At 37.9% G+C, this 72,089-nt stretch overlaps 3 protein-coding genes and 1 non-coding gene across 4 annotated transcripts in view; 1 reads left to right on the top strand and 3 right to left on the bottom strand.

Moving 5' to 3' along the window:
- Nucleotides 1-6,249: 6,249 nt before the first annotated feature.
- LOC141722638 (small nucleolar RNA R71) lies at nucleotides 6,250-6,356 on the top strand. The gene has a single exon (XR_012575648.1). It is a non-coding gene; the product is annotated as a small nucleolar RNA R71 (small nucleolar RNA).
- An 18,294-nt stretch (nucleotides 6,357-24,650) lies between these two features.
- On the bottom strand, nucleotides 24,651-25,325 carry LOC141718669 (secreted RxLR effector protein 161-like). Its single transcript, XM_074521048.1, has one exon. It carries the CDS (start codon nucleotides 25,323-25,325, stop codon nucleotides 24,651-24,653), a length of 675 nt encoding a protein of 224 aa, XP_074377149.1.
- An 8,340-nt stretch (nucleotides 25,326-33,665) lies between these two features.
- Nucleotides 33,666-35,091, bottom strand: LOC141718668 (uncharacterized). Its single transcript, XM_074521047.1, has 2 exons — nucleotides 34,537-35,091; nucleotides 33,666-34,226 (listed from the first exon to the last, which is right to left on the bottom strand). Exons 1-2 carry the CDS (start codon nucleotides 35,089-35,091, stop codon nucleotides 33,666-33,668), a joined length of 1,116 nt encoding a protein of 371 aa, XP_074377148.1.
- A 27,630-nt stretch (nucleotides 35,092-62,721) lies between these two features.
- Nucleotides 62,722-72,089, bottom strand: part of LOC141716785 (uncharacterized) — a 21,107-nt gene continuing 11,739 nt past the window's right edge. Inside the window, exon 11 of the transcript XR_012573355.1 lies at nucleotides 62,722-62,772. The gene's annotated coding sequence lies outside the window, so the exon portion shown is untranslated. The remainder of the gene's footprint in view (nucleotides 62,773-72,089) is intronic.

The raw sequence follows: 72,089 nt of genomic DNA, 5'->3' as shown, positions 1-72,089 counted from the left end.
TCTATAACCCATATATCGCATCCATCCTCCTGGAAAGCCTCCTGTACTGGACATCAGCCAATCCCGAACCATCTCCTCCCTAGCCTCTCGAAGAACCTGTCGCCCCTGAGCCTGACTGGACCTAGCCATGGTAGCACCAGCTGCTGGACATCCTCCTAGGAGGTGATATCCCAAACCATGTGACTCGGGCTCTCCACCCGCCCACTCCTGCACCGCATTCAACGTCGCTGAATCAATAGGAGCGGTCGGCATCTACAACTGCTCATAAGAAGGCCACTGGACTCCAACTGCCTTGCACGGCTTGGTGATAATAGAGGCATACGGGATAGAGTACTGCGACTTCCCCCTCAAAAACTTCAAAATCCATTGGTAGATGAACTCACCAAGGTCCACATAATACTCCTCATTCAGAATCCCCCACAACAACCTCGCCCTCTCAACTGTAACCTCATGTGCATGCGAAGAAGGAAGAATATTAGCACAAATAAATACATTCCATGCACGAGCATACCTGTTCATGGCGATAGGCGGGAAAGAACGATAATCGTTAGATCCCCTCTTAAACTTCCACACTGTACCCAGCTGACAGAGAGTAGCAATAATCAAGTCTGAGTCAAAATCCTCAGGGGCCTTTTCATTCCAATTCTCCTCCTATGGTTTTCTTTGTCGCTGTCCAATTACCCGGCGAATCGCCTTGGATTGATAATCAACAGTAAGCCCACGAACAACAGAAAACCCATTCTTGTCGGCCTTGGCGTTTACATAGAACTCGCGAACAACACTCAGCGGGACAACCTCAGGTGACTCGCAGAAGGTCATCCATCCCTTCTCAGCAATCATCGGTAACAACTCACCATCCCTCCCCGATAGAAAAAACCCCCTCTCCTTCATAATCGGCTTAGTAAGCAGCTTAGCTTACTCCTCTTCAGCAGCCCTATCCAATAATCGGGGCCTCACAGCAGTGCTCCTCGACGAATCAGTAGCAGTCGGATTGGTGATGCTGCTACCCATAGTTCTCGATCTCTTTGGTGCCATGAAAACTGAAAATAAGGGCTTGAGAGTTTGTGTTTTGTGTGTAGGAGAGAGTTTGAGAGTTGAAAGTATATGAGATGTGTAATATGAGGTTGTATGTATATATAGGGTAGGATTAGGGTTAGAAATTAATTTAGAGTGGGATTGTGGCTAATTTGTAGGAAGAAAATCGTCGGTAATGGGGATTGTGGTATGTGTTTTTTTTGTTTTTTTGTTTTTTATTTTTTTTATAGGCTGAAAATGAATTTTTCAAAAATCAGGTCCCCAGGTGGTCGCCTGGCACCAGCAGGCGGGCGCCTGCTAGCACGCGGCCGCCTGGTCTTAGCAGGCGGGCACCTACAAGGTCTCTGGAAAAAAAAATATCTACCAATATTTTTCTGATTTTTTTGGGTTTTTGGATAGAGTACTAAATTCTAAGGTATGGTCTCATATCTTGGGTAGCCTCCCAAGAAGCGCTTCTTTTACGTCATTAGCTTGACGTAGAGTATTGCGATCAAGTTGACAATAAAACAGTACTAACCACTTCACGGTTTGCCGTATCCCCATTATAGTGCTTCAATCTCTGACCATTTACTTTGAATGCTTGGCCCGGATCGTTCTCAAAAATCTCCAATGTTCCATGTGGAAACACAGTTTTGACGATAAATGGTCCAGACTACCTTGATTTCAACTTTTCAGGAAAAAGTCGGAGACGAGAGTTGAATAGAAGAACTTATTGCCCCTGCACGAATGACTTAGGCAATAGCTTCCTTTCATGCCACCTTTTTACCTTTTCCTTGTACATTTTATTGTTTTCGTACGCTTGAAGTCAAAATTCATCAAGTTCATTTAACTGAAGCATTCGCTTCTTCCCAGCTGCATCTAGATCAAGGTTTAACTTCTTTAATGCCCAATAAGCCTTATGCTCAAGCTCCGCAGGTAAATGACATCCATTACCATAGACAAGTTGAAATGGGAACATCTCAAGTGGAGTCTTGTATGCTGTTCTGTGAGCCCAAACAGCTTTATCGAGCTTCAAAGACCAATCTTTCCTTGACGGACAAACTACTTTCTCTAGAATGCGCTTGATCTCTTTATTCGATACTTCAGCTTGACCATTAGTTTGTGGATGATAGGCAGTAGCAATGCGATGATTCACATTGTAGCGTTGCATCGTAGAAGTGAATTTATGATTGCAGAAATGTGACCCTTCATCACTTATGATAACTCGTGGCGTTCCAAACCTTGTGAATATCTGCTTATGAAGAAAACTCAACACTACCTTTGCATCATTAGTTGGTAGAGCCTTGACTTCTACCCATTTCGAGACATAATCGACTGCCAGCAAGATGTACTGATTATTCCAGGATGAGATAAATGGTCCCATAAAATCGATTCCCCAAACATCGAAGACCTCAACTTCAATCAAAGACATCCCATCCTTTCTGGTAAGATTCCCAACTCTTTGGCAATGATCACACCTTAAAACAAACTGATGTGCATCCTAAATAACGTAGGCCATAAAAAACCTGCTTGAAGAATACGAGCTGTTGTCTTTTCACCACCATAATGTCCACCATAAACTATGGAATGATAGTCTCGTAATATCCCCTCCGTCTCACAGAAGGGATACATATCCTGATGATCTGGTTAGCTTCTTGTCTAAACAAATATGGTTCATCCCACATGTACCACTTCACCTCATGTAGAAACTTCTTCTTTTAAGCCGCATTCATGTTAGGAGGCATTATATTGCTAACAAGATAGTTCACAATGCCTGCGAACCATGGCTCTTCCTCTTGAGTTGCGAACAACTTCTCATCCGGAAAAGATTCGTTGATCAATGTCTTATCATGTGAAGTAGAATCAGGATTCTCCAATCTAGAGAGATGGTCAGCTAATTAATTTTTAGTACCTTTTCAATCCTTGATCTCTAACTCGAATTCATGTAGCAAGAGCACCCAACGAATAAGTCTAGGCTTCGAATCCTTCTTTGAGACCAGATAGCGGATGGCAGCGTGATCAGTGAATACTGTCATCTTTGTCCCAAGTAGATAAGATCGAAATTTTTCGAAACTAAAAACTATCGCCAAGAGCTCCTTCTCAGTAGTGGTATAGTTCAGTTGAGCTTCATTTAGCGTCTTACTAGCATAGTAGACCACATGAAAGATATTAGACTTCCGCTGCCCAAGAACTGCTCCTACTGCATAATCACTTGCATCACACATCATCTCAAAAGGTTCTCTCCAATCAGGTGCCGTAATAACTGGTACAGTGATCAAACTCTTCTTTAGAGTCTCGAATTCTACCAAGAATTCATCATCAAATTTGAACGACACATCTTTCTCGAGCAAGTTGCATAATGGCTTAGATATCTTAGAGAAGTCCTTGATGAAATGTCGATAAAAACCCGCATGACCAAGAAAACTACGGATTCCTTTCATAGAAATAGGTGGCGGAAGATTTTCAATGACTCCCACCTTGGCTTTATCCACCTCAAGACCCTTACTAGAGACCTTATGCCCAAGAATGATGCCTTGTTGCACCATGAAGTGACATTTTTCCCAATTGAGCACCAGATTGGTTTCCACACACCTTTTGAGCACCAAACGGAGATTATTCAAGCATTCATCATACGAATGTCCAAAGACGGAGAAGTCGTCCATGAACACTTCGACATTATTTCCAATCATATCAGAGAATATAGCCATCATGCATCTCTGAAAAGTGGTAGGTGCACCACATAAGCCAAAAGAAACTATGCGGAAAGTAAACGTACCGAATGGACAAGTGAAAGTAGTCTTCTCTTGATCTTCTGGTGTAATGCAAATATTATTGTAGCCTGAATAGCCATCCAGAAGACAATAATACTCATGACCAGCCTACCTATCAAGCATCTGATCAATAAATGAAAGAGGGAAGTGATTCTTCCTTGTGGCTTTTTTCAACTTTATGTAGTCCATGCATACCCTCCATCCTGTGACTGTTCGAGTGGGGATGAGCGCGTTCTTCTCATTTGCTACCACAGTAATACCTCCTTTCTTAGGTACACATTGCACGGGGCTCACCCAAGAACTGTCAGAAATAGGATATATAATTCCTGCATCTAGCCACTTAAGAATTTATTTCTTCACCACTTCTTTCATAATAGGATTAAGCCTTCGTTGTTGCTCAATAGTCGGCTTGCTACCTTCCTCTAGAAAAATTTTATGCATGCAGTACGAAGGGCTGATCCCTTTTATATCTGCTATAGTCCATCCGATGGCCGATTTGAATTCTCTTAAAATCCTCAAAAGCTTGTCCTCATTGCTACCTAAAAGGTCAGATGCAATAATAACAGGTAAAGTAGATGCATCACCTAAAAAAGCATACCTCAAGTGTTCAGGCAATGGTTTAAGCTCCAAAGTAGGTGCTTCCTCAATAAATGGTTTGAGCTTTCTCTCAGCATTCTTGAGATCAGTATTACCAAGAGATTCAAATGGCATGTCTAGCTTTCGTTTCCAAGGAGAAGCATTTAGATATTGTAACTGCTTATTGCCTTCCTCATCATCACTGTCAAATTCCCCCAATAAGGCTTTTTCTAAGGCATCAGACCTTAGCACATGATCAAGTTCTGAAATAACTGCAGAATCGACCAAATCCATCTTGAAGTACTCCTCATCTTCCGTAGGGAATTTCATTGCATTAAACATATTGAATGTCACATCCTGATCTTACACCCTCATAGTAAGTTCACCTTTTTGCACATATATCAAGGTACGGCCTGTAGCCAAGAAAGGTCTTCCCAAGATTATGGGAATCTTCTTATCTTCCTCGAAATCCAAAATGACAAAATCTGCAGGAAAGATGAACTTGTCCACCTTTACTAGCACGTCCTCCACGATGCCTCGTGGGTATGTAATCGAACGATCATCCAATTGTAGAGACATGTAGGTGGGCTTTGGATCAGGCAAATTTAGCTTTTTGAAGATAAACAACGGCATCAGATTGATGCTTGCTCCTAAATCGCAAAGGTACTTATCGAATGATAACTTGCCAATGGTGCAAGGAATGGTGAAGCTACCTGGATCCTTAAGCTTTGGAAGTAACTTTTATTGCAGCACAACACTGCACTCTTCCGTTAGAGCAACGATATCAAGATCATCCAGTTTCACCTTCCTTGAAAGAATACCTTTCATGAATTTCGCATAACTAGGCATTTGCTCGAGAGCCTTTGCGAAAGGTATGTTAATTTGAAGTTTCTTGAACACCTCCAGAAACTTACCAAATTGCTTGTACAGCTTTTGTTTTTGCAATCTCTTAGGAAAAGGTGGTGGAGGATAGAGTTGTTTCTCCCCTGTATTACCCTCAGGCAGAGTATGTTCAACATTAGTCTTCATTGGTTCCCCCTCTTTCTCCTTTTGCTTTTCTTCTTCATCTACAACTTCAGCTTCTCCATCTTTTGCTTTTTCAGCATCAGTAACTTTTCCAGACCTTAAGGTGATAGCCTTGACTTGCTCTTTAGCTTCCTTCCTTCCTGGCACTTCAGTATCGCTGGGAAGTGTGCCAGGTTGACGATTGAGCAAGGCATTGGCTATTTGTCCAATTTGATTTTCCAAGGTCTTGATAGAAACAACCTGACTTTTGAACAACAACTTTAACTCCTCAAAATTAGCACTAGAAGGTGGAGCAGCACCTCCTTGTTGAGGATATTGTTGCCTTTGAGCATATTGCTGAGGTTACTGGAATCCAAGTGGATTAAACTATTTACTTGCAGCTTGCTGATATGGTTGCTGAACAACATTCTGATTATTGCTCCAGCTAAAATTGGGATGATTTATGTTATTAGGATGATAAGTAGCGGGCATAGGCTGCTGCGATCTCTGAAAATTGTTCACATACTGAACAGATTCATTAACAAGAGAACACTGATCCGTAGCATGAGAGTCTGCACAAAGCTCACAGACAATAGCTATTTGATTGACTTCATAGTTGGCTAAAGAATCGACCTTCATAAACAGCGCTTGGAGCTGCGCTGTAATAGTTGTAGCTGCATCAACTTCCAGAATACCTGCTACCTTCCCAGGCATCATCTTTTGATTTGGGTTTTGATACTCGTTTACAGCCATAGTTTCAATGAGATTATAAGCCTCAGTATAGCTTTTGGCCCACAAAGCGCCTCCAGAAGCTGCATCGAGCATGGGTCGAGATTGGGCCCCCAAACCATTATAGAACCCAGTGATCACCATCCAGTCAGGCATACCATGATGTGAACACTTTCTCAACATCTCCTTGTAGCGCTCCCAAGCTTCGCACATAGATTCTCTTTGTTGCTGTGCAAATTGAGTAAGAGCACTCCTCATAGCTGCAGTCTTGGCCATTGGATAGAACTTCACCAGAAACTTTTGTGCGAGATCTTCCCAAGTAGTGATGGACCCAGCTGGTAAAGAATGTAACCAGTCCTTAGCTTTATCCCTCAGAGAGAATGGGAAAATCCTCAGCTTGATAGCCTCATCAGTAACATCATTATATTTGAAAGTACTACGGATCTCGACAAAATTCCCGATATGCATGTTGGGATCTTCAGTCACAGCACCTCCGAAGAAAACAGAATTCTGCACCATCTGAATAGTGCCCGGCTTGATTTCAAAAGTATTGGCCTGAATAGCCAGATGAATGATGCTTGACTGAATGTCATCAATTTTAGGCCGAGAAAAGTCCATAAGAGCTGGATCAGCTTGAACTATACGATCACCCATTGTTACAGGTTCTTTCTTTTCACTCTCTTTATCCGAATCTTCAAAAACAATCTTCTCCGGAAAGTTAAGAGTTGTATCTATCTCCTCGGCCGTATCTAGATTTCTCTTACGGGTGCGAGAACGTGTTTGCATAAACGCTCGCTAGAGTACCTGAAACACAACCGGAAGCAGTAAGTAACAAGTCTTAATCAATGAATCCTAATGACCACTGATGGTAAGTACATGAACTAAATAAATTAACACCGAATCCCCGGCAGCGGCGCCAAAAACTTGTTAAGGAAAAAACATGCGCTAAATAAATCACGCAAGTATACGCGTTCGCAAGTATTATATAATGATTTCTAGTTCGTTCCCACAGAGACTCTAATTAATTATATTTTATTAACACTTACTCACCAATGTATGATTACTCTTCAATGTCAAGACAATAACAATTGAGGTTGATTAACTAATATTAACTACGAGAATTAAACACTTGAATTAACAATATTAAACACACATGAGACCATAACTTCATTACTACTTGATTCAATAGTTATTGTTATTACCTTAGCATGTAATGGTGATGAAATTAATCGAACAACACGAAACTGATAAACGCCAACTTTCGTTGTACGAATACCATTCTACCAAGCATCCATAATTAAGATAGAAGTTGAATAGGCATCAATTATGTTGAGACCCTATATGTCTACAGAATTTGACAACATAACGATTTAAGTGCAAGTTATTCATTATGATTACACAGGGTAAGTAAAACGGTTAGAGTTACCCACTAGTCATGCATACAATACATGAACCTATGCTAGCATGGCAAGTTCTAAATCTCAAGATTAACTGTCGCTTCACAAGAGATTAACAAACTATCTTATATGTTCGCGACGCACATAAGACGAATAAGCACAACCTATGCTAGATATCATACAATCACCACATACCAAGGTATTTAACAATTAACTAAAGAAATCCATAGTAAATCCGCTATGACCCCATGATCACGATTAGCCCATGATAGAACTCATCGTCACCATGGGTTCATATGAAAACATGATAATAACACAACGATATAAACTAATAAAAATACTTAATAAAAATAGAGTACGTCACAAGAGTATTAAGGTTCAAAGAGTAAAGAAAACTAGCATCCACTGTTACAACGAATTAAAAGAATCACAAGATAAATGTATGCTTCCTCTTCTTCGTTGTTGTGTGCTCAAACGGTCTTCTTGATCTTCTCTCCTTGTTACTTGTTGTTGGAAACGTCTCCCCAATAGGTTTATATAAGAGTCCGCAAGAAACAGCGTCAAAAGAAGCCCAATTATACTCGAATTATAAAATCCAGATTCTAATTTCCCGCACCCAGGCGGCCGCCTCCTTCTTCCAGGCGGGCGCCTGCTACCAGGCGGTCGCCTACTCCTTCCAGGCGGGCGCCTGCAAGCCTTCTGGAAAAATCAAATTTTTGCTTCTGATTTTGCTGAATTCTTCGCACAACTCCCCAAGACTAATTCCAAGCACATCCTTAGGCTTAATTTGATGAAACATCCCTATCTGAGCAAGTTATACCTTGAAATGCAATAACACTCAAAAACGCGTTAAATACACAAAATACTCGAGTTCAAGACATCAATTCAAGCTGTTATGAGATGCTTTAAGTGGTATAAAATGCCACTTATCAATGATGAATCACGAAAAGAAAAAATTGTCTGGAAAAGAGGTGAGAGCTCAAAAGGATGAAAAAGGAATATATCGCGTTGTCTCGCGTGTTTGAATCCCTAACATTGTGGAACTAAAGCACGAGATTTTGCACGAAGCGCATAACTCGAGGTTTTCGATTCTCCCTGGAAGTACGAAAATGTACAAGGATTTGAAAGAAAGTTATTGGTGGCCGAACATGAAGAAGGAAATCGCGGAATGGATAAGTAAATGTTATACGTGTCAAAGAGTGAAAGCAGAACACCACGACCGAGTGAATTGTTTCAACCACAAGACATACCCGAATGGAAATGGGAGCATATCACGATGGATTTCGTGGTAGGATTGCCAAAGACTAAGTATAATCATGATGCGATTTGGGTAATATTCGATCGACTGACAAAATCAGCACATTTTTTGCCTATCAACAAAAGATTCTCATTAAAAAAATTAGTCAAGCAGTACTTGGATGAAATCATAATGCGTCATGGAGTACCAGTGTCTATCATATATGATAGAGATCCGAGATTTAACTCAAGATTTTGGCGATAATTTCATGATCATTTGAGAACAAAGTTGAAAATAAGCATCACGTATCATCCACAGACAGACGGACAAAGCAAAAGCACTATTCAAATAATTGAGGATATGTTGAGAACTTATGCAATGGATTTCGAAGGAAATTGGGATGACCATTTATCGTTGATTGAATTTTCCTACAATAACAGTTATCACGCGAGTATCAGCATGCCGCCCTATGAAGTGTTGTATGGAAGACAATGCAGATCCCCTACCTATTGAGATGAAGTTGGTGATCGCAAGCTGTTAGGCCCAGAATTAGTGCAACAAACGAAAGAGAAAGCGGAAGTAATTCGCAAAAGGCTGATAGTTACTCAAGATCGACAAAGAAAGTATGCGGACCAGAGTCGAAAGGATGTGTTATTCGAATCCGGAGATAAAGTGTTGTTAAAGATATCTCCATGGAAAGGTCTATCCAGATTCGGGAAGAAAGGGAAGTTGAAACCTAGATATATTGGACCCTTTGAGGTGTTAAGGCAAGTCGGAAAAGTGGCATACGAGTTAGCATTACCTCCGCAGATGCAACATCTTCATAATGTATTCCACGTGTCTCTATTGAAAAAGTATAATGTTGATGCAGGTCACGTGATCGAGTTATAACTAGTGCAAGTTCAACAAGATCTTTCATATGTGAAACAACCCGTGCGAATCCTAAATCGAAAAGAGAAAGCACTTAGAAATAAAGTGGAGCCTTTAGTCAGAGTTTTATAGAGAAATCCAAAGATATAGGAATCCACTTGGGAATTAGAAAGTGAAATGCAAGAGAAGTATCCCCATCTATTTGATTAGAATAGATTCTGAGGATATAATCCTTTTGAGGGAGGTAGATTGTAGCGACTGGGAATTTCATGACGTGATTAAGTGAATAAAGTATAATTTTGTTTTGTAATTGTGAATATATGTGAATAAATAAAAGGTTAAGTGATTATGTGGTAAATGTTATCATTGTATAATAGTAACTGGGAACGTAAAGAAACTCGTTCCAGTTTGATAAGTCAGCTAAGGGATTAAGCTGTATTGTCGGGCCGTCAAGTTGAACGGGACCCGTATTAAAAGGGATTAAAGTATCTAACAGTGCGAATGTGAATTATATTTGATGATCTTGTGTGTCTTCATGATCTTTGATGTATACGTGTTCATATTTGCGCTCGATGGTATTTTAAATAATTTTTATAAGGATTTTATCAATCTTTAATCATTTTTATAAAATTATATGAATGCGATTTAGGTGCGAGATTTGCTTTATTATCTTTAAAATAGTCCAAGGGACTTTTTAAAAATAATACTTGGATTTATTTTGATGATTTGAGTTTTTAAAATGATTTTATAAAGTTTATTTCTATTATTTGAATTTTTTTTGTAAAATTTATAACAAATAATCTATTTCCTTTAAAATTTATTTTAAGATATGAGAGAAGAGCTAATTTTATGCTTTTTATTTTAAAAATGAGATTTGGTACATTTTCTAATTTTATAAAGAGGTTTTATATTTTATAAAAGAGGTATTTATTAATTTTTTGAATAAAGAGAGAAAAGAAAAGAAGTTTCTTGATTTAAATGGAAAAGACTATTTTGCCCCTGTCAATTCATTATATAAACACCCTCCCCCCCCCATTTTCCTTCCTCCTTCTTCCACCTCTCTCTCGGCTCTCTCTCTCTCTCTCTCTCTCGCTCCCTCCCTCTTGCATGCAACCTCAAAAATTAGTTTGAATTCAAAGATCTTACCATCAATCATCATCTTTTTCAATCCTCTACACTATACATCTTTGCATGTAAGTGTTTGATTGAGTTCAACAAAACCCTCTTTTAGAATTTATTCAAGAAAATATGATTTCTTGAGGTGAATTCAAAGGAGTGCATAGTTCACTAGTTTTATTATAGATTTAAGGTCTAAAATTCGAAGGGAGACCCGTGCATGGGCACCCTCGAGTTCAACCACCACCGGCCATAATCAAATGAGAGCCGGTGGGTTGTAAAATGTGATTTTCAAAATGATTTAGTATAAACATGATATGATATATAATGCATGTTGGTTGTTTGATGTTTACTTGAGTTTTTGGTTATTAATCAAGTTTTCATGCTTAGAAGTTTGGGTATAAGGATTATTGGTAGATGATTATGTGTTTAGTTGGATAAAAGTGGATGCATGTCATCAAAACCACTATGCATGTTACTAAAAATCAGTGCATGTTGATTTTCAATGTTTCATTTGATTTTCAACACATGATTAGGTTCAAAAATTGTGTGGGGAAATGATTTTTGAAGTTAGTTGATATTTTGTAGTATCAATGTTAGTTTTAAATGATTGCATGTGATTTTATTTGATTTTTTCTTGATGTTGGGGTTCGAATTTTTATTATAAAAAGGGGAGGATCGGTTGCTTGTCAAGGGTAATTGATGTTTAAGTGGTTAAATGATCTTTTGATATGATTATGTGGTTTTGAGTTCGAATTTTTACTAATAAAAAAGGGTTTTGATTTTGATTCGAGTTTTACAAAGGATTTTGGTTTAAGGATTTGATTTTGGTTCGGTTTTCTTTTAAGAAAGGTTTGGATGTAAATCTGGATTATGCATGATAACAATAAGTGGTTGCATGTTGATTTCTTGGCTTGGTTTCATTGATTTGGTTCGAATTTTTGAGTTAAAAAGAAAGGAATGAGTTGTTTGGTTGTCGAGTTATTCGGATCACGATTGTTTGTTAAAATATAGATTTTGAGTATAAAAGTATATACAGTGCTATGTGCTATGTAAGTATACGTGATTATATTCGAGTTCATAAGTTAAGTAATATCACGAATTGGGGTAATCGTTAGGCGTTTTGAGAAACGTCGAGTGTTTAGTAAGTTGCTAATTAGGGATTCTGTTTTGGATTGTAGATTCTGATAGCGGATGCATTCAGGCTAGGAAAGGGAAAGATATCTTAGGTGGCAGTAGCTCAGTACCCGTTAAGCAGGAAAGTGATTTAAGGCAAGTAACTTTGCCTTCTCTTGTGAAATTGATTATAGAGAGGAAATTATTGATGCCATGCCGAGCCACTACTCTTTCATTATGACCCTGTCCCGGCAAAACCAATAAACAAAAAATATATTCAACGAGCAAAAAGGGATCAATATTCATTTTTCAGTAGCAGGTGTCTATGGGAAAACAATTATAAAATTACCAGGGCGCCTCTATATTAATAGATGCGCTCTGATCAGAGCTGCACTGCTCTTCTTTGTTGCTTTTCTTTTCAATTTTTTTAATGTCTTATATTTGCGATAATCTCATTTCTTTCGATGGAGAAGGGGTCTTGTGAAAACTTGATATCAAGCCCTGTTCAACCCTTTATAGTAACCATGTTGATTTGCACCCTGATTACCTTATTATTTCTTTTATTATCTTATGATCTCATAAATCCTAAAAAAACCTTTATGAATTCTCTTACTTAATATCTTGATCAATCTGGATTCTTCGATAACCTGTGAACCCTGTCATGTGTTTATCTTTGAAACTATTCTAACTTGGAACTACTTGTTTATCATTTGATCCAGTTCCTTAGTATTGATCCCTGTTTACATTTGATTCGTTCGCTTTCCTTGAAATCATAAATTGAATTTAAGAATGATTTTCGGCTTGAATGAGTCCAAATGATTTCACATTCCTGGTAATGTTAAAATGAATTTAGTCAATTCTTTTCCTTCTTTCAACACAAAGGTTTTCCAAACGAATTCCTGATGGATTGGATAGAGACGAAAGAGGATAGTGGGACTAGTCCAGTCACATAAGAGGCTAGCGGGACTAGTCCAATATAAGGTTATAATGTCATAGGTACCATAACGACCAGATGGAGGTCGGTACGGGCTGATCACCCGTATTATATTTAAAAGATAGATATTCCAATCAAGAGTTCCTTTATATTTTATAAAGAAATTTTTTTTACATTCTTTGAGCATTTTACTCCTTTTTCAATGAAATAAAATGAAATGGAACAACTCGAGTCTTCATTTTGGTTGTAATAATGTGAACCCTGTCATTTTACGCTAATGATAAGTTTCAAATTTTAAATGAATGTTTCCTTCTATTGAGAAACATTTTAAAGTCCTGCTAATGATTTGTGATGTATGTCGGCTTTCACCATATCCTGAGCCTTGATTCTTCAAAGCCCAAACCTTTCTTCATAGCCTTTACATAGTCAAAGATAGAGAATTGCCACCTAGAGTTTTAAAGTAGAATGCCTCCGAGGTTGATATTGATATATTTGCTGCATTATAGAACTGTTTATATAGTTACTTGTTGAGCTTCTTTGCTCATATATTTGCTTTGATCTAACCATGGCAGTTAAGAAAGAAGATGTTCAGACTTAGGCGCACCGCTCGCAAGAGCGTTCCTGGCGGTCCCTACCGTGTCGTAGGTTTCCAGATATTAGAGCAGGTAACAGTGTGTGTGAGCAAGCGTATCAGTTGGAAGGAATGTATATGTTGGATCAGATACAATGGGTTATTTGTCGGTTCCATGTCGGAATCGAATAAATTTAAATTTAAGTATATTTAGGGTTATAATATATCTATTCTGGTTTGTAGTTATAACATTGTCTCATACTTAATCCTGTTTAGATCATGTTATTATTTAAACAGGGTTTATTATATCTGTTGTTGTAATAGTTTATTGGTGTGTGGATACTCAATTTCTAACCCCGAGATTGAGGGCGTCACACTGTCCATATGGACTCCATGGTTGTCGTGTGAACAATAATTCCGGTGATTATATATTTGACATGTTTTGAGGTTTCAACTATAGTGACTATGGCAGGACATTTGACTTCGGCCTTAAGAACATCCAAAAGTGAAATGGTTTGCCCAATCAAAATTAAGGGATTTTTGCATCGGAGGAGATGCTTGTAAAATGGACATTCCACTACGGTGGATCGACCCATTTCTTACTTTTTAATTTTCTATTATATATTTGTTAACTTAATTTCATTTATTTTGAATAAAATTGACTCAACTAGGACTTATTAGAGGTGAGAAGTGGGTTTTGTGTTGAAGAATATTGATCCCCATTTCTATAAATCCATTTTTTAATGATGGGGCATAAGTTGGGCTCTAAATACAGGGACATTATTGTGGATGCTCTGATACTCACGAAAAAATACGCGGAAAAACCGTGCAAAATATACAAACTTCACTCCTCAGCATGTATGTATAGTGAAAATCTAGTGTCTGAAGGCAGCTTCATCCTCGTCCTCCGCAGAGTCGGTGATTTCCCGCGTTAGTCGGTGTTTCTCTTCTCTACGAGATTGTGCCACTGTGCTAGTCAAGGTAGTTTCTTATATATTTCCTACTTTATCTGCTTTGTTTAAACTCTGTAATGGAAAATCAATACCCAAGTTCGTCGGAATTATATTTAATCGGAAAAGTTTGGTCTCAAAATCGTATTGTAAATAAGCAGGGAGTTATAAATATTATAAAAGCTGCCTGGAAAACAAAATCCCCTTTTGTTATAAACCCTTGGGAGCAGAATCATTTTTTGTTCTCTTTTGCAACTAAAGAGGATAGAGATAAAATATTAGAAGAAAGCCCATGGTCAGTTATGGGTAATCTTCTGGCTCTTGTGTATTGGAATCCGGATTTATCACTTGCAGAAATAGATTTTTCCTCTGTTCAGTTTTGGGTCCAAGCTCATGGTTTGCCTCTGGGAAGGATCAACAAAGTTGTTGCAGAAGAGTTAGCAGCTAAAATTGGTCGTCTGGTCGAAACAGATTGTATAGGAGATGGCATATAGTTGAATAGAAGTTTTCTTAGATTCAGAGTTGAGCTAGATATTAGAAACCCGTTGGTCTCAGGGTTTATGTTGACAAGAGAGAACATGTCTGATCTGTGGGTTGAGTTTAAGTATGAGAGGCTATCTAAATTCTGCTACGAGTGTGGTTGCATTGGACATGATGAAGATAGCTGTAAAAATCATTAAGGGCGGGTTAACACAGGAGATTATGGTCCATGGCTTCGAGCTCCGGCGCTCAAGAAAAGTCAATCTACATATAAGCATTCAGAGAGTCAGAAGAAAGATAAGACCCAGCCAGGAAGATTTACAATTGGTCTTACTGTAGTGCTTACAGAAGAAACAGAACAAGTTTTGATTAATGAAATAAATGTCAAATCTTCCAGTTCTTCACAGCTGTTTCAATAAGAAGTTGGTACAAGCATGGTGGTTCATGATAAACAACTAATCCAGAAAGAAAATGAGAGAATCTCAGCTGTGCAACCTTCTTATTATGTTACAGAACCGCCGGAATTTCATAGCCATGTCTTCTCTACCAATTTGGATACTAGTAACAGAATGAGTCACATTTCAAGAGATTTATCCTTTTCTATTAGTCAAGCAGAGTTGGACCCGGCTATTTCTAATCTCTCTATTAAACGTAAATGTCTAGAAGACAATTTGGATAAAGAGAGGGCAACTAAAAGATCAAAAGACACCAGCTCCTCAGAACCGCGTCTTCTACCTTCTCATTCTGTTACAAAAACTAAGCGCAGAAGTCCTAGAAAATTTACAAGTGTTTTTACTAGGAAAAATCGGAAGCTTAAATCAACTCCAGCAATGCAGAACTGTCAATCTGTTTCACCAAGTTCGTCCAATCTAGATCAATCTGGACTTGTTGAAGCACAAATTGTGGAGGATACTTCTGGAGTTATTTTGAACGAATTGATGGGTGTGGTGGCTGCCCAAAAACAGCCACACGAGCCATGTTGATATTATCTTGGAATTGTCAGGGAGTGGGTCGACCCCGGACAATTTCGAACTTAAGAGGGCTAATAAGAGTCCATCGTCCCACTATGGTTTTTGTTATGGAGACAAAAAATAAAAAAAGAAAGCTAGATAGGATTCGTCGGAGCATCAATATGCCTAATGCTTTCTATGTTGATCCAGTTGGACAATCAGGTAGTCTGGCTGTATGGTGGCTTGATTCCATTAATATAATGATTTCTCATGCTGATCATAATCTTATTAGAGCTATAGTTTCTTTTGCTTATTCTACTTTGCAATGGCATGCCTTTTTTGTTTATGGTTCTAACAATTGTCAAGTTAGAAGAACTTTTTGGAACAATATTATTGATGATATCAGCTATGTTTCTGCTCCAGTTTTAGTTATTGGTGATTTTAATGTGGTTGGAGAGGTTGCTGATAAAAAAGGTGGGAACTTGAATATTTCAACAAGTATAGAGGAGCTTCAAGGATTCATCAATGGAGCAAATCTTATGGAAATTCCTTTTAAAGGAATTAGTTATACATGGACGAATAACAGAGAGGAGTCTAATAATATTCGAGAAAGAATTGACCGTGTTTTGGTTAATGCATATTGGATGGAATTGTATCCTCTTTGTTTGCTTTCTCATGAGCCCCTCATTGGAAGTGATCATACACCTTTGATTCTGAATACTGAGCCTCGGAAACCCTTTCGAAAAAGATTTCGTTTTGAAACAATGTGGACTCGTTCGGATCAATGTGAACCTGTTATAAGGTCGAGCTGGAAGCAAAGTATTGGTTGTCCATCTGATGTATTACAGGAAAATCTTGAATCTTGCCGAACTTGTCTTACAAAGTGGAGTAAAGAATGTTTTGGGAATAATAAATTGCTCATCAAATCTCTGACTGATCGACTTCGAGTTGTTCAAAAGTACCCTCCCACAGAAGCTAACAGAAAGCTGCAGCATCAAATTTTAGAGCAAATTGATGAACTGGAAATTAGAGAAGAAATGTATTGGCATCAACGAGCAGGAGTGAACTGGATTAATTATGGTGATGCAAATACTCGCTTCTTCCATCTTACGGCTTCTTATCGTAAGCAGAGGAATAGAATTTTCAAGATTCGGGATGCTAATGATCAATGGTTATCAGATGTTCAGGAGATAAAAGAGGCTGTCAGGAATCATTTTCAGGATATTTTTAAGTCTGTTGGAAATAGAGACTTCTCTCGCCTAATATCTTTAATTCCAAGGATTATATCAGAAGATATGAATCATTCTCTATGCAAAGAGGTGACAGATGCAAAAATTTTGAGAGCAGTTAATCAACTTGGCCCTCTAAAAGCTCCAGGTAAAGATGGGTTTCCAGGTTTCTTTTTTTGTAAGTATTGGGATATTGTAGGCCCTCGGGTTTGTTCTACAGTTAGGGATTTCTTTACAACTGGTGTTTTATCTCCATCTCTGAATATCACTCAAGTGGTTAATTCCTAAGGTGCCAAATCCTGAAAACCTTACTCAGTTCAGACCTATCAGCCTTTGCAATTTTATTTATCGAATCATTTCAAAGATTTTAGCTAATAGATTAAAGCCATTTATGAAACTTTTGATTACTCCTCAACAATCAGCATTTATCCCTGGCAGACAAATTCAAGATAGCATTGTGGTGGCGCATGAATGTTTTCATCACATAACTCATAAAAAGAAAGGATCAGTTGCTGAGATGGCGATAAAACTTGATCTAAATAAAGCTTTTGATCGAGTTGAGTGGGATTTTCTTCTAGCTATTATGAATAAGATGGGATTTGATTCTAGGTGGCAAAACTGGATTTTTCAATGTATTTCCACTACATCGCTGGATTTCTTTATTAATGACGAAGAATTTTGTTCTTTGAAGCCACAAAAGGGTGTTAGGCAAGGAGATTCCATCTCTCCCTATCTTTTCCTCTTAATAGTGGATGTACTCTCTCGTTCACTTTTGAATGCCATTCAGGACGGTTCTCTCTCAGGTATCAAAATGGCACGTCAATGTCCAGAGGTATCTCATATTCTTTTTGCCGATGATTCTCTAATTTTTCTGCATGCAAATGAGTTGGTGGCAGGTAATTTTCTTAGTATTCTTGAAGAGTATTGTGTGGCTTCAGGCTAGCAAATTAACTTCGGCAAATTCTCAGTAATATTCAGTCCAAATACGTCAAATGATCTCAAAGGTAAAATTCTTGAAGTGCTGAAAATTCCAGAATCTTCGGAGAAAGGAAAGTATTTGGGCGTTCCTGCAGTTTTAGTTAAGAATAAATTAGAGATGTTCAATTATATTAAAGAGAGAGCTCTTAAGAAGATGCAAGGATGGAAGCAGAAGCTTATATCCCAAGCTGGCCGGGAAATCTTAATAAAACACGTTGTTCAGGCTATTCCATCATATTCTATGAGCTGTTTTCTTCTTCCTCAGAAATTGATAAATAAAATTATGATGGCGGTGCGAAATTTCTGGTGGGGAGGAGATCCAAGTAGCAGGTCTATCCATTGGAAGAAATAGGATCTTTTGTCGAAATCAAAATCAGATGGTGGAATGGGTTTTAGGGACTTCAAGGCCTTTAATCTAGCTTTGTTAGCGAAGCAATGTTGGCGTTTGGTAATAAACCCTTCTTCTTTTTGGGCAAGAGTTCTAAAAGGTCTATATTTTCCTAGAGATAATTTTATGAATGCTAAAAAAGGTTCGAGAGCTTCCTGGTTTTGGAACAGCTTATTAAAAGGTAGAGACGTTTTGCTGGCAGGTATGCGGTGGCAAGTCGGTAATGGGAAAAGTATAAATTTTTGGTCAGATAAATGGATTCCATCTTCACCTCATTTTTTGGTCCGTGATGCAAAGGGTCCATTTAATCATAATTCTTTTGTCTCTGATTTTATAACAGCCGGTCGGTGGAATATCAGTAAATTAAGGGACCATGTGTCGGATGAAGTTATCTCAGATATTAAATCTATACCTTTAAGTCTTACTAATGCTAATGATCGGATTGTATGGCATTACAATTCGAAAGGTATCTATACGGTTAAATCTGGTTACCAAATAGCTTTAAAGTTAGCGCAAGATTGTTCTTCTTACCGAGCTTCGTCATCGTCGGTGCCTGATAGAACTTTCTGGAATCTTATTTGGTCTATCTCAGCGCAACCTAAACTAAGAAATTTTATGTGGAGGGTCTGTTCTAATGCTCTAGCTACTCAGGAGAATCTTTTTAGGCATAAATGTTCTCCTTCTCCTTTATGCCCAATTTGTTCGGACAACATTGAATCCGTTGAGCATATGCTTTTTGAATGCCAATGGACTCGTCTGATCTGGTTTTCTTCTCCCTTAGCGCTTCGTCCTCCCCCTACTTCTACATATACTATTCTGCAATACTTATTATCTCTCCTATTAAAGTTAGATTCTAGAAGAGATCGTATCCATCTTCTCTCAAATTTTGCTTATGTTGCCTGGTCCATTTGGTGTGCCAGGAATAATTTTGTTTTTAACAACGATCCAATCTGCCCACATTCAGTTTTAAGGGCCAGTTCTTTTGCTCAATCAGAGTTTCTCTCTTTGTTACAATCTTCTAGCCAAGTGTCTCATAGCTCTGTTAACAATTCTTCACTGCAGTGGACTCCTCCCCCTCTAAATCTGGTGAAGTTTAATTGTGACGGTGCTTTCAAACAAGGCGCTGCGGCTATTGGTGTTATTGGCAGAAATTCTGAAGGAAAGCTTGTGGATGGCAGGGCTTCTCGCATTTCAGCCATATCTTCTTTTCAATCTGAGCTTTTCGCTATTCGTGAGGCTTGCTTAATTGCAAGGCAAAATCATCTTTTAAATGCCATTATCGAATCAGATTGTAAAGAGGCCATTAAGTTATGTTCGAGTGATCTAGCTCCGCCGTGGGATTCTGCGGTTCTTATTGAAGATATTCGATCAGTTGTGTCTGAATTCCAGCTTAAACTCTCCTTTGTGCCCCGTTCTTGCAATGGTGCCGCTCTTGCAATGGTGCCGCTCATTGGATTGCTAAGCAAGCTTTTCACAGGAGTCTACCGCTATCCTGGATGTTTGATCCCCAGATCTTTTATCCTCTCTTTTGAGGAGTGTTTCTTGTCTCTGTGTTGGTTTTCCCAATTCTGAATCGGTCAAAAAAAAAAAAAAAACATGTATGTATACATCAAATTGGCGTCAGCAACAAATACACATCCATTTCTAGTACAACAATTGACCCACCCAAACAAACAAACAAACAACGTGTGAGCTTCCAATCCAAACACCACCTCCGATCATGGACGAACAAGCCCAGGTAACATTATATATCTATGGTTATGTTTGTATGTATAGGTTGGTTTCTAGGACGGTTTGTTTATGTTTGGTGTTTGACAGTTGATTGATGAAATGCAATTTTGATTTAATTGGTGTGATAAATGTAGATAATGCCAGTAAAGAAGGCTTGTGGTGAGATAATATTCAACATAAATAAAGAGGCTGCAGCTCGTGTGATTGTGTCTGAGCAAAAAACTGTTGCATTTCAGAAAGATCTTGATTTTACTAAACAACAAACGCATCGTATGCTCCTCCGCGCTAAACAAATGTTTGATTCTGCGGTAATCTTGTTCGTTTCGTGTTTCAGATTTTTATATGTTGGGTCTCTTTTTTGTTAGTAGAATGGTCTTTTTCAATGTAGGAAATTTTCGTTAAGAACAAAGAGTAGTGTGGATTTTGAGTTTTAGGGGTATTTTCATTTGCTAAAATTTGACGATAGTGAATTTGTGAAATTTAGGGAATTAATAAATGAGTCATATCGGGCCATATACAGGTTAATTGAGGTGTGTCATTCAGGGTTTTGTCTGTGTAATGGTGTCCATATGCGTGCGTTTTTTGGGTGTGTTTCGTCTTTGTAATGGTGTCCATATGCTTGTGCATTTTGGGTTGTGCGTTTGCACCCTTTTGCCAATAAATTAGTACGCAGTTTGTTGCATTAATGTCTCATTTCGTTGCTTTCACCAAACGGAGCTTATGAATGTTTTACAATTTACAAATTACGATGCAGCTAAACCACAATGTCGGATGAGATTCTGATGACTTTATCTTGTTTATTTGTTTCTTTTCTTATTTATTTTTTGGTTATTTATGTTCTGGGAGGAGGGGGAGGTGGTTTTGCTTAAGAATTCTTGCACATTAAATCTTCTTGTACATCATCTGGTATCCTTTTATTGTTTCCATATCCTATTGAGTTTGATAGGTCAACATGTTAAGCTCATTTTCATGTGCAATTTCAAGCTTGAAACTTGAAAGGATACCATGGAATGAAATTATATATGTTCTTTTTGATCCTCAAAGTGAAATTCAATATATGCAGTAACATGTATAAATAACTACATAAGCAGACCATTCTAAGTTGGAACTTTAGCAGCTGAAAGTTTTTTTTTAATACAATTTAATTTAAAAACATGTTTGTTATACTCAACTTCTCACCTTACCCTCTTTCTTCCTAATACTATCACGAATCGTTTTTTGGATGACTTAAATCTTCTTCTCGTTTAACACCCCCCCCCCGTCATAATGTGAATTCAATTGTCTTTCTGTCTATTTTGACGTTAGCAGACCGATTCCATGCTTTTCTGGCATATAAAATATTGTTCGTGTACAAATTTTGGGATGGTATAGCTACTTTAGATTGTGATGGCCCTGATGGCACGAGTTTTCGTGTAAATCTGTTTTAATTTTGAATTTTAACTACTTAAATTGCAACTAGCTGCTAAATGTATGAAGTTCATAACTCCAAATTATAAGTTTCTCTTAATCTATTATTAATAAGACTTTTCATTATGAAAGACCTCCGAAGCTGAGATTACATCTTTAAATCAGAGTAGAAGAATTGCAGAGTTGGAAGCTCAGCATAATGAAACTGAAGAGATGATACTGGACCTCAGAGCAGAAATAAGTCAAGCTAATGATCAATTGGATACTGTGAAGAGTAGCAATGTGTATTCAAGAAGCTTGAATGAAAAGGATAATTTCGTATGCTGTGATATGGCAGTTAATGAGGATCAGCAAATTACCTCGCCTTTGACATCTACTCAGTTAAACAAGTGCCATAACATAACAAAACAAACTCCAAAAGACACTGCTCAAGTTGGGAACTTCTTTGATTATGACCCTAATTTATCATCTGTAATCTAGGAAAGCAAGGAGCCGCAGTTGTATAGAAATGGATGTACACAGAGAATAAGAGCGTTTGAGCGGAACTTGTTGGAAGAAAAATTGCTTAATGTAAATTTAGCTAATCAACTGACGCCAATAAAGAGTGACACTGACAAAGAGCATGAACATAAAGTTGAGGCGTGTGCTTTATTCTCTTCCAACAGAGACTTGGAGTTTGATGCCATAAAGAACATAGATAGATTAGTGAAATTCCCAGATCACTCTTCTACTGTCCACCATCAACCTGTGAAGAGCTGTAGTCTGCAAAGGAAAAAGTCTCGAAATGGAAAAGCCAAAGCAACCTTGAACAGCTTGAATGGCAATAAGGACCCTAAGATCCAACAGCAATCTTCACATATCTCACACCAGAAAAATAATTCAATTCTGGGTAATGAATATGATAATTCTGGTCTTAGTTTACTGCAGAACGATCCTGACAAGTTAAAATCAGTGGAAACATTTTCCATGTTGGACAAAAAGATACAGTGTGTCAATAATCAAGCTTTGTTTTAGCCGGAAGAAGCATCCGCAAAAGAAAAGCCAGATATCAGGATGACGATATTGATCCATCCTCTGTGCCACCATTTCTTTCCCGTTGCAAGATGAATTCCATCAAACATGATTCGACATCTGATGTAGATTGTTTGGGAACTGAATCAAAGGCTGAGATTAATGAGGATACAAATACTGAGCTCCAAATGGATATAGATCCCAGATCTAGGCATAATGCTGAAGGCAAGGATGACCCTTTACTTGAGGCTTTAGAGGTGGTAAAACTTAATGGCAATGCTACAAAGGTTATTGGGATTGCAAATGAATTTTCTACTGTTTCTAATTCACTAAATGCTAAGCCTAAAACAGAAGACCCTACTAATGGAACTGCTAGCCATGTTGACAGGAGCAGTGTGCTACATGAATTTAGTATGAATCACAAGAAAACAGTAGCCAATCTAGTTGAGTGTTTTTCTCCAGAAAGGCAAACGAGGGAAAAAGAGAAAGCGGATGTAAAGGAATCAGCTGGAGAAAGCAGACGATTGTCTCAAGTTGCTCGACAGGTAAGTGGTAATTTCCTTTCATAAGTTTTGTTCTGTCATAATAGTAATTACAACCGAAATTTGCTTCAGAATGTCAGTATAAACTCTTTAAGGCATCCTATAAATTTGATTGCTGAGATATGATTTATACATTTATGAACATCGGGCTTTTCCTTTATGTTTTGCGTTTTTCCTGTGGGTTTTCATTGTATATATTTCTCCGGTTTAGGGACTAAGTCTTGCCGATTCTGCATATTTGATATTCTCTCTATAACTGAAATGTTCTAATATATGTTCTTCATGGGTTAGTGAACTAAAGTAAGCAGCTAAGTTACATCTGAGTTGTGAAAATGTCATAACAAAGCACTTAAATACTTAAGCTCCCGTCTTTATTCCTAAAAGATGTGTTCAAGGTGTTTTCTCTTCTTAATCATGCATTTTTCTCATTGGTGCAGCTTATGTTGTTGTCCGGAAAAAGACTGTAACAGAGACTACTCAATTAATCCATTATCAAAGATTTAAAGACTTGAAGAACATTGAAGGAGGTTTAAAGACAGTTTATTTAGAACACATCAACAGTCGCCAGCTGTATATTTTATACATGTCAAGATCAATATTGCAGGGTTGTCAGCTATTTTATCAGCTCTGGTATCAGCTATTCATATAAACCTTGCAAGTTTGATATCTAGTATCTGTATTCGTCCTATATTTCTGAAGCGGCTGAGTACATTCCCGAAACGAATAGTATTAATTTTTTACAAACCAATTGAACCTGTTTTCTACGGAGTTAATCATTTTGCAAGAATTCAGAAAGATCAAAAAGATCAAGGAAACATCTTATCTATTGGAGGATAAAATGTTATTCCTACTGGCAACTGTAGTTGTACTCAAGTGTGAAACATGTTCTCTGATGCAAGCTCAGTCGAGAAAATTAGGAACACTCTCTTCTATATGCAGTAGACACACTTAACTGCAGCCCAAGATCAGACTTAAGAACTAGGCAGAAAATGCACAGAAAACGCACACACACTGTTGTTTAACACAGGAGAGAACGAGGGAATTATTTCTGAATATAATCTGATTTCTGAGTCCTTATGATACAAATCTGCAGAGTACAATTTATAGTAGCAGCAGAATTTTCTAGAACAGAATTTTCTAGATGATTATTAAGTGCATGAGCCTAGTAGAATATTCTAGATGGTTATTAATTTCAAGTACATATTCAAGAACCTTCTAATACATGATTTATCTTAACAATTCTAGTACTTTTATGATGCCTTCACAATCTTTCTAGAACCTTCCAGAAGTTTGCACAATATTTCAACACTCCCCCTTTGTGTGAACTTCGGGTACTAAACCAAGTTGGGCTCTAAGAAACTCAAGCTTGGCCTTAGGTAAAGCCTTCATAAATATATCAGCAAGTTGTTCATTGGTATCCACTTTGATAAGATCAATCTCATTTTTCAGCACCTTCTCTCGTATGAAATGATAGTGAACGTCGATGTGCTTAGTTCTTGCGTGAAATACTGGATTTGAAGTTAGACGAATCGAACTCATATTATCACAATATAACTTCACTTCTTCCATTTTAGAATGAGAAATGTCCTTGAGCAGTCGTTAACTATACACACTCTTGTGCGGCAAGTGTCGCAGCATTATATTCTGCCTATGTACTTGATATTGCAACAGTAGCTACACACTCTTGTGAGGCAAGTGTCGCAGCATTATATTCTGCCTCTGTACTTGATATTGCAACAGTAGCTTGCTTCTTGCTGCACCATGAGATTGCAACTGAACCTAGGTTAAAGGTATAGCCGGAAGTAGATCTTCTTGATGACGGATCACCTGCCCAATCTGCATCGGTGAATCCACTAAGTAAAATATCCGCGCCTTCTTTATACATCAGCCCATAATTAATTGTGTGCTTAAGATAGCGAAGTATCCTATTAGCTGCATCCAAATGTGGCTTCCTTGGTTTTTGCATGAATTGACTAACAACTCCAACCGAAAAAGAAATATCGGGCCTTGTAATTGTCAAATATATTAAGCTTCCAACCAAAGTGCGATATGTCCTTACATTTTTTAGCTCTTTCTCAATATTAGCTTTCAACTTCAGATTTTGCTCCATTGGAGTAGGTGCTGGTCTGCAATTAATCATCTTGAATATCTCAATGATCTTTTTAGCATATTGACCTTGAGAAACAAGGATACCTTCCTTGCACCTTGATATCTCCAATCCAAGAAAGTGCTTTAGTTCTCCCAAATTTTTCATCTCAAACCGAATAGCGAGTTCATCTTTCAATTTATTTATTTCTTGCTCATTGTTACCGGTTATTATCATGTCATCGACATATAATAACACAAGAACGTGCACCTTGGAATCTTTCTTTATGAATAAACTTGCATCGACACTTGAAGAAACATATCAACAAAATGAGAGGTATTGAGCAATTTTTCTAAACCAGGCCCGCGGTGCTTGTTTAAGCCCATAAAGAGCTTTCTTGAGTCAACAAACATAACTTGGAAAATTCTTTGATTTAAATCCCGAAGGCTGCTCCATGTAAATCTCTCTATCAATATCTCCATAAAGAATGCGTTCTTCACATCTAGTTGCCAAAGTTTTCATCCCTTTGAGGCAGCCATAGATAAAGTAGCTCGAACGGATGCCATCTTTGCTACTGGACTGAAAGTTTCCTCATAGTCCAACCCGTATTTTTGGGAGAAACCACGAGCTACAATCCTCGCTTTATATCGATCTACACTTTCATCGAATTTACGTTTGACTTTGTAAACCCATTTGCAAGAAATTGGTTTAACTCCTTCAGGTTTGGGAACTAGATCCCATATATAATTCTTATAAAGTGCTGATATTTCTTCCTCCATAGCAGCTTCCCAGTTCTGATTGCCTTTTGCATCTTCATATATTGATGGTTCAGATTCATCAAAAGGGCCAGCAAAGAAACATTCGGTTATTTTATCATAATCAGCTCCAATAGTGTAGTCGTTGTACCTTTCATTCTTTCTTCGTGTTTTTTGCGATCTTCGTGGCAGCTGATCACTTCTTTGATCTCCATTATCTTCTTTATAATGTTCCTCACTTTCACTTGCATAATCATCGTGAGGTATGGTAGGACTTGGAGCATTTGTTTTATCTTGTATATATTCATTTTCATCGTTTGGCTGATCTGCAAGTTTCGTTAATATAGGTTGTACATAGTAAGACGATGTTTCATCAAATACAACATCTCTCGATATCACAACCTTGAGTGTTTCAGGATCCATACATCACCATCCTTTTCTATTAGGATCATAGCCCACAAATACGCATTTCTTTGCCCTGGGATCCATTTTGGCACGCAGCTGATCAGAAACGTGAACATAGCATGTAGAGCCAAAGATTCTGAAATATGAAATCGAGGGCTTCTCCTTGTAGAGAAGTTTGTAAGGAGTTTTCTTGTTGATAACATCTTAGGGTAAACGATTTATCACATGACAAGCACACCTAATGGCTTCTGCCCATAATTCTTGAGGAAGACTTTTTGAATGTATCCAACTTCTACTCACCTCTTGTAAATGCCTTAATTTCCGTTTAGCAACTCCATTTTGCTGTGATGTTCGTGGACATGTAAATTGTCTTCTTATTCCATGCCTATCACAGAAATCAGCAAACTCGTTTGATGTAAATTCCTCTCCATTATCGGTCCGCAAGCACCTAATCCTTCTTCGAAGCTCCCCCTCAACCTTCCTCTTGAATTGCTTGAAGATTGAGAAAGTTTCAGACTTCTCCTTCATGAAAATTGCTGAAATAGTTTTCAGCTTTTTATAACTCACATGAGCCAACCGAGCATGCCACAAAGATGCTTTATCTTGTTGGATGGTTTTCTGCACAAAAGCTTCACTTGTCGATAAAATATAAAGAGATTTAACTCTCTTCCCTTTTAGCACCGTATCAGCATCAATAGTTTTGATATTTTCGAGAATTTTGAAATCGTTTGGACCAAATAAAACATATCGATCAAAATTTCTTAATTGGGAAACAGAAATCAGATTTTTTGTCATACCTGAAACATGGTATACACTGGTCAGATTTACTGGTCCATGCATTGCCTTAACCTTTACAATTCCTTCCCTTTCAACTGGATGAATGGAGTTGTCTGCTGTCACAATTGCTTTATTTCTGATGTATTCCTTTTGTTGTGAAAGTAAAGAATCATTACCTATTAAATGATGAGAGCAACCTGAATCAATTATCCAATCTTTTGAATAATCGATACTTGCAAAACCTTCTTCTACATTGCCTTTATCAAGAGAAGTTAAGGCTGGTTCTTGTATAAAGTTCTTCAAATTTGTCATCTCGGTTGAAAGACAAGTTCCCCAATCAACTGAATGTTCCTCGTTTTGAGAAACACTTGCGCTTTCTTCTACAAATCTTGATCTTCAGAACTTCTTTATATGTCCAGGTTTACTACACCTGTTACATATTATTTTCTTCCTGGCCTCGTATTGTGAATTGTCAGAATTCCTCTCCTTTTGATTGAAGTTCTTCCCTGGCCAGCTTCTGCGCTCATTTGAATCCTTGAGTTTTCATTGTTCCTCACTGTTGGAACTCCTTTTCCAATCAGCTGCTCCTTTCGAATTATTTTTCTTCCAACTCTTGTAATTATAAGTATGATGCCTTTGTTTTCTAGCGAACAACACTTCATCATTTTCTGAAATTGAAGATTTCGCCATCTGCATTACCAAGGCTTCTTGATTGGTTAGCAGATTCTCCAATTCGACGATGCTAGGTTGATTTGCCCATCCTTGAATCGAAGTCAAGAACGGGGTGTACTCTTTCTTTATGCTACGAATAAGATATCTAGGTTGATTTGCCCATCCTTGAATCGAAGTCAAGAACGGGGTGTACTCTTTCTTTATGCCACGAATAAGATATCTTCGCATTCGGGCTTCTTTGATAGGCTAATCTGGATCAAGTTCAGAAATTTCAGCACATAAATTCTTCACTTTTTGAAAATATTGCGCAATCGCCATGCTCCTTTGAGTTGTATTTGCCAACTCGTTCTCCAAAAATTGAAGTATGGTTGTGTTCTTCTTTGTAAAAAGCTTCTCCAATGTTTCCCAAACGTCTTTTGGAGACTCTTTATCTCGAATATAATCAATTAGATCTTTGTGAATAGAGCCTCATAATGCAAACAAGGCTTTCCCGCACTTAATCTTCCATTTCCTTCGTACTTCTGAATTTTCAGGGATAGCCTGAGGCAATTCTGTATCGCCTCCATCGACAATATCCCAAAGATCTTGTCCTTAGAGATACGCCTTCATGCACATCCTCCAGTACTGATAATTGTTGTTAGTTAGCTTCTCCATGCCAAACTGATTCAGAGCTCCACCATTCATATCCATCTCCTGGAATACAAATACCAACAACAAAACAGCAGATTTTCTGCCTAAAAACAATATTCTGCCTTCCTTTTGCGAGCAGCCTTTACAGGTACTTTTTAAACATTTTATTTAATAATATCTTAATGGGGAGCGAGGGTCGAATCGGGGCGGATTTTGGATAAACTCGGCTCTAAGTTTTTTTTTCAATTTCATATGGTGTATTTATGGGCACACAATAAAAAATTTAGGTGAGATTTTCTTATCAATACTTGCCTCATTAATAATGATGGATTTTGATAATTTCGGATCACCCCAGGGCCTCTCCTTGTCCTACCCGGACTCAACCTCCATTTGAGCAAAAATGACGGTGGCTTGTGGTGTAGCAGTAGGATGGGCTCCTGTAAAACAGAACCGGAGGGGGGTGACGTCCCCGCGGCACCTCCGGCGTGAGAATGAGAGGGGGTATCGGAGAAGAAAGGGCAAAATAGGAATTAAATAGATAGATAGCGGCGTGTGTATATGTATGTAGATTGTAAAGATTCAGTAATCCCAATACACATTTTGATTGGCCGTTTATAGGCTTCCCATTAGGGTTTAGGGGTTTGTACCTGAGATCCGGACCGTAGGTGAGCTTTGGATTGAGAGACGCGTGGACGACTGTGATGAGCCAACGTGACCCCGGATCCGGACCATTGGAAGGTTCCAGATTCAGGCCACCTGGACGGTGGCGATGTTGCCACGTGTCCCCGAGTCCTTCAATGTTATTGCTAATTTGGCCCTGGGCTCCTTTTATTGGGCCTAAACTAATACGGGCTATCATTTGCCTCACACTCCCTTATGCGGGTTTCCCGAATGGGGGAGTAGATTAGTTTTGGAAGAAAAATATTGGGGTTTTTTTTGATTTGTTGCCCCTAACCCCGGGGACTTATGACCATGAGACTCCGGGGTTGACTTGGCTAGTCTCTTTGATTTGTGTCCAAGGTGGGGTTCCTTGAACTACTTTGAAGAAAAATTTTGCGGCTTTTCTTTGATTTATTGCCCCTAACCCCGGGGACTTATGACCATAAGACTCTGGGGTTGACTTGTTTAATCTCTTTGATTTTGTATCCAAGGTGGGGATCCTTGAATTACTTAGAAGAAATTTTTTGGGGTTTTTCTTTTATTTGTTGCCCTTAACCCCGGGGACTAATGACCATGAGACTCCGGGGTTGACTTGGCTAGTCTCTTTGATTTGAAATTAAAATTCGGGATAAGGATGGATGGATAAGGACTGGTTGTCCTTGATTTGACCGGACTCTGAAAAGTAACGGCTAAAAATCTGGGTTGTCAGAAGTCTGTTGGAATTTCACCCGGTCTTACAGATGTGTATATATATATATGTATATATATATATATATATTTATATTTATATATATATATGAGTGTGAAACGTTTCCTTTCCCCCTCTTTTTCCTGAAAAGTTGCGCCACGACATGACTACCCTGCGGTAATAACTGTTGGCAGTTACATTTTTCAATGGAAATAAAAAGGTGCCACGTGTTGTTGACGTCACATGACATTTCACTCTCTTCTCTGTTCTATAAATAACCTCTCCCCTTCTTTATTTTTTCTTTTACGCGAACACATCGTTGAGAGCAAAAACCAGAGATTTTACTGAAGATTCTTGGAACTTTTTCGTTTGAAGCCTCTACATTTTTCCTGCTTCTTGTAAGTTTTTTACTCTCATTTACTTTTCTTGTATTTTTTGCTTTGAATCCGGGGTATGTTCTTGGCTTATGTTTTTGGCGATAATTGTATGTATATTGTATAAATCTTGTTCTTGATCTTTAATTTGCATAATACACGTTTCTAAACTTCTTTTGTTTGGTTTTTGTTTTTGTGTTTGGGTTCAGGTGTGGCATTGACTTCGGGGTACGTATATATATAATATATATATATAATATAATATATATATATAATAACATATATATATGTAAATAGTATATGCACGGTAGAAGATTTAAGCAAACAGCGAACTTTAAAAAGCGAAATCCGGATAGACCCGAGTTCATATGCGAAATAGAACATAGCTCCTCCTTTTTGTCTTACAGTAATGATTACGTAGAAATGCCTCCCCGTGCAGAGAGACCGGTCCAAGTATTGGTCGAGACCTTAGTTTTGGGCCCCGGGGGTACTCAGTCCAATGAGGATGGGTCCTGGGAGGATGTGGATCATTACTTTGTTCAGTGTAGGTGATACCCTAAACCCCTCGATTTTTATTATAGAGATTTTTCTGAGGTTTATAGGGGCTCGGAGGGCTTAGATGAGAGAGAGCCATATGATGAGTCAGCCATGGACATGTTGTTCTTTAATGCCCCAGGGACTAGATATGAGTGTGGCCCCGTGCACAAAGAGATCGGGGAGAAGAATACTGACACCAAGGTAGATAGTGCACTCCGGCTCGCGTTTAACCTCGGGGATGAGTATGAGTGGAGATGGTCGGAGGCCCATGAGAGGGTTTATCACAGACCGGCGGGGGGCTATGTTGGGATACCCTTATAGCACCTCTGGGTATGCGTTTAGGCCTGCACTAGTTCACTAAGTCCCTCTGCCGGGATGTGTATGGGATTCCTTTCACTCGGTTGGCCCCGATCTTGGTGAAGTGGAATAGTTGGTTCCTAGCTTGCAGTCATGCTAAAGATTACCTGCCCACCTTTAGACTCTTCCACCATCTCTTTAGGATTAAGAAATCCCCAAGTAGGCCGATATACGAGTTACTGTTCCGGATTGAGGATTATGGGTTTCCGTCCAACAAGATGGTTCTCCCAGTTAGCATGCTAACTTCCCTTAAGGGTTGACACCGGGAGTTCATATTTGTTCGGGGGGGATCTACAGTTCATGCTACTCCACAGATAAATTTCCGGTCCAACGGAAGCGGCTCGGACAAGGTGCTCTCACGATGGTGTGCCTTCTGTGGGGCACTCGGAGCGCAGTGGACCGGGACACTTTTAACAATAATGTGAATATGCATGATGCCGGATGTAAGTCTCCCTTTCTTAGCATTTTACTTGCTTTTTATTATTGTCGTATTCTTTTATCCGGGTCTAATGTTTGATTTGTTTTCACTTCAGGTATTCTGAAGTTGATACCGTATTTGAGCAACATGTTTGCACAATTGAAGGATTTGGCTGCGAGATGTAGGAGGATGGGGGGTCCGAATAGCTTGGACACCGGTAAGAAGAAGGTTGGTGAAACTGAAGATGGTGGCGCTGGTTCCGAGGCTGGACAGACCGTGGCTACTTGTCCGGGGAGAACTACCATCCAGATCAATGAGCCTCGGGTTGAGGCAGTGAAGGAAAAGGAGAAGGACAAGGACAAGGCTCCAAGGAAGAGGAAGGAAGCCCCTGTGGAGATCGGGGAGGAGAGCGTTGAGGGGTCCGGGAGCAGGGCTTCAAAGAAGGTTGCTACCAAGTTGGCTCCGGACACACCCGAGACTTTTAAGGCGTTATTGGCTAGTTTTACTCCGGAGACTCGCCAGAAGGAGTTATTTGAAAATTACGCCACCACTGCCGAAAGGAGGAAGTACCGGAGGGAGCCTCTCGAGGACTTTCTTGCTTCTATGCAGGATGATGTTACTGCTGTAAGTATTTACCTTGTTTTTCGTACTTATCTTTTTCTGCGTTTGTATATTTCTGTTTTAACGCGTAATCGTTTGCAGGCCAACTCCCGGATTGCTGGCTTGGTGGCCATTGTCCGGACTCTAAAGGCGAAGGCTGACGTTGGGGACGTCGCCAAGACTGAAGTTGAAAATCTGGCCTGGGAGGTGAAGGAGCTGAAAGAGGCCAATGCGAAGGAAGCTGAGGCTCACAAGAAGCTTTTGGATGAAATCAGGGCGAGGCAGAATCAGGCTGAGGCTTTTGTCAGGGAGATGAGGGTATAGAACCGGAAACTGAGGGAAGATTTGGCTGCGAAGACTACTCCGGATGAGGTTTTGGCCAGCTTCCGGGGAAATCCTGACTATTTTGAAGAGCTGAATGAGAAGGCGTTGGAGAACATTCAGATTTGCTGGAGGGTTGCCTCCCGGTATCATGCCGACAACCCCGGAGGCACCATCGATGTCTTCCTTGAGAAGTACATTGAGGATAAGACCATATTAGAGAATGAAGCTAATGTCATCATGGCCAAAGAGTCCGGGGTTGGACCATTAACTAACGCTCCTCCTGTGTCCGAGTCTCCCTTAGCTCAGCAGCCACCGCTTCTTCAGGATGATCCGGAGCAACCTCCTTCCCCCCCCCCCGAGCCGACAACCGAAGATTGATACGTTTGGCCTTTGTACCTTATAATTTGACTTTGATTTTTTAAGTATTTATGAACTAAGTCATTAGGCTTTTTTAACTTGTATGTACGTTGGTTTAACAGGGGTCGGTTTCCCCGGGGTAGTTTATTCTATGCTTTGTTTGTTTGTATTTTATTGTCTTTTGTTTTTGTTACCACGTTAGAACTTATGAAAATTTCAATTTTAGAAATGTTTCTAAGTACACATGGATTGTGCATTGTTCTTGACCCCGGGTTGGGGGTAAAACTTTAATTTTAGAAATGCTTCTAAGTACACATGGATTGTGACTTGTTGTTGACCCCGGGTTGAGGTAAATTTAAATTTTAGAAATGTTTCTAAGTAAATATGGGTTGTGCCTTATTTTTGACCCCAGGTTGGGGTAAAACTTCAATTTTAGAAATGCTTCCAAGTACACATGGATTGTGCCTTGTTTTGACCCCGGGTTAGGGTAAAACTTCAATTTTAAAATACTTCTAAGTACACATGGATTGTGACTTGTTGTTGACCCCGGGTTGTGGTAAATTTAAATTTTTGAAATGTTTTAAGTGCACATGGGTTGTGCCTTTTTTTGACCCCGGGTTGGGGTAAAATTTCAATTTTAGAAATGTTTCTAAATACACATGGATTGTGCCTTGTTTTGACCTCGGGTTAGGGTAAAACTTCAATTTTAAAAATGCTTCTAAGTACACATGGATTGTGACTTGTTGTTGACCCTCATTGGGGTAAATTTAAATTTTAGAAATGTTTCTAAGTTATGAATTTTTTAAGGTTATGCATTTAGGTGCGCATACAACAGCAGCAATAAAAGAAGAGAATAGAACCATTCTAAGCTATAGGGTGCTCAAAATAAGGTTTTTCATTTAAAAAAATAAAGTAGAAATTACATTCCGGGGCGTGTGGATACAGAATTTAAATCACTTGATTGGGAGATAAAGATATCATAGTTCTACCATAGAGATGATCCCAGAATGTGCACCTTTTTAATCATTGGTAGAATTTTCTTAATCGGGCCCTATGCCAGGTGTTCGGGGCCTCAGTATCATTGAGATAATATAGCTTGTATGTCCCCGGGTGCAACACCTCTTTAACTTTGTAAGGCCCTTCCCAGTTGGGTTGCGGTTTGCCTTGATTTGTTGGGTCTGAAGCTTCAGTGTCCTGGAGTACCAGATCTTCCACTTCATATTCTCTAACCTTGGCTTTCTTCGTAAAATAAAGTTTTGTCTTTTCTTTGTAGCTTTCCATCTTTTGCACGTCCCGATCTCTTACTTCATCTAAAAGTTCCAGGTTGGTTTTAAGGCCTTCAATATTTGAGACTTCATCGAAATTGAAAACTCTGTGGGAGGGTGATCCGATTTCAACTGGGAGTTGAGCCTCGGTGCCATAGGCAAGTTTGAAAGAAGTCTCTCCGGTTCCTGTCCTGGGGGTGGTCCTGTAGGACCATAAGACCTTCGGGAGTTCATCTGGCCAGGTCTTCTTGGACTCTTCCAAAATTTTCTCTAGGCCCCGGAGTATGGTCCTATTGGTTACTTTTACATGTCCATTCCCCTGGGGGTGGGCCACGGATACTCTTTAATGCTTGATGCCGAGCTCTTTCAAGTATGCTTCAAAATCTTATCCAACAAACTGTGGTCCGTTATTCGAGATTAAAACCATCGGGATTTCAAACCACATCACGATCGAATCCATGAATTTTATGCAATCATGTTGATTGATGGTTTGCATGGCTTTAGCCTCTTCCCATTAAGTCATATAGTCAATCGTCACTAGGACGTAGCGTAAATATTCTTTGGCTCGAGGAAAAGGACCCATAATGTCAATCCCCCAAACAGCTAAGGGAACTGGGGAGAGTACTGACCCCAGAAGACTTGGACTCTACTTTGGCACACTTGCTAAACTTTTGGCATTTGCTGCACTTCTTTACATATGCCACCGCATCTGCGTGGATAGTTGGCCAGTAATACCCTTGTCTGATAACTTGGTAGGCTAGGGTTTTGGCAGCTAAGTGATCCCCGCAAATTCCTTCGTGAACCTCCCGGAGACAATAATCAGCTTCCTCCGGATCAACACATTTAAGAGTGGGTGTTGAGAAGGTTTGCCTATATAGTTGATTGTCTTCAAGGAAGAAACGGGCAGCTTTATGTTTGAGGTAGCGTGGCTTGTTCTGATCTTCTGATAGGGTTCCATCTTTCAAGTAGGCTATATAGGGAGTCATCCAGTTATCCGGGCTGCTGATGCATAAGATTTTGGCTCGATCTGTGCTAGGTGCCTCGAGCTCTACAAAGGAGACCGAACTACTTAGATCCGAAGTGTTCTGAACAAGCTTGGAGAGCTCATCTGCCTTGGAGTTCTCTTCTCTGTTTATTTGTAGAATTGTGGTATCCAGGATGGTTTCCAGGATACTTCGCACCATTGCTTGATATTGTGCTAGCTTGGGGTCTTTCGCGATGTATTCTCCATTGGTTTATTTGACCACAATCTGGGAATCACTGTGGATGACCAACTTTGTTACCCAAGAGATTTTGCTAGTATGAGTCCGGAGAGTAATGCTTCATATTCAGCTTGATTGTTTGTAGCTTTGAATGCGAAAGTTATTGCTTGCTGGATTGTAAAATCGTCCGGGCTCGACAGGATGAGACATGCCCTGTATCTATCCGCTATTGCCGAACCATCGACGTATGATGTCCATGTGTTCTTGTCAGAAGTTTCTTGTTCGCTCTCGGATAGGTTTAGGTTGGTTGAGGCTGGCAGGTTTCAGGGAAGGTACACTCCATGACGAATTCAGCCAAAGCCTAGGCTTTTATTATCGTCCGGGGGATAAACTTGATGTTGAATTGGCTTAACTCTATTTTCCCAGTTGACCAGCTGTAATATATAATTGATGATGTCAAAGATTACTGGAGATAACAATGTCATTAGCATCTCTGATCATAGTATGAAGCAAGTCAAATGGACATCTGATCTGAGTAGAAGATTAATGAACAGTTATTTTCAGTAATCAGTTAAGCTTGGGGTCAACCCTGAGTAAGTTGTATTATTATCTAAATTTGTATTTTGTACTTGTAACACTTAAAGTCTGTAAAAATGCAAAGGAGCAGACTGAAGTCTTTTTCCTAAAGCAGTATCAAGCCTAAGGATTCTATCTGGAAGAAGATCAAGAAGATTATGTCTCAGAAGAATTTTGAAGAAGTTTGGAGTTGAATAAATGTGTTTGGAGAAAAATATCCTAAGTCAAGATCTCTACAAGTCACAGATTTAATGTTATAAAGAAGTCATTCGAGAACTCCAGAATGGCTTATCGAGAAGTCATTCAAGTTTCAGAGAGTACCGACGGATGAGGAACATCCATCGGAATAGTAGTTTGGCTAGTTGACGGATGACTACTGTTAGGCACATCCGTCGGGTTACAATCACTACTCGACGGATGAGCAATATCCACCGGGATAGAAGAAATAAATGAATTCAGAGTGGAGAAGTCAGGAAAGCTACTAGAGAACTCAGGAAGATATCGACAAGCGAAATTGAAGAAATAAAGATTGGAGATATTGATAAGTCATTCCTTCACTAGAAAAACTTAGAGTTATCGACAAGTCTACATTCAGTAGAGAACTCTGAGTTATCGATAAGTCAAAGTGAAGATGTGAAGACTAGAGATCTCGACAAGCTGAAGACCTCTACAAGCCAAACTCAATATGGAGTGCTAGAGATCTCGATAAGCCTATGTACTTATCGAGATGTCAAGTGTTCTATTAATTCAAACTGGAGATCTTGAGGTATAGTCTCAAAGTACAGAATTGCAGATCAGTTCAATATTCAAGATAAACAATCAACAAACAATCCAACAGCTAAATTGACAAGTCTATAAAAAGCAGTTTGAAGAGTGTGCATGATCAATGGAAAAGATTAACTAACAGAGGAAGATTAAAGTGAACACGGTATGCTAAAGATATGCTAAGCCAGAAATGGAAGATTTGCTTTTCTATAAATAGAAATGATAAGTGACAGTTTAGAAAAGCTAATAGCATGTTTATTATCCACTGTGTAAACCAGCAGTTAACTGAGTTATAAAGTTAACACTGGGCCTCTAGTTAGAAGTAACAATTTAGATCAAATCTCTTGTATCACTCTCAAGAAGAAGCTGAACTCTTTAACATCAAAGAGCTTAGAAATTTTGTAGCAAAACAGTCTTAATTTTTAATATAAAAATGAAGTGAGTTTTAAAGATCTTTGTTCTTTATTTTCTGCAAGTTTAGATTCTGCATGAACACTTTTCTATACAAGATTTAATTTACTTTGTTCAACCATTAACTTTTAAGAAAAGCCTAAAATCAGAAAAACGCATTCACCCCCCCCCCCCCGCCCTCTGTGTGTGATTCATTACCTAACAAGTGGTATCAGAGCAAAATCTGAAAATAAACAGATTCAAGATCTTGGAAGAATGAATACACAGAAAATCAGTAGCATCAAAATTCCTAACTTTGACAAAGTCAACTACACTCTTTGGAAAAAGAAAATGATGTTGTTTATCAAGATGGCCAATCCACTCTATATTCAGATCCTCAAGAATGGACCCTTCATTCCTGTGGCAAGTGTTGAGAAATCTACAGATGGAGACATGGTCATACCAGCTCATTATGCTCCTAAAGATCCAGCTGAGTATTATGACGCAAAAAAGGAGAAAGTCTCCCTGGATAGCAGCTTGTAATTGATATTGATTGAGTCACCTGATAATATGATGTACAACAATATTGTTAACTGTGACACTGCCAAGCAAATATGGGAGAAGATTGAAATACTCTGTGAAGGAACTGAGGAGGTTAGATCTAATCAAAGAAGGATACTGATTTTATAGTATGAGGGTTTCATGGCTAAGACTAAGGAAAGCATTACTGAAGTGTTTGAAAGATTCAATAAGCTGATAAATGACTTACAGCTTCATGACAAACACTATGAAGCTGAAGAGGTGAATCTAAAGTTCTTGCTTACTCTTCCTGATCATTTGGAATAGAAAATCTCAGCAATTAGGGAAGGGAGAGACTTGAGCAGAATAACTCTGGAAGTTCTATATGGAATTCTCAAAACCTATGAACTAGAGATGATTCAAAGGTAATCATTGAGATATGTCCAAGGACATGTTGTAAATGGCTCAAGTGCTTTAATAGTAAATGAATGTCAAATATCTAATGATGAACCAAGATCTCATATTCCAGTTGCCTCAACAAGTGAGCAGAGAACAATTGATTCACAGGAGCAAGTCATACTAGAGTTGGAAAAGGATGAGTTCTATACTCTTGAAGAACTGGATGAGCTAGATCAGTCAATGGCCTATTTGGCTAGAAAATTCTTTAACATTAGAGTAAGGAAGCCAAGATACTTCAAAAGTAAAGGACAGTCCTTTAACAAAGATAGCAGCTGGAAGGAAAAAGGGAAGTATAATTCTGATAGCAAGACTGGCTACAAAACTGGATATGTTGACAGATCTAATATAAGGTGATTCAGTTGTGACGAACTAGGCCACTTTGCTACAGAATGCAGGAAATCCAAGAAGGCAAAGAAAGATAAAGCTTATCTTTAACTTAAAGCAAAGTATGAAGCTCTTCTGAAGAAACAGCAAAGCAAAGCTTATATTGCAGAATGTAAAGGTTGGGATGACTCTGAAAATGATGAAGATGAAGATCTAGGAAACTATGCACTCATGGCCTTGGAGCAAGAAGAGTCATCCTCATCTAAATCATAGGTACCAACTCTTACCTCCACTAATTTAAATGTGAATCAACATAAGGAAACTGTTGAAAAGATGAGCACAGAAATGTTTCACATTCATACAAGCATGGTTGCTGCTAATGAAGAAGTTAGCAGATTAACAAAGTTAAATGAGAAGCTTGAAAGTGAAACATAAGAATTTGAATTGTTGAAAGGGGAGCTTGAAGCCTTGAAACAAGAAAATGGTTATCTGAAAAACAAGCTCAAGTGTGCAAATGAGATTGAGGCTGTGCTAAGAGAAAAACTGGAGAAAAGTGAAGTAAAATTGAAGTCCTTTAAGAATGCATCTGAATTGGTTGGTCAGTACCATGAGAAAATCAAACCATGTACAAATATTGTTATTGTTCTTGATTATGATACCTTAAACAACAAGAAGAAAAAACACTGGTGACAGAGGAAAAGCAACAAAGAGTGAAAATATTCCAGCAATGCTGAAAAATGTTGGGTCACCTGTGTTTAAGACTTGTGAGATAAACTTCAGTGAAGAAGAATTGATTATCAAGCAAGAAATTGCAGATGAGGATAATGAAAAGAGGAATACCAATTCAATTCAATCTTCCAAGACTGAAGAAAATCTTATGAACAATCAAAGTACCAAGACTCATGTCAAAGAAACCAAGATTGAAGATGCAAGAAAGAAGAAAAAAAATAGAAATGGAAGAATGGGGATAAACAAAAGCAATAATCTGACCTATGTTACGGATGCTCCTGGAAAGAAGTGTAAAAAATGTGACTCTGCAAATCATCTAACTTATCTTTGTAAAAAGGGTGTTAGTAAGCTAACTGAAGGAGCCTGCAAATACAATGAAGCAGATTTAAATGATCCCTACTCATTCTGTGATAAGTTTGACTGCAACCCTTGTAACTTGAAAGTGATGAAGAGTTGCCACAAACTGAGAGTAGACCTTAAAGAATTAAAAATTGAGTCTGCATCAGAAAGGGATAGTGCACAACAATCATTGAATTCTATTTTATCTGAAACAAATCACTATACTTTTGCTAAATCAGTTAACAAGAAGAAAGTACCCAACACTGCTTGGGTCACTAAACACACCTGAATCTTATTGTGTGCAGGGCAAAGTGAACAAAGTCATATGGATCATTGACAATGGATGTTCCAGACATATGACAGGTGATAAGGCCCTGCTATCACAGTTTGAGGAGAAAGCCGACCCATTGGTGACCTTTGGAGACAACAGCAAAGGATTCACAATAGGATATAGCAAGATTGTTTCTGAAAATATTGTCATTAATGATGTAGCACTAGTAGTTGGTCTTGTGGTGAATCTTCTCAGTGTTAGCCAATTTGCAGACAAAGGCTTTGAAGTTTTATTCAACAAAGAAGAATGCACCTTTATCAGCAAGAAAACTGGTGAAATTGCTCTGAAAGGAGCAAAGAAAGGAAGCTTGTTTGTTGCAGACTTGGATTCAATAAATAAAGATGGTATTTGCTGCTTCTACACCAAGGCATCAGAAGAACAAAGCAAGCTATGACATAAGAAGCTGTCTCACTTGAATTTCAAGGCAATTAACAACTTAGTCAAAAAGGAGTTAGTGAGAGGCATGCCCAAGCTGGAGTTTGCTCAAATTGAAGTCTGTGAAGCTTGTCAGAAAGGAAAGATGAAAAGATCTAGTCACAAGTCAAAAATTGTGAATTCTATTAGTGCACCCTTGTAGCTTATTCACATGGACTTGTTTGGGCCAGTGAATGTCTTATCAATTTCAAGGAACAGATATGCACTTGTGATGGTGGATGATTTCTCAAGATACACTTGGGTAGAGTTATGTACTCTAAATATCATGATTGAGCACATCAAGAAGATAGAAAAACAGGCTGAAGATTACAATTGTGTGAAAAGACTGGGAAGTGACAATGAAACAGAATTCAAAAATGTTATATTAAGTGAATTCTGCAAAGGCAAAGGCATTGTTCACGAATTCTCAGCTTCTAGAACACCTCAATAAAATGGAGTAGTTGAGAGAAAGAACAGAACATTGGTTGAAGCTGCTAGAACAATGTTGCAAGATGCCAAGTTGCCAACAAGTTTCTGGGAAGAGGCTGTCAACACTGCATGTTATACTCAGAACAGATGTCTCATTAACAAGGCACATGACAAGTCACCCTACTCAATCATGTCTAAGAGAAAGCCTACTGTCAAGCATCTTCATGTGTTTGGAAGCAAGTGTTACATTTTGAAAGACAACTCTGAATATGTGGGAAAATTTGCCTAAAAGGTTTTTGAAGCAATTTTTCTGGGATATTCACTGGAAAGAACAACCTACAAAGTCTATGTGATTGATCAAAAGAAGATCATGGAAAGCACATATGTGACCTTTGATGATGACAAGTATCCAGGCTTAGAATGCCTTAATGGTAATGAAGTTGAAGCCCTTGCATTTGAAAACCTCAACATTGATAGTGATTCCGATGGAGAAGATGAAGTTAATGCACAACCGTTGATGAATGAAGAGACTACTGAACTGGAAAATCATGGGAATAAATGCTCATCTCAAACACCTAAATTTGACAGCACAAACTCAGGGGGAGAAAGAGAAGAAGGATCTACCAGTCATACCAATGATGAAAAAAATAATGAAGGCACAAGTCAACAAACTCACACAAGGAAGTGGGATAGAAGTCACTCTAGAGAAGCAATTATTGGTGATCCTACTGCTGGTGTGAGGACTAGAAGTGCAACTGCTAATGAGTGCCTACATGCATGTTTTCTGTCTCAAGTAGAGCCTAAGAAAATTGATGAAACTCTAATGGATCCTGACTGGATATCTTCCATGCCTGAAGAGCTGAATCAGTTTGAAAGAAGCAAAGTCTGGAAGTTAGTTCATGCACCAAAGAACAGAAGCATTATTGGAACAAAATGGGTGTTCAGGAACAAAATGGATGAAAATGGTATAGTTACCAGAAATAAAGCAAGCTTTGTTGCAAAAGGCTACTCACAAGAAGAAGGAATTGATTATGATAAAACTTTTGCTCCTGTTGCAAGACTTGAAGCTATAAGAATTTTTCTAGCATTTGTTGCACATTCAAATTTTAAAGTGTATCAAATGGATGTCAAAAGTGCCTTTCTGAATGGTGAGCTAGAAGAAGAAGTTTATGTGCAACAGCTACCTGGCTTTGAGGATCCAAAATTTCCAAATTTTGTGTATAAGTTACTCAAGGCTCTATATGGACTAAAACAAGCACCTAGAGCTTGGTATGACACACTATTAGATTTCCTATTGAAGCATGATTTTACTAGAGGAACTGTGACGGCCTCAACCCCGGGGTCAGGAGTTGACGTCACTAATCACAATTATTAAAAATATAAACAACAGAATTATTATTAAAATATACTAACTTGACCCCGAACCAAGATCCGATCCAGGTTCAAGTATAATTCAGGTTCTCACTATTACAAACTCTTTATTCAATATCTAAGACACACTAACTTTATTCAGCAACTCCTCAGACCTCATGGTCTGATACAAACTACCTCAGAGGAGCCGGGACCAGTAGGGGCGGGAACACAAGTCGGTCTGACTGATCTTCTAGGCATCTGCGAAATATACATAACAGTTTGCAAGGGTGAGCATAATCGCTCAGCAGTACCAAATATGAATAACAGATTAAAACAGTAATGTAACAATAATGGGAACAGAGCTGTAATCATAATATCAACATTTCATAATTATGATCAAAATAACTGGATATCACTAATTAGCATGCTTTGCGAAAACAACATAGTAGTGTGCTGTGTAATACCAGAGTCCAATTTTAGCATGCTAATCATTTTATAAAACCGCTGTATCAATCATTCATACTCTTATATAATTCACAAATCCTAATCAGATACATAGCGGATATGTGAAGACAGCTGATCAGGCTATCAACACCAGACGGCTCTAACTACCATCCCATTTACCTGTTCTGGAACTCAGAGACTAGCTAGGTCTCTGACCTGCTGGACTAATCGGTTTTATAATGCGCGCAACCGAATTAGCCTCTTACGCCACCTCAATAGGCCTACTCTGGCCCAAATGTATCCCATATCTGACCGTTTTATCCAGTTTTCAAAACACTTGTACCTATCTCATTATCAAAATCATTTATTTAGCCAGCACACATATAAAATTTGTTTCGCAAATCATTCCATTTGAGACAGGTACCTTTTGAAGTTACTTTTCCCCAAAACAATTTGAAAACAATAATTTTATAACTACAGGGGATACGTAACTTAAAACGTTTCTGTTCCATTACGAGAATAAAACATTTAGCTATTCATATGCACTGAACCATAAAATAGTGGTCAGGGGTACTTGCCTTGCAACGCTTCACAACCCTAAATAGCTTTCACACTGACTTTGATCCTGGAACAACTCGACTGGGATCTACAATTACAGAATACCCTAATTAGTTATACCAACATGCTTGATATCCTCAAATCCTAATAACCCCAAATCCGACAACCCGACTCGTTTCATTATTATACATATAATCATGTAATTACATTTCTCGAACATAAACAGGGATAACACGTAAAACATAATTATGTACGATTACAAATATATTTTAGAAAAATTTGGCAGCAACTTCTTTATTTATAAGACTACCCGTCGATTATAATCGACGTCAACAATTCCCAACAATCCACAACATTATTCCGTACAACCCAATACCAATCAAAATTAGTTATTTAAATCCAAACATAATTTACATAATTATTTTATTTTATTTATTTATAGAATTTAGGACTCAGAACATCGTCATCACCGTCCACCGTCGACTCACCGAAGTTCATCGTCAATGGCGACACAATTTATTGGCGTCCGATATATTACGGATTCCCAAATAAATTATACCGATTATTTGAAAACCAATTCCAACACGAATAATTAATATCACGAATATTAATCAATAATTCCCTGCAATAATGGAATTTAAAAAATTAAAATCTGCAATAATCCAACCCAACAGAACATAAACAGCCCACAAAATCCAAACCACAAGCCCAACAGTCAACATAACTGTAAGGCCCAACAACAGAACCAAGGCCTGAATGCACAGGCCCAACAACAGAGAACCACAGAGCAGCAACCGCAGCATACACGGCCACGCGCCGCCACACACACAATGTACACAACACAACACACACAACACAGTACATATGCACACACAGAGCACACACATATATATATATGTATACCAACTGAGCAAGAATTGAACCAAGCCAAACTGAAAAACAGCAGCGGCTCACCGGAAAAATAAGCCGGAAAGAAACAGTAGAAGGAACAAAGCCCAGGGAAGCAAAAAAGGAAGAAGATGGTAACCGAAAAGATAAAGTCGAGCAAACTCGAAGTATTCGAGAGAGAAAACAGAGAGAATTGAGAGACAGTCGAGACAGAGACAAGAAAAGTGATGTTTATCCCCTCCCCCAACTGATTACTCAGCCTCCTGACTTAACCAACACACGGCACGTGTCCAACTTTGTTGGATACGTGTCGTTTTATTTTCATTTTAACTGACTGCAAGCCCGACACGCTGTTTTAATCTATTTTTAAGGGTACAATTTATAAATAAGTATTAATCAGAATATCGCCGAAACAGGGTTAATATGATACAAATATCCCGAAGTTATTTAAATCATAAGTTTCAAAATTTTAAAACAATTCTGGGTTGCGCTGTATACCCGTTTTTTGATAAATAACGAAACGACGCGCGCATGAAATGATTCCCGAAAATTCCCAAAATAATTTTAAAATTCTCCGAATAATACGAACTTAATAAAATATAAATTTCATAATTTTTAAATATTCCCATAATTAAATATGGATTTTAGCATTTAACATACTCAGAAAATCATTTAAAATGAATATTTAACAAAATATTGATTTCTCAGTTTTATAAAGTCCTAAAAATAATTATTGAAATTATAAAATTAGAAAACAAATTTTAAAGACAACCCAAATATTTATGGAATTAAAATTACAATAAAATCACTTTTACAAGCAAAATAAAATCACATAACTCACCAATAAATCACATAATTCCAATCCCACATATCAACAAATTATAATTAATTAAATAACAATCAATAATCACTGCCAAAATCAATACGCATCTTTTATTTATTTACTTAAACTTTTATTACACTTCCAAGTATAAAATAAAAATAAAAAAATAAGAGTCGTTATATACTTTCCCCCTTAAAAAGATTCTGTCCCCAGAATCTAACTCAACTAAACAAATGAGGATATTTATCAAGCATGTCTGACTCTAATTCCCATGTAGACTCTTCTACTCGAGGATTTCTCCACAAAACTTTTACTATAGGAATTGACTTATTCCTAAGGACTCGTTCCTTACGGTCTAGGATTTGAACCGGTTGTTCTATATAGGACAAATCTGGTTGAAGCTCAATCGGTTCATATTCTATGACTTGATTAGAATTAGGGACATAGGGTTTTAACATAGATACGTGGAACACATTATGAATGTGCTGCCACTGCGGTGGTAACGCTATCTCTTAAGCGACCTTTCCCACTCTCTTCAAAACCTCAAAGGGTCCTATGAATCTAGGGCTAAGTTTACCCTTCTGACCAAATTGTACTACCCCTTTCCAAGGTGATACCTTTAGTAACACCAGAGTTCCTATCACAAAGTCCATGTCTTTTCTATGTAAATCTGCATATTTTCTTTGTCTATCTTGAGCTGCTTCTAACCTTTTCCGAATCAACACTATGGCATCTTTGGTCTGCTGAACCAACTCAGGACCTAACACTTTCTTTTCTCCAACCTCATCCCAGTACAATGGTGAACTACATTTCCGTCCATACAAAGCTTCATAAGGTGGCATTCCAATACTGGCATGGTAGCTGTTATTGTACGAGAACTCAATCAAGGGTAGGTGCTCATCCCAATTACCTTTAAAATCTAAAACACAAACTCTCAACATATCCTCTATGGTCTGAATCATCCTCTCACTTTGGCCATCCGTCTGAGGATGATAGGCGGTGCTCATATTCAATTTCGTTTCTAGGCACTCTTGGAATTTAGTCCAGAACCTGGAATTAAATCTCGGGTCTCGATCCGACACTATTGAAACAGGAACTCCATGTTTGGTAACTATCTCATCCAAGTATAACTTCACTAGCCCTTCCAACGAATACCTTTCATTAATCGGAAGGAAATGTGCCGACTTAGTCAATCTATCAATGATTACCCAAATAGCATCATGATTCGCTCTCGTCTTTGGTAATCCCACTACAAAATCCATAGCAATGTCTTCCCACTTCCATTGGGGAATCTCCAAAGGTTGTAACAATCCACTTCGTCATTGATGCTCTGCTTTCACCGTCTGACACACGTGACATTTACTTACCCAATTGGCAATATCCTTCTTCATTCCTGGCCACCAAAAATTTCTCTTCAAATCCTGGTACATCTTGGTACTATCAGGGTGGATAGAAAACCTAGAGTTATGTGCTTCTTGCAATACTTCATTCTTCAACTCTGTTACATCAGGAATCCAAACTCTGGATGAAAACCTATATAAACCTTGACTATCTTTTTGAGTACACAACTCTTCTCCTGTCAAAGTATCCAACTCTTCTTCCATAATTCCTTCTTGACATCTTCTAATCTTTTTCATCAATGCCGGCTGGAAAGTAATTTCATATAGTTGCTCTTGACTTCTGTTAGGTCACACTTTCACTGTAGAGGGGGTGAATACAGTGTTTATTACAATCAAATCGAACTTCAAGAACTTAAGTAACAGAAAACAAACTTTATTGAAACAATAAACTCTGTTACAATCTAAAACTGTTATCTCTCAGTGATGAACAAAATATCACGAGAGCTGCTAGGGTTACAGTTAAATAATATTCTCGATAATGATAACACTTATAGTGTAAACCCTATGTCTGTGTTTATATATTACACAATTACAAGATAATCGCTAATTGATATGGAATATAATTCTGCTTCCTAATATATATCAATCAGATATCTTTTATTCCAAGTATTCCATTCTTTATGGAATTCCTTCTTCATGCATATCTCTTCTTATGTTTATCTTGATCTTCTTAACTTTAATCAGCTACTGTCCTTATCTGATCGTCCTTCAGCACTTAAGTTCTGATATCTATCTCCTGATGCTTATCTCCTGATAACATAAGTACTGATATCCCTTAAGTCCTGACGTCCAGTATAAGTACTGATCAGTTAAGTACTGATTTGTCCTGTTCAAATAAGATCTGAAATCTAAACATAAAACATATTAGCCATGACATTATCAAATATATCTAACAATCTCCCCCAACTTGTAAATTAGCAAAATATACAAGTTTAACAGATATTTGATGATGTCAAAAACATTAAGTACAAATGCATGAGAATTAGACAAGATAACTACAACTTACAGTCCTTAAAGCTTTTACCAATTCAACTTCTGATAACAACTTTAGTCTGTATACCCATCAGAATTTAAGTAGTTGTAGATCTTCGACTTGGCTTCATCATTTTCTGATCTTTCTGATGTCAGGAGTTGTTCTGAGATAATTCTTCAACAAACATTTCTCAGCATATCTGAGTTCATCAATCATTCTCCGTTTGACATCTTTAAGCTCTGCAGTATCTTCACCAGTTTGAAATATTGCGGCTCTGAGATCATTAATCTTTGCTTTTCTCAACTCCTGATCTAGTCTTATGACATAGGCTTTGTCAGACTCTAGATTAAACTCAAGCCCCTTAATACCAAGATATGTTCTGATCTGTGCAGTATTAGGCTTCATATCAACAATATCACCATTGTGATTTCTGTACTTTGGAACATATATGCTGTCAGACTTAACAGAATAAAGTCTTTTCTGTCTCTGAATCTGTTCTTTCAAATAGTTTGCAGCAGTCCCTGTCAATCTGTCATCCACTTGAAGTAAGAATAATACATGCTCCAATTCTTCAAAATACTTCAATGGAATGGCATTTTGTCTTATATGATATACCCTACCATCTGTCATGAAATACAACAAGATGTGTTCCTTCAAGTAGGTATGGTAAACCATTTGTACAGATTCCAGTTGATTCAATCTTTCAGGAGTTGCTCCAATACCTGGTTCACTCAAGGAAGTTGGATCATTGGTAGTGTTGTGTACTCTTCTTTCATCAGCACTTCCCAATCCAGTTTTATCTCTTGCTTCCTTTCCAGTAACTACTCTAGCTTCAAAACGACTTGCAGTAGTCTTCAAAGATTGAGTTTGTTTTGCTTTAGTGAATCCTGGTAGGAGTGTTTTTGATCTTTCTTCTGATATCAAGTTAACTTGAGCTGTGTCAGAGGTTACTTGCTTCTTTTGAATATCAGAACTTACAATTTCTTGACTCTGAACAACTTGAGCCATGTCAGAGGTTGTTTTAAGAACTTTTTTTGAAGTCAGAGCAAGATTATCTTTGTCATCAGTAATTTCTTCATCTTCAGGAGGTACATAAACTTTAACAGGTTCACCAACCTTTTCTTTACCCTTGGATCTTGGATCTATCTTTGGTTGTGATTTAGCAAATGTTGCTTCAGTTTGTGCCTTTTCTTTAATCACAATACCTTTCAGTTTTGGAAGTGACTTTTTACCAGAAGCTTCAGATTTAGATGTGGCTTTCTTTGATTTAAGTCTAGCTTCTTCTTCCTTTAAACTTTCCAAGTCCATTCCTGGATTTTCTTGAAGAAATAACTGTCTTGACATTTCTTCATCAAGATCTAGAAATTCATCAGAATTTATTCTTTTACCAGTATCAGAACTTATTCTCTTCCCAGTATCAGAACTTATCCTGTGACTTGCAATTTCAGCATCTCTTGATGAGAATCTTTTACCTTGACTATGACCTTCACCCATTCCAGAGTTTCCTTGGTCATCTTTTTCATCATCCTTTCCTTGCAGTGTCTTGTCATCCTTGCATTTGGACTTAATCACTTTCTCCCCCTTTTTGGCATCAGCAGGAAGTAGAAGAGAGATAAGCAATTCCACTGAAGATTGGATTTCAGTCAGTTGGGATTGCTGAGAAGCTTGATTTTGCAGAATTTGATCAATCTGTGCTTGTTGACGATCTTGAGTCTTCTCAATATAAGCAATCCTGTCAATAGAAGGTTGAAAGAACTTTTTCTTATCAAGTTTCCAAACTTGTTCCTGCTTGATAAAGTTCTCCTGAATCTTGTGTATTTCTGCATGAGTGGTTGAATGAAGACCTTGTAGATGTTTAGTACTCAATGCAGTGACACGAAGCTGGGTTTTGAAATCATCAGAATTTAACATTTCATCAGCTTTAGTCAAGTGCTCAGTAAGATGTAACGCAGATGGAATACATGAAACTGAGTTCCATTCCTTAGTCCACTCCTGACCTGCAGGAGTTTCACTCCAAGGCACTGGTGGTTCCTCTGTAACAAACTTCTTTACTAGTTCAGACTTAGAAAGAGGAATATGTCCTGAAGGACCTGCTGCATCAGTATCTGCAGTTGGAGCAGCATCACCAGTATCTCCAGCATGTGTAGCATCAGAACTTATAGAATCAGTATCATCTGATATAATAGCAGTGTGAGTAGCAATGGAGGCGTCAGCATCCTCTAATTGCTGATCTGATGCTAAGTTCTGATCAACAGCCATATCCTGATGCTCACCTAAAGTCTGATCATCAGTGTCTAGATGCAGAGAAGGTGACTTAGATAATTTCGGAGTTTGAATAGCATCAGGAACATGTGTTGGCAAAAGATTTGTTGTTGTTGGAGCTTCTAAGAGAATTACTCCAGGCACAACTAAGTGTTGATCAGCATTATCAGCACTTGTGCCTTGATTACCAAGAGACACAGAAGGGGAATTAGCCTTGTCAGATACTGTTTCCTGAGATGGAGTGGATGGAGAAGAAGTAACTGGAGCACATTCTTTTTCTTGTGAGATCAGAGATTCCTGATCCCCTTCCTTAGCTGCTTCCTCCTCATCATCTGAAACTGGCCTTTGTGCCCTCTGTTTCTTGTATTTCTTGTTTGATTTGGATTCTTTTGGAGTTTCAGGAACAGTCATTCGTCTAAGCCTTTTGAGAAGCTTAGAACCCCCAATATCAGAATCCTTCTGAGAAGTTGCTTTCTCAGCTACATTTACCACAGGTTCTGAAGAAAGAATCTGTTCTTCAGAATCTGATTCATCTCTCAAAGTAATCCTTCTCTTCTTCTGAGGTGTTTGAGAAACAGTCTTTGTTCTCTTTGGCTTAGAAGATGTAGGCTTCACATATGACTTGAGATATGTTCTGAGAGATGGTTGAGAGGTTTGAGGTGGTTGAGTAGAGGTGGTAGGTGCTGATGAACCAGGTTCTGATGTTTGAACATCAGGATAAAGTGCAGTGTACTTAACAGGATCATAGGTGATTAAGGCTTGTTTGACAGATAAAGGTATTAAGAGGGGTCTTAACATAGCCTTTTTAGTATCAGAAGATAATAAATCAGTAAAAGCTCTCTTAGCTATTCTGAAAGATGGAATTAGATCACCAAAATTTTGGGGCTGATTACAACAAAAACTATAAATAAGCTGACAAAATCTTGCAAAATATACAGTATTGCGATCTTCTGTCATCCTATCCCCAATAAAACCTAAGACTGCTCGTGCATAATCAAAATCAGTGTGATTTAGAAGTGCATACCCGATTTGTTGGCTGAATATGGGAATTGCATCAAAATTTGAACATTTGTTGGCGAAAGCTTTGGTAATGCAATCAAAGAAGAAACTCCATTCCCTCCTTATGAAAGATCTCTTCAACTGTCCAAGCTTGGTCAATGTTCCTTCATATCCCAGACTAACCATCATGTTTTGAAGAACTGAGTCATCAACAGTAGAATAAACACAGTCCTCAGGTAGCTGTAATGCCTGTCTAACTGTAGACAAAGTCACAACATACTCATCTTCCCCTGATGAAAATATTATACTTGGGGACCCTTGAGCACCACCATTGTCATATACTCCACTCCTCCAAAACTCCAGTACTTGAACTCCAGAAATGGATGTAGGCTCAGTTAGAGCAAACCCAATATCAGAACTAGTGAGAAAGTCCTGAATGAAATGAAGTTCAGAGGGTGCCTCTGTAGTGTTTAGTATCGCAGAGAAGTTATTAGGAACAAACTTTGCTCCATCAAAGAGAATGTCCTTGGGTGCCATTATGTTTGGAAAGAAATCGGTAACCTGTAATGTGTTTGAGAAAATGCCTCTTAAAAGAAGACGTCAGTAGATGAGAGAGTATAAAAGTAAAGAGAGAGATAAAATATTAAAAGTAAATAAAAGATTTGACAATCTTTACTCTCTTTTACTTATACACAAAAAAATAACCGTTGAGGACACATAGCAGACATGCATTTAAAAGTAGTGGTAAATACCTTGACAACTGTTATACATAGAGAAGGCAAAAAGTAATGGGCACGGTAAATAAGGAATAATTACCACCCACTTGCAGTTTTTCAAGGAAAAACCGTTCCACTTACCTAGATTCCATTAATCAAGGTGAATCAGTTTTAATTTAAAATTGAAACTGTTCCCACTAATTTAAATATTTTACTCTGCAATATCAATATTCTGAAAAAAAAACTGTGTGTGAGAATGAGTAAAATCAATCAGTTAAGTAAGTACTGATAAAACATTATCAGAACTTAAAGTCAGACACAATTTATACGATCATCAGAATATTTATCAGGATTTATCAATGCGTATCAAAATTTCTCAGAGACAAGATTATAAGACAAAAACAAATTCCATTAATATATCAAAATAATACATTGATGAAATTGAAATTACATCAGAACTTTTACAATCTTGTCCTAAGCTTCTAAACCTAACGTCAACAGCTTTAGTCCTAGCTAAGAAGCCTGACAAAGCTGAGGATGAAGAAGAACAGGAAGAAAACGAGATTAAGTCATCTTCCTCTTCCTATCTTCGACAAACAAGATAGCGAGTCGAATGATTCGCTCTTGCTGACGGATAGCTTCCCGCCTTTCCTCCTCCAATCGATCAAGATGAAGCTGGTAGTCCATCTCGAAGAACAGAAGTCGGTTCAGCACTGCCTGTGGGACAGAGCCCCATATCTCTTCAGGAATGGCAGTTACATGCCACTCCTGCTGCCAGTCGGCGCAGCTTAGCTCCATATGAAAATTTTGGTAATTCAAAAACATGTTGAATCGGACCATGATGTTTTTGAAAAAGAATATGAAGTTAAGATTGTGAAAAATATTGATGGAAAGGCTAATGTGAAGTGGCTGTTTATATAGGCAAGAGAATGCCAGGAGACGCGAAGATATTTAATGCTGACAGATAGAGTTAAGTCTACCTCGTCTCCCTAGACTTGAAAAAGAATAACAGTCATTTGAAAAGGAATGTGCACATGTAACAAGAGTGAACTGTTCAAGGACGAGTGCCATTAGTCCTAACCATAGACTATTAATCTTCCACTTCAACATATTCTAAATTAATCTGAGACTGTTACCAAATTTTACTCACAGATAAGTCAAGTAAAGGGTTAGACTGAAAAATCAGAACTTAGACCTATACCAGAACTTAACAGTCATCAGAACATAATGTCTTAATTCGAACAAGGAATATCTATCTTAGTAAGTTTTCATACAAGTTCTGAGTTATAGTCTTCAGAACTTAATCATCAGAACATATAACTAGAACGTGTCCTCAGAATTTGTGCAAGGTGACACAGTGACTGTTTGTCTAAAAGAACATACACCACCACAAAAATTTCATCATTCATATGGAGTGATTTGTGTGTGCATTAAGCTAAATAACTAATAAAGAGTAAAGTCTGATTTACTTCAGTACATCTTAGAAATAAGTCATAATTAAAATTTTGCTAAAGAGCTGTCATTATCCTGAAACCTACTGATAAATGAGTTCATGCATGAGTCCACCTCAACTGTTTTTGTGCTAATTTTATGCATCTTTTTAAATTCTATTTTACAGTGGCTTCTCAGTGTAAGTGAGTTACGACTGCTTATCAGAATTTATGCTATTATCAGAGTATTTCTCCAGTAATCATAGAGTGTGAAAAGTCACCAAGAAAATATTTTGCTTTTCTAATGCATATTTACTTAATACCAGCTATGCACTTGGGTCGTCCCATTCACATTTTTACTCTAGATCTCAAAGGAGTACCTGATATTATTCTTTGATTCTTTTTCTTCTTCTTTTGATAAGTGACGTTTATCAGCACTTAGTACATTCAGCAGTTTTACTAGAATCAGAACTTAAACAGATGAGTAGCATTATTCTAATTTGGGACTTAGTAATAAGATGAATAAAGTAAATTAAACTAAGCTCAAGTATCAGAATTTGCTTGTGTCATAAGATTTCCACAGAAATAATTACTTCTTTCATGGGATCATTTGTTTATTGAAGACTAGTAGGTCAGTATCTAGCACAATTATCCTCATAGGATTGAATGATTACTTAAACAGATATATCACTTATTAGAGTTAAGAGATATATATCAGACAACAGTTAGTACTTAAAAACATTTATCAATTAAGCATAGAATACACAAAGAGATTAATTCTGTAAATACTGATCATAAAGTCTGATAACATAGAACAAGTTTAAGCAGATTTAGAGAAAGAACCTGAAATCATTCCAAGTTCATTTACCAATCTTGTAAAGGTAGCTTCACACAGTGGTTTTGTGAAGATATCTGCTACATGAAAGTATTTCAGAAAGTATTTCAGATTTGGCTTCTTGTTCTTCACCATCTCATATGGTGTTTTTCCATGCTTGTTAATGAGTGTTGCATTTTGAGTAAAACAAGCAGTCTGCACAGCTTCAGCCCAGAAATAGGTTGGAAGCTTTGCTTCTTCAAGCATTGTTCGTGCAGCTTCAATGAGAGTTCTATTCTTCCTTTCAACAACTCCATTTTGCTGTGGAGTTCCAGGAGCAGAAAATTCCTGCTTTATTCCATGATTTTTGCAGAACTCTTCCATTATCGGATTCTTGAATTCAGTGCCATTATCACTCCTCAAAATTTTCACAGAATCTTTGATCAATTTATCCAGACGTCTGACATGATCAATCAAGATAGATGAAGTTTCACTTTTGTGTGCAAGAAATACACCCATGTGTATCTGGTGAACTCATCTACTATGACCAACGCATATTTCTTCTTTGCAATAGACATGACATTCACTGGACCAAATAGATCAACATGAAGTAGATAATAAGGCTCAAGAATCGATGATTCAGTCTTGCTCTTGAATGAAGATTTTCTTTGTTTGGCCTTCTGACATGAATCACAAAGACCATCAGGAGCAAACACTGATTTTGGCAGTCCTCTCACAAGATCTTTCTTGATCAGTTTATTTATCTTGTTGAAGTTTAAATGAGAGAGTTTCTTGTGCCAATTCCAGCTTTCTTCAATTGAGGCTCTACTCATCAAACAGATTGCAGAACCATCAGAACTTGTTGAAAGCTTAGCTTCATAAATGTTACCACGCCTGAATCCCTTCAGAACAACTTTTCATTTAGATTTACTAACTATTTCACAATGTTCTGCAAAGAAATCAACATGATAACCTCTGTCACAGATTTGACTTATACTCAGTAAGTTGTGTTTAAGTCCTGAGACCAGAGCTACATTTTTAATGATGACATTCCCAAGATTGATATTGCCATATCCCAAAGTTTTTCCAATGTTGCCATCTCCATAAGAAACACTTGGGCCAGCTTTCTCCACAAAGTCTGATAGCAGGGCCTTATTTCCAGTCATATGTCCTGAACATCCACTGTCCAGGACTAAAATATTTTTCCTGTTGCCCTGCAATCAAAAAGACCACTAATTATTAGTTTTAAGGACCCAGACTTGCTTGGATCCTTTGGCCTTTTTAGGTTTGTTAACATTTGCAGCGGATTTAGCATCAGATTTTATGTTAACAGTTTTCTTATCAGAACTTATACTACCAGACTTTGAATCAGAACTTACACTAGAAGGAACAACAGAAACTTTCTTTAAAGAAGGTTTTATTTGATAATAATCATAGTACAAACTATGATATTCCTTACAAGTATAAATGGAATGCCATAAACTACCACAATGAAAACAAGGATTTTGTGGTTTGTATCTAACAGACTGACTCTTAACTCCTGATTTTGAAGATAAGGAGTTAATATTCTTATTCTTCCTGCAAAAAGAAGCCAGATGGTTAGAACTTCCACAGTTATGACATGCTTTCCTAGGAGCATCAGAAACAGATTTGTAGTTATTGCTTTTATTCACACCTTCCTTTCCATTCCTGTTTTTCCTAGGTGATTTTACCTTGTTTGCATTCTTAACATCTTTCAGCTTATGCTTAAGCTGCTTCTTTGTCATTAAGCCTATGTTAACTTCAGCTGTCTTTTCCTGTTTTAGTTTGTCAGAAGCTAATTCCTTTTTAACTTCTGATTTCTCATTTTCAGATTTTTCAGTTACAAACTTAACAGGTTTTAACTTCGGCTTTTGCTTATCAACAGGCTTAATTTCTACAGTTCCTTTTTCATTTTTATTTTCTCCATAACCTAAGCCCTCTTTCCAGTTTCCACTGCTTAGCAAATTTTGAGTTGTTTTGCCAGAGTTAGTCCAAGTCCTAATAATCTCTCTCTCCTTTTCTAACTCAGTTTTTAGAGATTCATTCATTTTTAACACTTCATCCCTAACATAAAAAGCATCATCTCTATCCTTCTGAGTTTGATGGAACATGACTAACTCTTTTTCTAAGAAATCATTTCTTTTCCTAAAAGCAAGATTTTCAGAAGTTAATCTTTCACATGTTAAAGTTTGATCTCTATAACTAACAAACATGGTTTTAAGATATCTTCTCAACTCATTAATATCATCAGTATGAAAAGCATAAGTAGTCTGAGGTACCTTTGTTTCAGCAGCTTCAGAACTGCTCTCAGAACTTGATTTATCAGCATTTGCCATCAATGCATAGTTCTTCTCACTTTCAGAGTCTGAGGTGTCTGTCCAGCTTTTCTGCTTTGTGACAAGAGCTTTGCCTTTGTCACTCTTGGTCTTCTTGCAATCAGGAGATATGTGGCTTTTCTCACCACAATTATAACATTTAACATTGGCGTAATCTCCTATGTCAGACTTTCCTCCTCTTCCTTCAGATCTTCTGAAATTCTTCTTATCAGAACTTATGCCTTTCCTGGAAAACTTCTTTCCCTTCCTGAACTTCCTGTATGCAATCTTTGTGATTCCTTTCACTATAAGAGCACACAGCTTCATCATCTCCTCATCAGCATCAGTTTCAGGCAAGCTTTCAGAATCTGAGTCATCATCACTCTCAGAACTTGATGACTCAGTATCAGACTTTATGAAAAGAGCTTTACCCTTGTCTTTCTTTGAGGAAGGTGCTTTGGGGGATTCCTCTTCAGCCTTGAGAGCAACTGTCCTTGACTTTCCTCCTTTCCTCTTGCTTCTTTGTTCCATCTCAAGTTCATGAGTCTTGAGCATTCCATAGATTTCATCAAGAGTTGTTTCGTCAAGATTGTAGTTGTCTCTTATTGTTGTTGCCTTCAAATCCCAGCATTCAGGAAGAGCTAACAGGAATTTTAGGTTGGTATCTTCAAGATCATACTCTTTATCAACCAATGACAAATCATTCAAAAGTTTGACAAATCTATCATATAAATCATTCAATGACTCATTAGATTTTGAGTCAAAATGTTCATACTCTTGAGTGAGTATTGTCTTCCTGTTCTTCTTAACTGTTTCAGTTCCTTGACACCTTGTCTCCAGTGCATCCCATATCTCCTTGGCAGTCTTGCAGTTGATTACCCTGTTTGACATTACATTATCAATGGCACTATGCAGTAAGTGTCGTACCTTGGCATCCTTAGCAATAGATGCTATATCTTCAGCAGTATAATCACTCTTTTCCTTTGGTACGGTCTTTGCTGCTTCACCTGCAACTACAACAGCGAGCTTGGTAGGTTTGTGAGGCCCTTCCTTGATTCTATCAAGGTATTCTGGATCTGTTGCTTCCAGAAACATGGTCATCCTTACCTTCCATATGGGATATTCAGATGGTCTCAGTATGGGAACTCTGATGGTCTCATATCGACTCTGAATTAATGTCTTTGATGATTCCTCAGTTTTGGTAGGCTTAGTTGGAGTTTCTGTGTCAGACATGATTGTGTTTGGATCTTTAACTGTATGTGTGTTAACAGAAGGCTCTGATACCACTTGTTAGGTCACACTTTCACTGTAGAGGGGGTGAATACAGTGTTTATTACAATCAAATCGAACTTCAAGAACTTAAGTAACAGAAAACAAACTTTATTGAAACAATAAACTCTGTTACAATCTAAAACTGTTATCTCTCAGTGATGAACAAAATATCACGAGAGCTGCTAGGGTTACAGTTAAATAATATTCTCGATAATGATAACACTTATAGTGTAAACCCTATGTCTGTGTTTATATATTACACAGTTACAAGATAATCGCTAATTGATATGGAATATAATTCTGCTTCCTAATATATATCAATCAGATATCTTTTATTCCAAGTATTCCATTCTTTATGGAATTCCTTCTTCATGCATATCTCTTCTTATGTTTATCTTGATCTTCTTAACTTTAATCAGCTACTGTCCTTATCTGATCGTCCTTCAGCACTTAAGTTCTGATATCTATCTCCTGATGCTTATCTCCTGATAACATAAGTACTGATATCCCTTAAGTCCTGACGTCCAGTATAAGTACTGATCAGTTAAGTACTGATTTGTCCTGTTCAAATAAGATCTGAAATCTAAACATAAAACATATTAGCCATGACATTATCAAATATATCTAACAACTTCCGTCAGATACTCGAACTTTGATTTCCATTCTTTCCAAGTCTCGTGCCAATTCCTCAGCAATCTTAACCATATTCAGCCTTTCCTTCCTACTTAAGGCATCAGACACTACATTGGCTTTACCTGGGTGATAATTAATCGAACAATCATAGTCCTTAATCAACTCCAACCACCTTCTCTGCCTCATGTTCAAATCTTTATGCGTGAATATGTACTTCAGGCTCTTATGATCCGTGTAAATATCGCATTTCTCTCCATACAGGTAGTGACGCCACAACTTTAAAGCAAACACTATAGCCGCCAATTCAAGGTCATGAACCGAATATTTCTGCTCGTGAGGCTTTAGCTGTCTGGAGGCATACGCAATCACTTGGTTATGTTGCATTAACACACATCCCAATCCTTTCAAAGAAGCATCACTATAAATTACAAAGTTTCCCGTCTCATCTGGCAATGCTAACACTGGAGCTGTCACTAGTCTTCGTTTTAACTCCTGGAAACTCTCTTCACACTTTTCCGTCCAAACGAACTTCTCATTCTTCCTGGTCAACTTGGTTAGTGGGGATGCAATCTTCGAGAAATCTTTCACAAACCTTCGATAATATCCTGCTAATCCAAGAAAACTTCGTATTTCCGTTGGTGTCTTCGGTTGCTCCCATTTTGATACGGCTTCAATCTTTACCGGGTCTACTTTGATACCTTCTTTACTTATTACGTGACCAAGGAACTGTACTTCCGTCAGCCAAAACTCACACTTAGAAAACTTAGCATACAATTGCTTTTCTCTTAACTTTTGAAGGGCAATCTGCAGATGCACTGCATGATCTTCTGGATTCTTCGAGTATATGAGGATGTCATCAATAAATATAATAACAAATTTATCCAAATATTCCTTATATACCCTATTCATCAAATCCATGAAAGCTGCTGGCGCATTCGTCAATCCAAACGACATCACTAGAAACTCATAATGGTCATACCTTGTTCGAAATGCAGTTTTGGGGATATCTTTCAGCTTTATCTTCAGTTGGTGGTAGCCGGATCTTAAATCAATCTTTGAGAAGTAACATGCGCCCTTAAGCTGATCAAACAAATCGTCGATTCGTGGCAATGGATACTTATTCTTTATTGTCAACTTGTTCAACTCTCTATAATCAATGCACAATCTCATGCTTCCATCCTTTTTCTTCACAAATAACACTGGAGCATCCCACGGGGAAACACTGGGTCGAATAACTCCTTTATCCAATAATTCCTGAAGTTGCTTAGCCAATTCTTTCATTTACATCGGGGCCATTCTGTATGGAGTGTTAGAAACTGGTTCAGCTCCAGGTATCAAATCAATGGAAAACTCTATCTCACGATCAGGTGGCAATCCTGGTAATTCTTCTGGAAAAATGTCAGGGAATTCTCTTACTATAGGGATTTTATCCAAAATAGGGGTCTCTTTCTTCGTATCCACTACATGAGCCAAGTACGCTTCACATCCTTGTCTCAGCAATATTCATGCTTGTATTACTGAGAGAAACTTCATATCTTGCCTCTGCCCTTGGTAACTGATCCTTCTATTATCTGAGGTGTACATAACAACTCTCTTTTTCTTACAATCAATATTTGCCCTATATCGAGACAACCAATCCATACCTAAAATAACATCAAAGTCTCCCAACTCGAAGGGTATTAAGTCAACAGGGAATATATACCCCGAAATCTCTAGGGAACAACTAGGAAAAAATTGCTTTACAGGTACTTTATCTTTATTAGCCACTTCTATAGTTAAAGGTTCATCTAAGTCTTCTAACATCAATTGCATTTTATTCACACAATTCACAGATATAAAAGATTTGGATGCTCCCGAATCAAACAAAATGTTAACAGGTACGGAATTAAGAGTAAGTGTACCTGCAACCACATCAGAATCATGAACTGGAGACTTCTGGGTCATCTTAAAAGTCCTAGCTCTCGCAGTACTGGTTGTTGGTCCTTGGGACACACTCTTTCCAACATTACCTTGAGTCACTGACTTGCAATTCCTAGCTATGTGTCCCACTTTGCCGTAACTAAAACAAGTAACTCCTTGAATCTCAGACTTACACTCCGTGGAATAGTGACCTTTCTGTCCACACTTAAAACAATTAACATTCTCTCGGCACTATCCACTGTGCTTTTTCCCACACATCTTACAATCAACCACTGGCTTACTCATCCTTGTCGGGGTAGAGTTAACTGATGTTGTACCGGGCCTAACTTGGGGAAAGTTCTGCCCTTTAAACTTTTTATTCTTATTCCTTCCAAACCAATGCTGAAACTTCTGACTCGCTATTCCTGATTCCGATCTAGCGGGTCCACTTTCAAATTTTCTTTTCTTCTCACCCTGTTCTTTTGCAGCTAAATTCTGATCACTTTCTATCACCAGGGCAGCCTGAACTACCGAAGTATATGTCTTGAGTTGTAAGGCTACAACTCCACTCCTTATTTCTGGCTTCAACCCTTGTTGAAACCGCTTCGCTCGTTGGGCTTCTGAACTCACATATTCCGGTGCTATACGGGCCAACTCCGTAAACTTCGCTTCATATTCCGTGACACTCCTATTTCCTTGTTTCAGCTCCAAAAATTGCATCTCCATTTGACTTTGGAGACAGGCTGGAAAGTATTTTTTCCAAAAACAATTCTGTGAATCTGGCCCAGGGAACTGGACCTTCTCCTTCTAGGGCTCGCGTAGATTCCCACCAATAATTCGAATCATTCCTTAGAAAATAACTAGCATAATCAGTCTTTAAATCCTCACTCACCTTAGTGAGTGCAAACGCTTTTTCCATTTTCTTTAACCATATCCTGGCAGCAACAGGATCTACCTCTCCTTTAAACTCTGGGGGCTTCACTGCTTGAAAAGACTTAAAACTGACACCTTGATTTGCCCCTCTCATCTCATGTTGTTGTTGGATTTGTAGTTGCTGTTGTTGGATTTGCTGTTGTTGTTGCTGTATGAGCTGCTGTTACTGTTGCAATTGTTGCTGTTGTTGCTGGAATTGTTGTTGTTGTTGGGCCAGTTGTACAGTCTGTTGACGCAACAAGTTCATCAAATCACTCATGGAAGGATCCCCAACAGATCCGTTATTGGGCTGAGAATTTCTCTTTGGTGGCATCTCCTGAAACATAACAGTCATATATAAGACAATGGATTGCTCCAGCAATTTATATTTATGCATCAGGAGAGCGTTGCCACTAAGACAATATTCTCATCCCCCATTATAATTGGATCCGTCCTGAGTGAATGATTATAATCTAAAAATGCCAGCAACAGAAACAACAATAATAATAACAATAATAGCAACGCACAATATATAAAAACTGAATAATAATATAAAGCAGCTGAACTACAGTAACCAACGGAATCCAACTAGTACAACTGAAAATCCAACTAAAAAAAACCATCCGAATACACACCAAAATTGGTTATCATAACAGCCTCGCCTACTACAACCTATCACAACATAATGTACATATACAAAGTAAACAACTGCAGAACTCCTGGAGGTCAATTCTGAGCTCTGCATCCCTCTACAGCAGCTCTGTCTAGCCACTACCACTGCCACCAATGGAACCTAGCTCAAACACTAGCCAGTTCACTAGGTCCTGATACTGCACAGCTCTGAACTCTGAACTAATGAAACGGTCAACAGATCTAGCCCTCTCTACAGCCATCTGGGTCAATGCTCTCACACGGGCTTGCACCTCAGAGGAAGGGGCAGAAATACCCTGAAATGGTGCAATAGGTATCTGGTCCAACTGGGCAGAAAACTCTGGACTCTGATCTCTGATAAAGAAAGTATTCACCGCCCTATGAACATGATAAGGGATCGGTGAAGAAGTACCACTAGGGGCCACAGGAGGTACAGGAGGTCTCATCATGGAAGAACTGGGACCGCAGACGGGAGGGAAATCCCTGACAGCAGACACAGACCTACGTACCCAATGGGGACGAGGACCAGATCCAGGGATGTCTCGAGGCACAAAAGAAGGAACTGGTGGAGGAGGCATAGGGGTCTCCTTGGTAACATCATCAAGGGGTCTCTCTGAATCTGAGCTATCCGAATCAGAAGGATTCTCCCGAGATGGAGAGCTCAAAATTGCAATAGGCCACTGCAAACATAATAATATATAGACAAGACACAACTAGGTCAAGGCAATTCTATCAAAACATTTAATAGATACCAGGGTAATGCCGTCGGAACCCTCGACTGACTCTAAAGGTCTGCTCCTCTATATGAGTTGCTGACTTACACTTAAAGACTCACATTATCACCTACTCGACACAATCCCTAACCTGAATCAGGGACTTGAACCTGTAGCTCTGATACCAATTGTGACGGCCTCAACCCCGGGGTCAGTAGTTGACGTCACTAATCACAATTACTAAAATTATAAACAACAGAATTATTATTAAAATATACAAACTTGACCCCGAACCAAGATTCGATCCAGGTTCAAGTATAATTCAGGTTCTCACTATTACAAACTTTTTATTCAATATCTAAGACACACTAACTTTATTCAGTAACTCCTCAGACCTCATGGTCTGATACAAACTACCTCAGAGGAGCCGGGACCAGTAGGGGCGGGAACACAGGTCGGTCTGACTGATCTTCTAGGCATCTGCGAAATATACATAACAGTTTGCAAGGGTGAGCATAATCGCTCAGCAGTACCAAATATGAATAACAGATTAAAACAGTAATGTAACAATAATGGGAACAGAGCTGTAATCATAATATCAACATTTCACAATGACAATCAAAATAACTGGATATCACTAATTAGCATGCTTTGCGAAAACAATATAGTAGTCTGCTGTGTAATACCAGAGTCCAATTTTAGCATGCTAATCATTTTATAAAACCGCTGTATCAATCATTCATGCTCTTATATAATTCACAAATCCCAATCAGATACATAGCGGATATGTGAAGACAGCTGATCAGGCTATCAACACCAGACGGCTCTAACTGCCATCCCATTTACCTGTTCCGGAACTCAGAGACTAGCTAGGTCTCTGACCTGCTGGACTAATCGGTTTTATAATGCGCGCAACCGAATTAGCCTCTTACGCCACCTCAATAGGCCTACTCTGGCCCAAATGTATCCCATATCTGACCGTTTTATCCAGTTTTCAAAACACTTGTACCTATCTCATTTTCAAAATCATTTATTTAGCCAGCACACATATAAAATTTGTTTCGCAAATCATTCCATTTGAGACAGGTACCTTTCGAAGTTACTTTTCCCCAAAACAATTTGAAAACAGTAATTTTATAACTACAGGGGATACGTAACTTAAAACATTTATGTTCCATTACGAGAATAAAACATTTAGCTATTCATATGCATTGAACCATAAAATAGTGGTCAGGGGTACTTGCCTTGCAACGCTTCACAACCCTAAATAGCTTTCACGCTGACTTTGATCCTGGAACAACTCGACTGGGATCTACAATTACAGAATACCCTAATTAGTTATACCAACATGCTTGATATCCTCAAATCCTAATAACCCCAAATCCGACAACCCGACTCGTTTCATTATTATACATATAATCATGTAATTACATTTCTCGAACATAAACAGGGATAACACGTAAAACATAATTATGTACAATTACAAATATATTTTAGAAAATTTTGGCAGCAACTTCTTTATTTATAAGACTACCCGTCGATTATAATCGACGTCAATAATTCCCAACAATCCACAACATTATTCCGTACAACCCAATACCAATCAAAATTAGTTATTTAAATCCAAACATAATTTACATAATTATTTTATTTTATTTATTTATAGAATTTAGGACTCAGAACATCGTCATCACCGTCCACCGTCGACTCACCGAAGTTCATCGTCAACGGTGGCACAATTTATTGGCGTCCGATATATTACGGATTCCCAAATAAATTATACCGATTATTTTAAAACCATTTCCAACACGAATAATTAATATCACGAATATTAATCAATAATTCCCTGCAATAATGGAATTTAAAAAATTAAAATCTGCAATAATCCAACCCAACAGAACATAAACAGCCCACAAAATCCAAACCACAAGCCCAACAGTCAACATAACTGTAAGGCCCAACAACAGAACCAAGGCCCGAATGCACAGGCCCAACAACAGAGAACCACAGAGCAGCAACCGCAGCATACACGGCCACGCGCCGTCACACACACACTGTACACAGCACAACACACACAACACAATACATATGCACACACAGAGCACACACATGTATATATATATGTATATGTATACCAACTGAGCAAGAATTGAACCAAGCCAAACTGAAAAACAGCAGCGGCTCACCGGAAAAACAAGCCGGAAAGAAACAGTAGAAGGAACAAAGCCCAGGGAAGCAAAAAAGGAAGAAGATGGTAACCGAAAAGATAAAGTCGAGCAAACTCGAAGTATTCGAGAGAGAAAACAGAGAGAATTGAGAGACAGTCGAGAGAGAGACACGAAAAGTGATGTTTATCCCCTCCCCCAACTGATTACTCAGCCTCCTGACTTAACCAACACACGGCACGTGTCCAACTTTGTTGGATACGTGTCGTTTTATTTTCATTTTAACTGACTGCAAGCCCGACACGCTGTTTTAATCTATTTTTAAGGGTACAATTTATAAATAAGTATTAATCAGAACATCGTCGAAACAGGGTTAATATGATACAAATATCCCCAAGTTATTTAAATCATAAGTTTCAAAATTTTAAAACAATTCTGGGTTGCGCTGTATACCCGCTTTTTGATAAATAACGAAACGACGCGCGCATGAAACGATTCCCGAAAATTCCCAAAATAATTTTAAAATTCTCCGAATAATACGAATTTAATAAAATATAAATTTCATAATTTTTAAAGATTCCCATAATTAAATATGGATTTTAGCATTTAACACACTCAGAAAATCATTTAAAAATGAATAATTAACAAAATATTGATTTCTCAATTTTATAAAGTCCTAAAAATAATTATTGAAATTATAAAATTAGAAAACAAATTTTAAAGACAACCCAAATATTTATGGAATTATAATTACAATAAAATCACTTTTACAAGCAAAATAAAATCACATAACTCACCAATAAATCACATAATTCCAATCCCACATATCAACAAATCATAATTAATTAAATAACAATCCATAATCGCTGCCAAAATCAATACACATCTTTTATTTATTTACTTAAACTTTTATTACACTTCCAAGTATAAAATAAAAATAAAAATACACGAGTCGTTATAGGAACCATGGACAAGACTCTCTTTTACAAGAAACATGGTGAAGATATGATCCTAGTTCAGATCTATGTGGATGATATCATTTTTTGTTCTACTAATGAGAAGTTGTGCCAAAGATTCTCCAAGCTTATGCAAAGTGAATATGAAATGAGTATGATGGGGGAACTGAGTTACTTCCTTGGACTTCAAGTCAGGCAAAGAAGTGATGGTATCTTCATCAGCCAAACTAAATATGTCAAGGATCTCTTGAAAAAGTTCGGAATGGTTGATTGTTCACATGCATCTACACCTATGTCTACAGCAACAAAGTTGGATGAAGATAAAAAGGGCAAGAGTGTAGATATCTCAAGCTATAGAGGGATGATTGGATCATTGCTTTACTTAACAACAAGTAGACCATACATCATGTTTGCAACATGTCTATGTGCAAGATTTCAAGCCAATCCAAAATAATCAGATTTGATGGCTGTAAAGAGGATTTTCAGATACTTGAAGGGGACTCCAAACTTGGGATTATGGTATCCTAAGGGAACTGGTTTTGAAGCTGTTGGCTACACAGATGCAGATTTTGCTGGATGCAGGGTTGACAGAAAGAGTACCAGTGGAAGCTGTCAATTTCTTGGACAAAGACTTGTATCCTGTTACAGTAAGAAACAACAATCTGTATCAACTTCTATAGATGAAGCTGAATATATAGCTGCAGGAAGTTGTTGTGCTTAAGTGCTTTGGATTAGAAATCAGCTAATGGATTATGGCCTAGTGTTACACAAAAATCCTATCATGTGTGACAATACTAATGCTATATCTATAGTAGCTAATCCAGTTAATCATTCTAGGACAAAACACATTGATGTGAGGTACCACTTTATTAGAGAACATGCTACTAATGGTACCATTGAGCTCATTTTTGTATACAGAAAAACAACTAGCTGACATTTTTACTAAACCTTTGGATGAAGAAACTTTCACTAGACTTGTAAGTGAAATTGGAATGCTTAATTCTTCATCCTAAGGCAAGAACTCAGCTAATATTTTGCAGCAGATTAATCTCCAGTAAATTAAAATTAATTTGATTAAATTAGAAATTAACTGAAATATGAGTTATAAATATTTCAGAAATCTCTGCATATTTGTTTTTCAAATTCAATTAACTTGGAATTTTTCAAATTCTAATTAAACTGCTTAGTTGTTAATTTATATCCTTAATATGTAAAATTAACACAAGACAAAATTGCATTAACCAAAATTATTTAGAGAACTGAGTTCTCGATAAGTATAAATTGATTTCTCGACAAGTCATTTTAGGACTTTTCGAGTGAGTCCTCGATAAGTCAATTTACTAACTTCTCGAGTGACTTCTCGATAGGCTTAAAATGACTTATCGATAAGTCCTTATAGAGTTCTCTAGTAGTGTTCATTCACAGAGTTCTCTACAAGTACAATTTTTGACTTATCAATAACTCAGAACTGAGATAATTTAAACTGATAAATTATTTTGGTAAAATACTTTTGGAAAATTTATTCTAATTTTATTTTGAATTTATTCAAATAAAAGTTAGAATTAGTTCAGTCCACTTTTTGGAAAAACTGGGTATTTATTTGATATTTCGATAAGTCAAGTTTGAGTTCCCTAAAAGAGTAATTTACAATGACTTCTCGATATATACCTTATTTCTCAAAATGACTTCTCAATAGATAAACTCCTAATGTCTATTTTTGAGTTCTTGACAAGTCATCTATTTTTACTATAAATACCCAGACTTCTCGAATATTTTAACTTGGAATTTCTCGAAATTCTAAGCACACTGAATATTTATTAATTCATATTCTAACTATATGAAGTTAATAAATAACAGATCAAAAGAAGCAAAAAGTATGAAAAACTGAAATAATTTAATTCATAAATTATGTTCAGCAAAATACTTTTGACATACTTTATCTATAATTACTCTGACTTATTGACACATTTACGTGCTTATGTGCTATTTTTTATGGAAATATGTTAGTCTAATGTAAGTAGACTAGTACATTATATCTGATATTTTGAGAAAGCTGATAATGGTTAAATTTATTTGACTATATGTTGACAGGAGGAGTTACTTTTTGTGTAGGGAGTACTTGTTTATTTGCATGGGGAATAGTTATTCTAAATAGTGAACTAAGATTCTTGAGTACTTGCATGGGGAATAGTAACTAGTCATTTCTAATTGTCAAGTATGCTTATGTGATTATTACTCTTATTATCCGGGCAACTCAAGGGTCTCTTGATTTCTATCTTTACTCCCTCTATAAATTAAAACGCTTCACTCTTTATCATTCATCACTACTCTTATTCTCAACAAACATCTAATTTCAAAACTCATCTCTTGTTCATCTCTCTCTCTCTCTCAAATGGATGCCCTAGTCTTCTACAGACTTATTAATGGAGTTTACCAGCCTGTCCATCATCTGGATGAAGACCAAATTTACTTTGATCCTTCCGGACTTCGTGTCCATCTCAGGGGCGTTGTTTGCGGCCCCTTTGATATTTCACGAGAGATCTTTGACGAACTCTCGTGGGATGATCAACTCAGCATTCTTTTCTTTGAGATGGAAGTCTCTCTAGAGCAGGAGAGACGTGCAAGAGTAGCTGAGCAGCAAAGCCTTGCTGCTCTGGAGTTGCAGGAGAGGATCATCTCTCTTGCCCACTCCATGTCTAGAGCTTACCAGCGCAGAGCAAGTAGGTTGGAGGTTGAGAATAAGAAGCCCAAATTAGAGTAGTAGGGATTAAGATTTACTTGATGTAATCTGAATCTTAATGTTCTATGTATTTAATATTAATGAAAATTCTCTTCTTCTTTATCAATTTGTTTTTGGTTGCTTGATTGTTTATGTCATGATTGCCTTGTGTTTACAAATTAATTACTTATTAGTTTTCCTGTCATAATGCTTGCAACTGTATGGCTCAATGTTTATGCCTAATCAAAATTCCAGATATGTTCAATGCATTACAGGTTCAACACAATTCACTCAGACAACAACAGGAAATTCAAATTTTCAATCAACAGGTATTTGTGTTAAAATGCAGCTAAAACATCTATAAACCAAACTACAGCTCTCCCAAATACAGCAACACAAACTCAAACACAATCCCACTCAGGTGACTCTAAAAAGAAACATGTTTTACAGAAGGACAGCAATTTCATAATGTTCTTCAGATTATTTTGTCGTTTGAGAAGAGAAACCACCAAACATGGAAAATTTATCAGTTTACTGAATATCCCATGAGTATTCCTAATACACCTTCATGTGCAAAACAGTCTTCACAAACTGAAAGGTTTGAGGGTAGTACTCCTGAGGGGGAGCTATCTAAATCCTCTCCAATTCAATTGAAGGTTCCTCAAAAAGAAACAACTCCCCTCATAACTCTAGCACAAGCTGTATTAGCAGTCAAAGCTAGAAGTACAATTGACTATGACAATGTCATGAGAAGGGCAAGTATAGCACGAGTATGGCACATTTATGTGCCAGTGTATTACAAGACAGACAAGGGTTTGAGGTTGGTGTACATGATAGTAACCTAGTCAAATCCCCTCCAATTCAGTTGGAGGTTCCCACTACAAGTGAGGAACAACACACTATCAAAACCACAGAGCAATCTGTGAGTTAAACTATGACCCTAGTCACAGGTGTTCTTAATGATTCATTCACCTCACAATTTCAAGCCAACATTCTCTTTTCTGGTGAAATGAGTATGATTAGACCTATATGGATTATCCCTAATCATATGATCACAGACAACTCTTCTCAGCCAGCTCTTATTTCTGTAAGTCAAACACAACTGAGTCTTTCATGTGAGAATAAGAGAAAAGATTGAGAGAAAAATAGAGAATAAAAGAGGCAGGATCCTTCCTGGAAAAAGGAGAGATAGATGAGTGTATGGATTTAATAATCCATTTGAGGGAACTCTAACTCTCAAAAGTCATGAGACTAGTGCAGTGAGAAGTAGTGAGACTACTTATTCAAAAGAACAGAGAGCTTAGGATTTTGTTTTTGACAGATTTTTTATGCAAGTCTAAGTGAAACCTCTATTCTACTTGATAAACTCATCACCACAAATCTCACTGAAGCTTGAAGCTGCAGACAGTGTTCTAAATGGACAATGACAGTAGCTTGAACAATGTGCATCTAGCTGGATCTTTCCACCTGGAGATAATGTCAAAAAGGGGGAGAATATATCTAAATGCCTGCCAAAACAGCTGATGGATGTTGCCAGATAATAAAATATTCTATTCTTCATAGGGGGAGAGAAGAATAAATCTAAATACAACTCAACAAAAGAAGACCAGATGGGAAGATTGGTTTCTGCATTTAGTTAAAGTTTTGACATCATCAATCAGACCTTGTGCATAATTTCATAATGAACAAGTTGGGGGAGATTGTAATATATAATTGATGATGTCAAAGATTACTGGAGATAACAATGTCATTAGCATCTCTGATCATAGTATGAAGCAAGTCAAATGGACATCTGATCTGAGTAGAAGATTAATGAACAGTTATTTTCAGTTCTTCAGTTAAGCTTGGGGTCAACCCTGAGTAAGTTGTATTGTTATCTAAATTTGTATTTTGTACTTGTAACACTTAAAGTCTGTAAAAATACAAAGGAGCATACTGGAGTCTTTTTCCTAAAACAGTATCAAGCCCAAGAATTCTATCTGGAAGAAGATCAAGAAGATCATGCCTCAGAAGAATTTTGAAGAAGCTTGGAGTTGAATAAATTTGTTTGGAGAAAAATACCATAAGTCAAGATCTCTACAAGTCACGGATTTAATGTTATGGAGAAGTCATTCGAGAACTCCAGAATGGCTTATCGAGAAGTCACTCAAGTTTCAGAGAGTACCGACGGATGAGGAACATCCATCGGAATAGTAGTTTGGCTAGTCGACGGATGACTGCTGTTAGGCACATCCGTCGGGTTATAATCACTACTCGACGGATGAGCAATATCCACCGGGATAGAAGAAATGAATGAATTCAGAGTGGAGAAGTCAGGAAAGCTCTTAGAGAACTCAAGAAAATATCGACAAGCAAAATTGAAAAAATGAAGATTAGAGATATCGACAAGTCATTCCTTCACTAGAAAACTTAGAGTTATCGACAAGTCTACATTCAGTAGAGAACTCTGAGTTATCGATAAGTTAAAGTGAAGATGTGAAGACTAGAGATCTCGACAAGCTGAAGACCTCTACAAGCCAAACTCAATATGGAGTGCTAGATATCTCGATAAGCTTATGTACTTATCGAGATGTCAAGTGTTCTATTAATTCAAACTGGAGATCTCGAGGTACAGTCTCAAAGTACAGAATTGCAGATCAGTTCAATATTCAAGATAAACAATCAACAAACAATCCAACCGCTGGATTGACAAGTCTACAAAAAGCAGCTTGAAGAGTGTGCAAGATCAATGGCAAAGATTAACTGACAGAGGAAGATTAAAGTAAACACGAGATGCTAAAGATATGCTAAGCCAGAAATGGAAGATTTGCTTTTCTATAAATAGAAATGACAAGTGACAGTTTAGAAAAGCTAATAGCATGTTTATTATCCACTGTATAAACCAGCAGTTAACTGAATTATAAAGTTAACACTGGTCCTCTAGTTAGAAGTAACAATTTAGATCAAATCTATTGTATCACTCTTAAGAAGAAGCTGGGCTCTTTAACATCAAAGAGCTTAGAAATTTTGTAGCAAAACAGTCTTAATTTTTAATACAAAAATTAAGTGAGTTTTGAAGATTTGTGTTCTTTATTTTCTGTAAGTTTAGATTTTGCATGAACACTTTTCTATACAAGATTTAATTTACTTTGTTCAACCATTAACTTTCAAGAAAAGCCTAAAATCATAAAAACATATTCACCCCCCTCTGTGTGTGATTCATTACCTAACACCAGCCTCCCGGACGCGTCTGGTTTGTGAATGATTCTACGAAGTGGCTGATCTGTGATTACCCTCATTTCTCGGCCTTGAAAATATTGCCTTAGCTTCATGCTTGAATGTACAAGGGCTAGGGAAAATTTTTCCAAGTTTGGGTACCGAGTCTGCGTCTTTGAGGGCCTGGCTTATATAATAGACAGGGCTCTGTATCCCCTTTTCTTCCCGAATGAGTGCTAACGAGACTACCCTTGGTCCGGCCGCGATAAAAAGGATAGTGGTTCTCCGGGCTTAGCCTTTGATAATATTGAAGGATTCATCAGATGTTGCTTGACCTTTTAGAAAGCTGAGCTGCATTTCGGGCTCCCTTTAGCAACTCAAAGAAAGGCAGGCACCTTTTCGCAAGTTTTGGGATAAACCTGTGGAGTGCTGCTAGGCACCCTGCCAGCTTTTGAATGTCTTTCTGGGTTTGCGGTATCGTCGTTTCCATTATTGCATTAATTTTTTCCGGGTTTACCTCGATCCCTTGTTCGCTGACTAAGAAGCCTACGAACTTCCAGGACAGAAGTCTGAAAGCGCATTTCTCCGGGTTCAGTTTCATGTTGTACTTTCTTAAGTTGTCGAAGCATTTTTTTGAGATCTCTGATGTAATCCGGTATAGTGATCGACTTAGATATCATGTAATCGACTTAGGATTCCATGTTTCTTCCCAGCTGGCTCTTGAAAATGGTGTTCATCATCTTTTGATAGGTGTACCCGATATTGATGAGCCCGAATGACATCATGATGAAGGCATATACGGCCCGATGTGTGATGAAGGTTGTCTTTGCAATATCTTCTCGATTCATTTTGACTTGGTTGTATCCGAAAAAAAAATCCATAAAGCTTAGCATAACATGGCCCGAAGTTGCATCAATCAACTGGTCTATGTTGGGTAGCGGGTAGGAGTCTTTAAGGCAAGCTGAATTCAGATTTGTGTAATCGACGCACATTCTCCATTTCCCGTTGGGCTTTTTGACCAGCACAACGTTGGCAAGCCAATCCGGGTACTTAATTTCACAGATGATATCCGCCTTCAGCAACTTTTCTACCTCTTCATCAATTGCTCGTTGCCTTTCCGGGGTGAAGTTTCTTCATTTTTTCTTGATCGACATTTGTCTTGGATCCACATCCAGGCTATGCGTCGCAACTAATTCGTCGATCCCAGGCACGTCTTCCGGTGTCCAAGCGAACACATCGGCATATTCTTTTAGTAACTCAGTGAGTTCCTTCTGGAAAGCCGTTTCCAAGCCCTTACCAATTTTGATCTTCCGGGTGGGGTTCCCGGGCTCTAGTTCTACCTCCATTGTCTGTTAGGTGGGTTTAACCTTTGTCTTTTCTTTGGTTTCTACAAACTTCTGGATTCGGGCATCGGCATTGGTTACGCTGTATTCCGAATATTCGATCATATTAACATCCAACTTGGGCCTCTTACTGAGATGTTCACGATATTTCTTTCTGTTTTGCCCCTTGGGGAGGGACATTATTTTCTTTCGATTTTCTGGTTCTGTCTCTTCCATGATTAAAGTCTGACCATAGCATCTCCCTGCCATGT

This window comes from Apium graveolens, chromosome 4 (genome assembly GCF_009905375.1).
Source record: "Apium graveolens cultivar Ventura chromosome 4, ASM990537v1, whole genome shotgun sequence".
In the NCBI taxonomy this organism is placed as follows: Eukaryota; Viridiplantae; Streptophyta; class Magnoliopsida; order Apiales; family Apiaceae; genus Apium; species Apium graveolens.
The sequence above is the reverse complement of the archived record's forward strand: the minus strand, read 5'-3'. Positions and strand labels throughout refer to the sequence as shown.

Bases quoted from the DNA above. Each gene is read 5' to 3' on its own strand.
- LOC141718669 (XM_074521048.1), bottom strand. From the start codon at position 25,325: ATGATAATAACCGGTAACAATGAGCAAGAAATAAATAAATTGAAAGAT.
- LOC141718668 (XM_074521047.1), bottom strand. From the start codon at position 35,091: ATGGTGCGAAGTATCCTGGAAACCATCCTGGATACCACAATTCTACAA. The intron at 34,227-34,536 runs GTCAGTACTCTC...GCCCACCCCCAG, and splicing joins TAGAGTCCAAGTCTTCTGGG to GGGAATGGACATGTAAAAGT.